The sequence below is a fragment of the Tamandua tetradactyla genome, chromosome 3 (assembly GCF_023851605.1).
Source record: "Tamandua tetradactyla isolate mTamTet1 chromosome 3, mTamTet1.pri, whole genome shotgun sequence".
Lineage (NCBI taxonomy): Eukaryota > Metazoa > Chordata > Mammalia > Pilosa > Myrmecophagidae > Tamandua > Tamandua tetradactyla.
In genome coordinates, this window is record NC_135329.1 from 217,415,556 (window position 1) to 217,486,938 (window position 71,383).

The 71,383-nt window shown below is 53.7% G+C and overlaps 1 pseudogene; it reads right to left on the reverse strand.

The window, feature by feature from the left end:
* Nucleotides 1–5,147: 5,147 nt before the first annotated feature.
* Nucleotides 5,148–9,252, reverse strand: LOC143676675 (golgin subfamily A member 2 pseudogene; annotated as a pseudogene).
* Between the last annotated feature and the right edge of the window lie 62,131 nt (nucleotides 9,253–71,383).

Sequence of the window (71,383 nt, forward strand, 5' to 3'; positions counted from 1 at the left end):
CAGCTATGCCATGCCATCCCAATGCCCAGTGCCACTGGGGCCATGTGTTGGGGTCTCCTAAGAATGCTCAGACCGAAGGAGAAGTGTTTCTCCTCGTTCCCTCTCCATTGGCTGGGGGCGGCCCGTGGGGTGTTCACTGCCGCCACTCCCAGGTGAGGCCGCCTGCTTGGCTCTGGTCTCAGAGAGGCTGGGCAGCAGGAAGGAGGGGCACTGGGGGTGAGGCGCACAGCAGGGGGAATAGCTTGGGTGTCTGGGGTTGGGGTCCCAGGGGCTGCAAGGAAGTGGGGGAAGCCCCTGACTCAAGCCTAGGGCTGGGTCCCCAACACACCATGTGTCCTGAGGATGTGGGGGCCCAGCTCTTAAAGTTGGACAGGAGCCAAGGCCTTGAGCTGAGTTCACGTTGTGGGGACCCTGCGGCCTATAAAATGCAGAGATGCTTTCCCTCCACATTGTCCACACCAGCACTTGGGAAAGCCTGGCTGCACCAGGCTGGTGTCTCGAGTGGTACCTGTGAGTCTGACCCTGTCCACAGCCCCTGTGCCAAGACCCTTGACCTCCCAGGCTGGGGCCGTGCTCGCTGTCCACATTTACAGGGGAGGAAGCTGAGGGTGCCCTCCTGCCTGGAGCCATGCAGCAGGTGAGGGCAGAGGGCAGCCTCCCCTCGGGTTCTGGCCTGAGGTCCCAGCCCTGGTAAGACCTGAATTTAGAGGACTCTGGGGCAATGTGAAGTACATGGAGGTACCTGTCCCCTGTGTGAGTTCTCACCCGTGAGGGCCATAGGTGTTGCCTGTCTGCTGTGCAGACACTGGAGAGCTTGGGTTTCAGGGGCTATGTCCTGGGGCCCCCTTTAAAGAGCTGCCCCACTAGTCCCCCGAGGGTCTCATGGGGTTACTGCCACTAAGGGCCAAAGTTTGGGGCTTCCCCTATCCAGGTGTGTGTCCTCAGGATGCCTAGGAAGCTCTTCAACATGGAACTCTTGAAAGACAACCAAAGGGTTAACTGAGTTTGTCCACAGCAGTCCAGGGAGTTCCTCCATTCCTAATTGCCTGAGGGATCTGGGCTGTGGGGGATGGACACCCACTCCAGAAGGAGGCCAGGGGTCCTGCCAGGCTCTTCCTCCCCTTTAGGATCTGCAAAGCCCAAGGCAGAGGCCCCAGGCAGCCCTGAGTGCTCAGCCCACAGAGGTACAGCTGCAAGTTATGCAAGGAAGGTTCCACATAAGAAAATCAATTACTGTAATACACCATATCAAGAAATCAAAGCAGAAAAACCACATGATCATCTTGATTGATGCAGAAAAGGCATTTGACAAAATTCAATATCCTTTCTTGTTGAAAACACTTCTGAGAATAATAGAATGGAACTTCCTCAACATGATATGAAAAACCCACAGCTAACATCATACTCAATGGGTAAAGACTGAAAGCTTTCCCTCTAAGATCAGGAACCAGACAAGGATGCTCACTGTGGCCATTGTTATTCAATGTTGTGTTGGAAGTTCTAGCCAGAGCAATTAGACAAGAAAAAGAAATACAAGGTATCAAAATTGGAAAGGAAGAAGTAAAACTCTCACTGTTTGCAGATGATACGATACTATATGTCAAAAACCCCAAAAATCCACAGCAAAACTACTAGAGCTAATAAATGTGTACAGCAATGTGGCAGGTTACAAGAGCAACACTCAAAAACTTTACTGTTTATATAGACTAGTAATGAGCAATCTGAGGGGGAAATCAAGAAAAAAAATTCCATTTACAATTGCAACCAAAAGAATAAAATATTAGGAATAAGTTTAACTAAGGATACAAAAGACCTAAGCAATGAAAACTACAAGAAATTACTAAAAGAAATCACAGAAGACCTAAATAAATGAAAGGGCATACCATGTTCATGGATTGGAAGACTAAATACATTTCAGATGACAATTCTAACTAAATTGATTTATAGATTCAATGCAATACCAATTAAAATCCCAAAAACTTACTTTGCAGAAATGGAAAAACCAATAACCAAATTTACTTGGAAGGGCTGGGTGCCCTGAATAGCTAAAAATATCTTGAGAAAGAAAAATGAAGTTGGAGGTCTCACACTACCTGACTTCAAGGTTTATTACAAACAGCATGGTATTGGCATAAAGATAGATATACTGACCAATGGTATCAAATAAAGTGTTCAGGTATAGACCCTCTCACCTATGGACAATTCATCTTTGATAAGGCAGTCAAGCCAACTCACCTGGGACAGAATAGTCTCTTCAATAAATGGTGCTTGGAGAATTGGATATCCACATACAAAAGAATGAAAGAGGATCTATATCTCAGCCCCTATATGAAATTAACTCAAAATGGATCAAAGACCTAAACATTAGAGCTAAGACCACACAACTTTTAGAAGAAAATGCAGGGAAATATCTTATAAAACTTGTAGTAGGAGGCAGATTCCTAGATCTTATGCCCAAAGCACAAGCAGTGAAGAAAGAAATAGATAAATGGAAACTCCTCAATATTAAACACTTTTGTGCATCAAAGAACTTTGTCAAGAAAGTAAAAAGCAGCCTATACAATAGGAGACAATATTTGGAAACAACATATTGGATAAGGGTCTAGTATCCAGAATATGTAAAGAGATTGTTCAACTAACAACAAAAAGGCAAACAACCCAGTTACAAAATAGGCAAAAGTCATGAACAGATACTTTTCAGAAGAGGAAATACAAATGACTAAAAAGGCACATGAAAAGATGCTCAACTTCCCTGGCTAATAGGGAAATGCAAACCAAAGCCACAATGAGATATCATCTCACACCCACCAGAATGTACATTATCAAAAAAACAGAAAATGACAAATGCTGGAGAGGTTGTGGAGAAAGAGGCACATTCATCCACTGCTGGTAGGAATGTAAAGTGGTACAACCATTGTGGAAGGCAATTCGGCAGTTCCACAGGAAGGTTAAGTATAGAATTGCCTTATGACCCAGCAATACCATTGCTAGATATCTGCTCAGACGACATGGGGGCAAGGACACAAATGGACATTTGCACATTAAGGTTTATAGCAACATTATTTAAGATTGCCGAGAGATAGAAACAGCCCAAATATCTATCAACAGATGAGTGGCTAAAAAAGCTGTGGTATATATATGATGAAATATTATGCAGCTGTAAGACAGAATAAAGTCATGAAGCATGTAACGACATGGATGGACCTTAAGGACATTATGCCGAATGAGATTAGCCAGAAACAAAAGGACAAATAGTTTATGGTCGCACTGATGTGAACTCATATTAATGAGTGAACATGGAGAATTTCAGTTAAGAACAGAGATTATCAGGAGATAGACATAGGGTAGAGATTAGGTAATTGGAGCTGAAGGGATACATACAGGTTGTGCAATAGGACTGATTGAAAAAATTCAGAAATGGATAGCACAATACTACCTGATTGTAGCACAATAATATACGTACATTGAATGAAGCTGAATGTGAGAATGATAGAGGGAGGAGGGCTGGGGGCACATATGAAGCCAGAAGGAAAGACAAACCATAAACACTGAGATGGTATAATGTAGGAATGCCTAGAGTGGACAATGATAGTGACTAAATGTGCAAATTAAAAATATTTTTGCATAAGAAAAAAAAAAGAATTCTGTCTACTGGGCCCAGTGATTAGAAATGGTAGACACGGAGGAAATGCTGTGGAGTAGGCATGTTTGCTCTGAGAGAATTCCCCAATTAAAATAATTTTTCCAGTAATGCTTTTGTAATGGTAACCACAGTAAAAAAAAATCATTATTAAAATACAAATAGTCTTGAGGTTGGGGGAAATGATAAGATCTAATTATCATATTTCCATTAAGTAAGAGAAAAATTGTCCTTGGGATTTATGGTAATATTTCGTGGATTTATGCTTGGGAATAAAGCAATTGTGTATTTTCCAGAGTTTAATGCTTCTGACGTTGTTCAAAATTTTAAGATATTATGGGGGGAAAAGGAGATTGCTTTTTAACTTCCAATAGTAAAACGGAGCATTATACCTATTAGATTGAAGATGGTAAAAAATGTAATATTGTGTATAATGAAATTATTATTTTGATAAACTTTTTAAAAATAATAATGTTTTGTAGGATGTCCAAAGACAGAATTGAAGATCTTTTTGGTAATTTGAGGTATGTGGGTATATAAAGTATTCAGGATGTGCTTTGTTAAAGAAAAGGGTATAGCTTTGTACATGAAAATGTGGAGGGCAATCCCTGAGTGACCATGGAAAGTTGTGGAAGTTTGGGAAGTGAATTTTGTTTGTCCTGGAAAATGCTGACTAAAAGTTGATAAGCTTGTATAAGGGAACATGATTTCATAAATGTTGGGTTTCAGTGTGTTAGAATCAATATGGAAAGTTGTAGAAGTTGTGAAAGGGAATTCTATTTGTTGTAATTGATACTAACCAAAAAACTGATAGGCTTGTTTACAATATTTTGTAAGAGTCTTTCACGTCAAACTGCGTATTCATAAAAAAATGGAGTTTAATTTTCTATGTTAAAGTAATGCAGATTATTGGTCTGATCTGAATGAAAGATTATAAAAAGCTTTCTTAACTATCTGAGTACTCTGAGTAGAAGACAGTTTCTATGCCATATCAGAATAAAATTCCTTATTGAGATTTAGCCTGATCTTATTATCCATTAATTTAGAAGACATTTTATTGTCACTTTGGTTCAATAAGGAACCAACGATTGTTTCACAATAACCCATTTTTTTATTCAACACAGTGTTTCAACCTGACAACTTTTGACATGTTTTGCCCTCCTCAAATCAAACACTAAAGGCTGTCATTTATTTAAAACTGTTGTAAAGGTTTTGTTCCTTTTATTATTATTTTTTTAACTTGAACACCAGTGTTTATGGCAGCATTATTCACCATACCCAAAAGATGGAGCACAAATGTCGATCAACAAGTGAATGGATAAACAAAATGAGTACATGCACACAACAGAATGCTGTTGGCCATGAGAAATAGGAAGCCATGAGACGTGCTGCAACATGGAAGAATTTGAAATATCATGTACAGTGCGACAAGGAAGACACATACAGACAAAAATGTTATGATACTTAACAGCATTTACTAGAAATGGTAAATTCACAGAGATAGCAGATTACAGATTACTCAGGGAGGGCGTGATGGAGGGATGGGTAAGGGAGCATATCTGCAACAATTTTCTAAAAATTAAATTAATAAATCCATTACATGTTCACTTACGATTTCTTTGATGGCTGAATCCATTTATTCAGAATGAAAAGTAAAATAAAAATAACCATTGTTATCACTAGGGTACTACACCCTACCCCCTCCTACCTCTGTGCTTTTCCATATGTCAATAAATAAGTTTCCCCATTCCCCTAATACGGAGCCCCACACTCCATTAGCCGGCTCCAGGCTCCGCTATCATACACGGGGCAGTCCTCCCTCCAGGTTATACAAAATGTCACACCGTTACAGTATGTACACTCTGAGGGGACACCAGTCTCACCACCAGCTCATGCCCTTGCCTGAATCAATGTGTGAACAGTGCCCAATAGGGAAGCTGAAGAAAGTGGCACCAGTGTCCCCACCAGTGCCTCTAAGAGGGGATTATGAGCCCCTGAGGATAAAGACTGGATCTGCCCCTCTAAACGGGATGGATGAGTCCCGATGAATAGGGGACTGCTTGGTAGAGGGTTTGAAGGCCACCTATGAGCCTTGGCTCCTTTCAAGAGGCAGTTCTTCAAGGGAAGCTGCATTTATTGAGCCTGTGTCTCTCTTTTCTTGCCTCTTTTTTAATTTTTCTACAAGCAGTTTTCCACATGGAAATGCCCTGCCTTTTCTCTATATGCTTGGTTTTAAAATTTTTAAAACATTTATTTTTTACTTTTCGGTCTTTTTTTTTTTAATTTTATTGGAAGTAAATACTCATACTCTAGAAATTAAAACATGGTCCTAACTGGCCAAGGTAGCAAGGGGTCTCTGAGGCACAACAGAGCCCCTCAGGGGCCCCACCTTGCTACTCTAGGGATAAAGGGTGGTAGGAAAGGGGGGCAGGGAAGGGGGTGGGGAAGGAGTGGTAGAGAAAAAGTGGGGGCCTAGCCCCCGGCCCCAGTTCCCCAGGTTTAGCCAGTCAGAGACAGGCTTAGATGACCAGCACCTTCACTTGTTCATTCTTCTCAGGCCGGTAGAAGAAGCGGATGCAGGGATTACTGCCCAGGCCATGGTGATCCTGGGGGTATTGAGTCTCACGTAGCAGTTGCATTTTCTGCTGGGCAGTGGGAGTCTCTGGAACAGTTTGGCCCTGGAGGGCCTCTCCCTTTACAGGTCCCACATCATTTGCCAGGTTCACCGCGTGAGGGTCCTGGCCGTTGTCAGCGCCAAGCTCCTGGGTGCCTGGGAGCGCTGTTGTGGCCTGACCAGCAGGGCTCTGGGCAGCTGCCAGAAACTTTCCATGCCGTCTTTTGCGCTCAGCAAGAAGTATTTTGTTGAGCTCCTGCATCGCGAGGAGTGTCACCTTCATATCTTCCTCATCATTTGCTAAGCAGGTCATGTTCTTCTCTTTTGCATGGTGATGCTCATTCATTACTGCCATCTGATCTCGGTCGAGGGCCATGCACTGACCAATTGCATCCATCTCTCTGGATAGGTGGATGTAGCGATCCTCCAGGTCTTCCATTCGATTCTTCAAATGTAGTTTCTCTTCCATAATTTCTGCAAAGCAGTGCTGCAGCTTCTTCACAGCCCCTTGCAGAGCCTGATTAATGTCCCCTGATACACGTTCTCCACCAGTCCCGGTGGGAGGGGCCGCCTCTGGCTCATGCTGAAATGAGGTCACCTGGCGTGCCAGGTGCTGGCAGCATAGCTTTTGCTCCTTCAGCTGCCTCCACAGACATGCCAACTCTGCTTCAGCCCTAGCTGTGGCCGATTTCAAAAATGCCTCCATGGCCTCTCGACTGTCTAGGTCTTCAGGGATGCTCAGCTCTGGATGCTGATCCTCTTCGTCTGCTTGCTCGCTCTCTGCAGCATTTCCTTCCCCAGGCAGGGTCAGGAGGCCCAGCTGGGCCTGCAATTGTTGGTTCTGTTGATGGGCAGCTTCCAGGCACTCCTGTGTCCCCCGCAATTCCTGGCACATCCTCTCAGCCATCACCTTGCTCTGAATACCCTCGTGCTGCAGCTTTTCCACTACCTGGGTCTGCAGCACTAACTGCTTTTGCAGCATCTCCTTCTCGGTGGCTAGCTGCTGATAGGCAGCCATGAGCTGCTGCCAGGCAACTGTATACTGCTGCAGGTGGCTCAGGTACTGGTCACGCTGCTCTTGCAAACACTGAGCCTCTTTGCTCTTGAGCTCCACCGTCTCTCTGAGCTCTGCCAGGTGTTCCTGCAGCTCTCCCAGCCTCTTGACCAGCTCTTTCTTCACATGCTCTTCTGAATGCAGGGCACTGGTGACCTCCACATTTTCATTGCTCAGCCTGATAAAGCCATTCTGTAGTTCTTCCAGCTGCTCCTTGAGCTCACGGTTTTGGGACAGAGCGCGGCTGATGGTGACGCGGTCGCTCTCCGTGGTCTCCAGAATGTGTTTGCGATCTGCCGCCTGCTCTTCCCAGAGCTCAGCTTCCCGCTGCAGCTGCAGCAGCCTCCCCTCCTGCTCCTGGTTCAGACGACTTAGGCCCTCATTGTCCTTCATCTGGGCCTGCAGCTGCCCGGCTAGGTGCTCTAGGTTCTTGTGCAGCTTGCTGATTTCTGCTTGCAGCCACCGTTCCATCTCAGAGGGTTCAGCTGCGGGCTTCTGGGGTGGGGGTGCAGCTGTCTCATTCTTCAGTTTCATCAAATTGTCCTCTGATTTCTGCAGCTTCTCCTCTCTCAGTGTTCTCATCTCATCTGAAAACTCCTGCACCTGCTCTTGCCAAAAGGCAGGCTCTTTTCTCAGGGCTTCGGCAATTGTGTCTCTCTCTAGTTGCATATTTTTGAGAGTTCCTGTCAGCTGCCCCACATGTAGCTGCAGCTGTGCCTGCTCCTCCAGGGCCTGCTGTAACTGCCAGTTGCCGTTAAGATCTCCAGGCTGCAGCGATGATGGTTTTGCAAGGTCTCTCATCTGCAGCTTCCTGTGCAGCTCCTCCATCCCATTCTCCATGAGCAAAGCCCGAAGTTTCTCTTCCAGTTCTGAGTTACTTTGCTTCAGGGCCTCATTGTTTTTGCTTTGTTTATAGAACTCTCCTTTCAGGTTTTCATGTTCTTCGGTTAGCTCTTGGTTGGTCCTGTCTGCCCGCTTCTGCTGAGCAGAGACAGCGGACAGGGTCTGCTCCAGCTCATTTACACGTCACCTTGAAAACTGCAGGTGACTTACAAGATCCTCTGCCTCTCCTGCTTTCTGCCTGAGAGCCTGTTGAGTGTGCCTAAGGGCCGTGTGTAACTCAGACTTCTCAGATACTAGAATTCTAATTGTCTGAGTGTGTTCTTGCAGCTGTTGTCTTAGAGCTCCTTGCTCCTTTATCAACTTTTGTTTGAACTCTTGTTTGACTTCCTCCAGTTGATTCAAAGCATCTTGTTTCTCTTGGCTCAACTCTTGTATCTTCTTAATGAGTTGATTGTGTGCAGGACTGCTGGAATCCAGGGCTAGTGATGGCTCTTTGTATTGGTTCTCTAGGTCCTTCATGTCATTTGAGGATGACTGGTCCTTCCCGCTGATGTTGGATGACGACTCGGGCACGAGACCATGAATGGGTCTTGAAATCTGTTGTAGGCTCTCAGTAGATGTCATAGTCTTGTTTTCCTCCAAGGGAAGAGGACCATTTTCAGCATCATCGTTCTCAGGCGATGCCATGTCACTAGTACATCGGGAACTAGCACAGGCGAGATGGACACTGCCAGGAGGGGTGGTGTCATCGGCAGGTGAAGCAGCAGTGACGCGGTCTTTGGGCGCATGCTCAGGCGAGTGGCCGCCCGACGGTGTTTCAGGGCCATGTTGCATCTTTTCTTTCTTCTTCCCTCTTGGTGGAATGGGAAGATTGTTTCTCAGCTGAAATTCACGTAACATTTTTCTGGCCAAGGCCAATTTCTGCCATCGGGCTTCTTCCAACATCTCGGGAAGGGGAATTGCGCGAAACTTCTTCCTGAGCGCAGCCAATTTCTGCTGTCAGGCTTCTTCCGACATCTCGGACAGGGGAAAGGGTCGGGGGAGCGACATCATGGAATCCAGCAACGACTGCGGACTTGCATCCACTAGCTACCGCAGCGATGTCGGACTGAGCCAGGGAAGGGAGGGGCCAGGGAGGTGCTAGGCAGCATGGAATGTGGGCGTGGCCTCAGCCTCCCAGCCTATTGGGCGATGAGAAGAATGAAGGTGAAGGGGGCGGGGCCTGGAGGGTGAGGTCACAATGAAGGCTGCCCATGGACTCGTTTCCACCCACTCGGGGGGAGGGGTGGCCATTGTCTCTGCCCACCTCTGAGGGGCGGGGCCAGGCTGTCTCCTCCCACCATGGGGGCGGGGCACCGCCACTCCCTCCTCCCACTCCCGGATGCCCCCGCCCTCAGGGTGCAAGAGCAGCTCCCATCATGGTGGCTGTTCATTTCCCACGCAAAGTGTCAGTGACTTCAGCTCCCTGAGGCCCATCTGTGCCTCTTGCCCTGGACCCGCCTCTGCCACAGACTCCCCCGAGACGGGACTGGGTCCTGGGCTCAGGAGAGAGGCGAGGAGCAAGAAAGGGGAAGGCTCATCCCCGCCCACACAGTCCTTCTCCTGCGGCTGCAGCGTGTCCTGCCTTTCTCGCCCATCCCCAGCCCTGCTCCTCCGTCCCCAGACTCGCCCTCCCCGCCGGAACCCCTTCCTCAGGGGTCCGTACCGCCCCTCCTCCCAGGAGAGCATCGCACCCTTCCCGGTGGTATGTCGTCGCCCCTCCGCCCCACGGCACCCTCTCCTCAGCGCGGCCTCAGGTCCGGCGAGGCTTCTCCTGGGCTTCCTCTCCAGGACTCGGCCAGGACTTTCCAGAGGTTTCCGTGGGAACCTCCGTCCCCGTGAGTTAGTCTGCCCCCGCCCCTCACATCACACACAGCTGCCTCCCGCCCCCTCTCCGCCCTCCAAGGCCAGCAATTCCCATTGACTGCCAGGAGTAGATGGCGTCTCAGCATGTTAATGAGAAGAATGTGCAAAAAATTAAATTAAAATGTAAAGTGGCATTACTTTACATTTTTGGAAATGTCTTTAGTGCCTGGCAATTGAAAACAGCTCAATTCTCCTGTCTGCTTTGGCATTTCATCAATTGCATATGTTACTTTGTTTGAGGGACATGGAGAAACCTGGCCTCACCATGCATATAGTTGGAAACGCTGGATGCAGTGTGGAATTGGTGAACCTTCAATAATCCAGTGCATTGAAACCTATTTGTTCACCTTGTACTTTGAATGGAAACTTCACTCACACATCTTTTTGGTAACACCAGTCATTTGAAAAATATTAGTTAATGAGTTAAAGAAATGCTCAAAATATTGAAAAAGTTATACAATATTTTAAAAATCACATTTTTAAAATTTATTTATTAATTAAGAAATAAAGAAACAAAATAAAACAACATACATAATCAGTAATTCACAATATCATCACTTAGTTGCATATTCATCGTTTCTTAGAACATTTGCATTAATTCAGAAAAAGAAGTAAAAAGACAATAGAAAAAGAAAACAAACACAGGAAAGAAAAAAAAAAGATTATACCTACCATACCCCTTACCCCTTGCTTTCATTGATCACTAGCATTTCAAACTAAATTTATTTTAGCATTTGTTCCCCTTATTATTTATTTTTATTCCATATGTTCTACTCCTTTGTTGACAAGGTAGATAAAAGGAGCATCAGACACAAGGTTTTCACAATCACACAGTCACATTGTGACAGCTGTATCATTATTCAATCATCTTCAAGAAACATGGCTACTGGAACACAGCTCTACCTTTTCAGGCACTTCCCTCCAGCCTCTCCATTACATCTTGAATAACAAGATGATATCTACTTGATGCATAAGAATATGCCCCCCGGATAACCTCTCGACTCTGTTTGGAGTCTCTCAGCCATTGACACTTAGTCTCATTTCACTCTTCCCCCTTTTGGTCAAGAAGGTTTTCTCAATCCCTTGATGCTAAGTCTTAGCTCATTCTAGGGTTTTTCTCAATCCTTTGATGCTGAGTCTCAGCTCATTCTGGGATCTCTGTCCCACATTGCCAGGAAGGTCCACACCCCTGGGAGTCATGTCCCATGTAGAGAGGGGTACAGTGGTGAGATTGCTCATTGTGTTGGCTGGAGAGAGAGGCCACATTTGAGCAACAAAAGAGGCTCTCTTGGGGGTGACTCTTAGGCCTAATAAAAATCACATTTCTTTCTATCAATCTATCAAGCTTATGGTGGCAGTAGCATGCACAGGTTTTACAAATCCCAATATTTTTATGAAAGCTTGACCTGCATCACTGGGAAAGAATTCTGTCCTTCATGTAACATGCTCATTTCCTTCATTTTGGAGTAAATATCTGGTAGGTACCCAAGACTGAGCAGCTGCTGTTTGTAGCAACCAGTTGATCTTCAAATAGAAGTAGTTCTGTGAGAAAGGTGGCTGTTCAGCCTGCAACCCAAGCCCTCATAAAGTGCTTTTCCTCAAGACAACCATTCTACTTTGATATGCAGCATAAATACTCTGTGCCAACAACTCCCAAGCCATTCACCTCAAGGCACCCCTGAGAACTCACAGGAGACTCAGAGGATAGTTTAAATTTCCAAGGAAACCATTGCGCTATTTGTTGGCTATCATACAAACTGCTAGCTTGTGGTATTTCAGTTTCAATGTTAGATACACTATATTCCTTTTGAGGAGGGCACAAATTTATGAGGCTGAGTTTTTTGCAGTTGTTTAATAAAAAGCATGTTAACACAAAATCGTCATGCAAAATTATTGTTTGCATTCAGCAATGAAGCAGCCTTACAGTAACTTCTCCAAAAGTGCCTGCCACACCTAATGTACTGCAGGTGTATAGTCTCAATGTAGGAATCATTCCTATAATAGTTGTCTTCAATAAGTTGTTTTTGTCATTTGTGGCTCCCAAGCAGTTCAATTTTAGCTTTCAGTTTTTAACTTCATTACATCTTCTATTCAAATCTCCCAGATTCTGTTTGTCCACGCACAGTATACAATCAAATGTGGGAATTCTTCTTTAGTAACTGTTCTAGTTTGCTAGCTGTTGGAATGCAGCACACCAGAGACGGATTGGCTTTTAATAAAAGGGGATTTATTTTGTTAGTTCTTCAGAGGAAAGGCAGCTAACTTTCATCTGAGGTTCTTTCTTATGTGGGAAGGCACAGGATGATCTCTGCTGGCCTTCTGTCCAGGCCCCTGGGTTCCAACAACTCTCCCCAGGGTGATTCCTTTCTGCATCTCCAAAGGCCTGGGCTGGGCTGCTTGTGCTGAGATGAGGTATGCTGAGCTGCTTGGGCTGTGCTACCTTGAGCGCTCTCATTTAAGCACCAGCCAATTAAGTCAAACATCATTCATTGCAGCAGGCACACCTCCTCGCCGACTGCAGGTGTAATCAACAACAGATGAAGTTTACATACCATTGGCTCATGTCTGCAGCAACAAAACTAGGTGCCTTCACCTGGCCAAATTGACAGCTGAATCTAACTACCACAGTAACCTTCCAGGCAATGTAATTCTTAGGAATATTATACTTCTTCATGCAATTTTGCTTTCAAGAATCAAGAGAGTTTCCTTTCTCATATGTAGAACTGTGCATCCTCCCATTATCTGAAAGGTTTCTATCAGTCACAGGTTTTCTGAAAACTGATTCAGCAATGGGTGATCGACAGATGCTACCCAGACGTACACACTGCACCAGCTTGCACTCCTGTGCTGCCATCTTCTTGAGCACAAGGAGAGGCCCTGAGTGAGCATGCCAGTTCCTGGGGAGGATTTGGGGAGAACATGAAAGAAAATCTTCTAGTCCACCTTTGTTTTTCAAAGAGCTAGTTTGGATAATAGCAAACTAAAATTATTTTAGGAAAATATGGAATGCTCCTTTTTTTAATTAAATGCATCACCAGTGCAAAAAATATATATTTTAAATGTATCTTCTTGTACTTATGAACTATATTAGTAGAAATAATTAAAAAATCAGTGCATTTCTACTTTCTGTTCACCATACTCCAATTTATATGGCCTGAAATATTTAATAGCTATTGAATACGCAATTAACTGTTAAAATCCTTTAAAAAAAAAACAGACTGCAAGGAATAGAAAAAAAATAGATATTGATTTTATATCTAAAACTTTAAATGTAGTAGAGACATTCATATATGAAGAAAGTAAATAATTAAAGAGTGCATAGAGTACAGAGAATGTGGGAGAATCATAAAATCAATGAAAGGATGATATGTTGCTGGGTAAAGGGAATAAAACCATGCTTGATGAAGAAAATGGCATTTTAAATGACCATTAATATGACTGTCCGTTCCCACAGCTGCAGGAGATGCCTTCATAAACCCTGTGTTACGTGTCTCTCTGCTGGTTCTGGTTCCCCGGGGAACCCTGGCTGCCACCACGGCCTACAGACCCTCACGTGACTGTACCATCAGCGGCACTCTCAACATTAGACAATTGACCTTGGTCCCAAAATGACAAAGAACCAGCAAGAAAACAGTGTCACCAACTGTCTAATCAAAACGGCCCCTTATCACTGCCCGCCCTGAGTTAGTTGTGTGCAGCTGGGGTCCTCCTGTGAGCCCACCACCGTGGCACTTTCACTTCCCCTCTTTCTCCATAGACTTCATCACACAGAACACAATGCCCACATCTGCTCTCTTGTGTGGTTCTCCTGGCTTCCTCGCCTCTGCTCTTGAGAAAAGCCCATGCGGTCCTTCCTTTCCCCCCTGCCCCCGGGCTGGTCCTCACGCTGGCCACGTCCCTCCTTGTTCTCCCACTGAGCTCACTGCACTCGGCAGCTGCTGTCACCTCTGAGGACCCCAGACCCACGTGGCCGGTGACCCAGTGACCTTCTGGCTCCAAGACTTCTGGAAGCTGCATTCTGGACTGGGCAGGGCCAATGACACAGCCACTTCCAGCTCCTGCCGTCCTCTGTCATCACCACCCTGCTGCCACCGGCACTGACCCGGCCCAGTCCTGACTTTGACTGTCTGCCGGCCACCTGCCCTTGCCCGTTCCCCATCCCCAGCCTACATTTAAACTTGCTTTCCACCCTGTCTTTCTGCTGTTGCAAAGTGCACTCATCTCCCAACTCCTGGCGCCATCCTCGCACCCCTGGGTGGGGCCAATGTTTCCTCTCCAGCCTCCCTAGTCCCTGACCTCTCCCTGAAAGCAGCTGCCTCAGCCACGGCCCTGCCCTGCTCATCTGTGGCCCTGTTGGGCCCATGAGAGACGTGGGCAGCCATGGCCCTCGTGGCCTCCCTGGAAGGGCAGTGTGGGGCCAGCTCAGCCCTGTGCACTGCCCACCAGCAGGATGCAGCAGCCTGAGGATGTGGACAGAGCCCAGCCCGACCAGCATGGCACCGACTGGCCCTTGGCCATGGGTGTCCTGTCCTGTCCACACCCTCAAAGGAGAGCTCCCTGTGCCTCACCAAGGGGGCTGCTGTGGGCTGTTCACGCATTCCGTCTCAGAGGGAAGTGCTGCCTACTTTAACTTTCGAAGTGTTTTTATCGAGACAGGTGCTGGATTTATCAGATGCCTTCCCCACGCCAATTGTGATGATTGTGTCACGTGATTCCCTCATCCTGGCCATGTGGTGTGCGACATGAACTGATTTCTGGTGTAAAGACACCCGTGTGCCTGGGATGGGCCCTGCGTGGGCAAGGTGTATACTTCTGTTAACGTGCTGCTGGACTCGGCTTGCCAGCATCTTGTTGAGAATATTTCTGTCTATGTCCATAAGAGATACTGGTCTGTAATTTCCTTGTAGCGCCTTCATCTGGCTTTGAAATTAAGGTGATGTAGAAATCATAGAATGAATTAGGGAATGTTTCCACTTCAATTTTTTAGAGACATTTGAACAGGATTGTGTTAATTGTTCTTGGAATGTTTGGTAAAACTCCCCTGTGCAGTCATATAGTCCTGGGCCTTTCTTTGTTGTGAGGTTTTGCTACTGACTCAACCTCTTAATTTGTAATCGCTCTGTTGAGGCCTTCTCCTTCTCGAGTGTGTCCACGTCACTTGGGCTGTCTACTGTGGGTGTGCGTTTGTTCACAGCACACACTGACAGTGGTAGCAGTGCCCTTCTTCATTTCTGGTTCTAGTTGTTTGCGTTCTCTCTCTTTTTTGCTTTGTCAATATAGCTAAAGTTCCATCAATTTTATTGATCTTTGCAAAGGACCAGCTTTGGGCTTTATGATTCTCTCTTATTTTCTATTCTCTATATAATTTATCTCTGCTCTGATTTTTATTGTTTCCTTCCCTCTGATCTCTTTGGGTTTAGTGTGCTCTTCTTTTTCTAGTTGTTCCAGTTTTGAGGTTGGAACTCTGATATGACATCTTTTCATTTTTAAAATTTTTTAAATTAATTTTTAAATTAAAAAAATGACAGGAAAGAAACACAAACATTCTTAACATATAATCATTCCATTCTACATATATAATCAGCCATTCGCAATATCATCACATAGTTGCATATTCATCATGACCATTTCTTAGAACATTTGCATCAATTCAGAAAAAGAAATAAAAAGACAACAGAAAAATAAATAAAAGGAAAAAGGAAAAAAATTATACATACCATACCCTTTACCCCTCCCTTTCATTGATCACTAGCATTTAAATTTATTTTAACATTTGTTCCCCCTATTACTTATTTTTATTCCATATGTTCTACTCATCTGTCGATAAGGTAGATAAAAGAAGCATCAGACACAAGGTTTTCACAATCACACAGTCACGTTGTGAAAGCAATATCATTATTCAATCATCATCAAGAAACATGGCTACTGGAACACAGCTCTACATTTTCAGGCCGTTCCCTCCAGCTTCTCCGTTACATCTTGAATAACAAGGTGATATCTACTTAATGTGTAAGAATAACCTCCAGGATAACCTCTCGACTCTGTTTGGAATCTCTCAGCCATTGCCACTTTGTCTCATTTCACTCTTCCCCCTTTTGGTAGAGAAGATTTTCTCAATCCCTTGATACTGAGTCTCAGCTCATTCTAGGATTTCTGTCCCATGTTGCCAGGAAGGTCCACACCCCTGGGAGTCATGTCCCATGTAGACAGGGGGAGGGCAGTGAGTTTGCTTGTTGTGTTGGCTGGAGAGAGAGGCCACATCTGAGCAACAGAAGAGGCTCTCTTGGGGGTGACTCTTAGGCCTAAATTTTAAGTAGACTTGACCTATCCTTTGTGGGGTTAAGTTTCATATGAACAAACCCCAAGACTGGGGGCTCAGCCTATAGCATCGGTTGTCCACACTGCTTGTGAGAATATCAAGAATTCAACTTGGGGAGGTGGAATTTTCCCCCTTTCTCACCACTCCCCAAAGGGGACTTTGCAAATACTTTTTTATTCACTGATCAAATCACTCTGGGATTTATTGGGGCATCACTCTGGACAAACCAACAAAATCTCATGCCCTACCCAAGTTTCCATGTACTTATAATGTTCAATTAAGTTATCTACGTAAGTTATATTAGGAAATGCACTAATCAAAATATAAATTTTTTACCAAATAAACATTTTTTGCTTTAGTCTCACACATAAGTTGAAATTTTAAAATATTAATTACCATCTGTTTTCAGCACCCTGCAGTAATGACATTCCTTTGTTCTTCCTCACGCAAAAACATTTTTTAAATTATTTGACATCTTTTTTAGTGTAAGCATTTTTAGAGCTATACATTTCCCTCTCAGCACTGCCTTTGATGCATTCTATGAATTTTATGTTGTCTTTTCATTTTCATTCACCTCAAGATATTCTCTAATTTCTGTTATTACTTCTTTTCACCATTGGTTGTTTAACAGTACGTTGTGTGATATCCACACACTTACGAATTTTACATTTCTCACTATTACTGATTTCTAGCTTAATACCATTGTGGTCAAGAAGATACACTGTCTAAATTTTAGTATTTTCTTATGTTATTGAGGCTTGTTTTGTAACCTGAAGTATGCTCTATTCTGGAGAATGGTCGTTGCTCAAGAAGAACGTGTGTTCTGTGGAGGTGACATGCTGTGCACGTGTCTGTGAGGTCGGGCTGACTTAGCCAGTGTCAGGTTTTCCTCTGCACGATCCTCTGCCAGGTGAGGTTCTGTTACTAGCAAGGCAGAATCACCTGGTTCTCACCCAAGTCGGCCAGTATTTGCTTCCTATGTTTTGGGTCTGTGAGGTGAGGTGCACGTGCATTTATAAGGTTTGCATCTTGTTGAATTGACCCTTTTATCAGCACAGACTGCCCGGCTTTGTCCCCCTTAGCGGTCTGGGTCTTGACGCCCCTGGGGTCTGGTAGACCAGCTCCCCCAGTCTCTTACCCCTCCTGGCACCTGCTCGCCACCGGTTCCCTCTCAACCCCCAGGGCCGCATCTGCAGCCGGTGGCGGGTGGAACGACGGACCCCAGCGTTGTCGAGCCTCTGGTCGAGGCCAGGCGAGCGGGGACACCACCGCCGCCGCTCTGGGGGCAGGGCCTGGGCGTGGGGCCGTAACTGCCGGGTGGGCCCTGGACGGCGCCCCGAGAGCGTGGCCGCTGGCGTCAGCCCCCTTCGCACTTTCGGGGCGCTGTCCCCGCCTGTTCCCTGCGCGCTCCTGGGGGCTGCCCTGGATCCCTGCGCTGCCTCTGCCCAGCCCCTCGCGGCGCTTCCGCGGCCTTGGTTCCGGCGGTTTCCTTTGCGTGGTGCAGACGGAGGCCGGGGAGCCGCGGGACGAGGCCGGCAGCTCCGGCTTGGGGCCTCTGGTCTGTGGGGCGCTGGCGGCCCAGCCCTGAGCAGGACCTTATGTCCACGCGGGCCAGAGGGACTGGAGCGGCTCACACGCAGCCCCCACAATCCCCGCAGCCTCGTGAGCCAGCCGCGCCCACCAGTGCCCCTGGGCCCTGCGAGGGGAGGTGCCCGGGAGGTTTGGGGCCAGCCGTAAACGCTGCAGGAGACGGGCGGTTCCGCAACCTGAGCCCGGGAAGGACATGCGGCCAGGCGGGGGGCCGGTCCCAGTGGTCAGGGGCTGGTGGGCTGGGAAGCACCGAAGCCTGGAGAAAAGCCCCCTGATGTCCCTGGCGACTCCACGGTGGGCACTGCAGCCGAGCACCCACCCCACAGGGCGCGTCCATCCTTCTAGGGCAACAAGACACCTCCAGGATGGGCCGGACGCAGGGCCCTGCTGCCCAAGGCCCACCCAGCAGAGTGCGTGGCGCCTCATCCCGCGGGGCAGGCGGGGCCAGCGGCTTCATGCCTGGGGCTGGGGGCGCGCCTGGCCCTACTCAGCCCAGACTCAGCCCAGCCTGTGTCTGCAGAGATGCAAAATGGGCGGGAGCTTCCCCCTAAGTCAGAATCACGGGCAGAGGCCAGGTGGGGTCCCCGGAGGCTTCGTGTTGCTGAAGCCCCTCCTGCGCGTGCAGGGCTGCAGCCTCCGCTCTGCAGGGTCGGGCAGTGTCGGACACCTCGAGGCCACCAGGCCCTTCTCCCCGCACCCCCAGAAGCCCAGTGCTCCTGCTGTCATGCCTGGGCGGGGCCTCGCTGCAGAGCACCCTGGCTCCTCCCCTAGCTGGTGTGCCCTCTCCCAGCCCCCCAGCCCCCCAAAAGGAGCCCTCAGCCCTGCCTCCCCCACAGAGACCAGCGTTGATGCTGCCACTGGCCTTGGCGGGATACAGAGAACTGAGGTACCCTGCACCTCACAGAGTGAGTCAAAGAGCCCCTTCTTTTTATTTTTTTATTGAACATAACTCCATACAAACACGAATATTCTTGCCATATGATCATTCCATTCTTGATATATAATCAATAACTCACAATATCATCGAATTCCTTGTTGAATTTTAGGTTGACCTTATCATCCATTAATTTAGAAGACACTTTGTTGTCACTTTGGTTAAATAAGGAACCAACTATTATTTCACAATAACCCATTTTCCTATTCAACACAGTGTTCCAACCTGACAAATTCTGACATGTTTTGCCCTCCCTAGATCAAACCCTAAAGGCTGTCATTAATCTAAAACTGTTGCAAAGGATGTGTTCTTTTTATTATTATTTTTAACTTGAACACCAGTGTTTATGGCAGCATTATTCACCATACCCAAAAGGTGGAGCAGAAATGTCCATCAACAAGTGAGTGGATAAACAAAATGGGTACATGCACACAGGAGAATATTGCTGGCCATGAGAAATATGAAGCAGTGAGACGTGCTGCAACACGGAAGAACCTTGAAACATGTTCAGTGAGACAAGGAAGACACACAAGGACAGAAATGATCCTTATCAGCATTTACTAGAAATGGTAAATTCACAAGATAGCAGATTACAGATTTCTCGGGGAGGGTGTGGTGGAGGGATGGGGAAGGGAGCATATTTGCAAACATTTTTAAAAATTTAAATAAATAAATTCTAACAATAAATAAATAAATCCATTCCATGTTCACTTAACATTTCTTTGATGGCTGGGCCCATTTATTCAGAATTAAAAGTAAAATAAATGTACCTGTTGCTATCATTAGGGTACACCGCCCTACCCCCCTCCTTCCTCTGTGCTGTACCCTGTTATCAATAATAGATACTATTTGCTTGTTATCTTTAGGGTTCAGACCCTATTCCCACTTCCCTCCTCTCTGCTTTCCTATCCATCAGTAAATAAGTTTCCCCATTCCCCTAATACGGAGCCCCACACTCCATTAGCCGGCCCCAGCCTCCGCTATCATACACGGGGCAGTCCTCCCTCCAGGATATACAAAATGTCACACCGTTACAGTATGTACACTCTGACGGGACACCGGTCTCACCACCAGCCCATGCCCTTGCCTGAATCAATGTGTGAACAGTGCCCAATAGGGAAGCTGAAGAAAGTGGCACCAGTGTCCCCACCAGTGCCTCTAAGAGGGGATTATGAGCCCCTGAGGATAAAGACTGGATCTGCCCCTCTAAACGGGATGGGTGAGTCCCGATGAATAGGGGACTGCTTGGTAGAGGGTTTGAAGGCCACCCATGAGCCTTGGCTCCTTTCAAGAGGCAGTTCTTCAAGAGAAGCTACATTTATTCAGCCTGTGTCTCTTCTTTTTTTACTTCACTTTTTTCTAAATATTTTATTTTTATTCTTGTTTTTTTATTTTTTATTTTTTTTGGTCATTTATATTTTTTATCTCTATTGAAAATGTTTTATCCTACTTTAATATAGTATTTTGGGCTAAATCCTTTCGCCTCCACTCTTCATACTTTTGAGGGTTCTTTACAGCACAAAGCTTAAGTCACTGCTCTCTTAGCTCTGTCTTTCAAGTATACATGACAGAAAAAAAAAACATAAAATGATTTTAGAGATAAGCCCCATGAGGAAAATAAAGCCAAGTAAGGGGCCTGGGGCAGCCTCTCTGGAGGAGTGGTGTTGAGCTGAGGAGCCACCACAGGAAGTTCTGGGGAGGGACAGCTCCCTGGGCAGGAGGACCGTATGTGTAGCAGCTGAAGGCAGGAAAGCGGAGTGAGCTTGGCCGTGGTGAGGGACAGACGATGGCACACATGCCGCAAGCTTAGAGCCACCAGGGAAGGGGATGTTTTTGTCCAGTCTTGAAGCATGAAGAGGAGTTTTCCAGGCAGAAAAGGGACTAGAGGCAGCGTAAGTGAAGACCTGGGGATGCGAAGTGCTGGATGTTTGTCCAGGAGGATAATTCCAGGACTTAAAAATGTTTTTCTCCCGAACAGAAGAATACACAAGCAGGACATCCCTAGAAAAGAAGAGGCATGGTTAGGGAGAGCTCAGCCAGATGTAATACATATTATGAAGCCTCTCTGATTAAAATGGTGTGGTGTTAGTATATTCAGAGACAAACAGATCAGCAGAATAAAATAGAGAATCTAGAAATAAACTCTTGAGCCTGTGGAGTGTGGTCAAGGTGGCATTTCAAATGGGTGGAGAACATGGCATATTTAATAAATAGTTTTGGGAAAATTGGATCAGCTCCTCATAATGGATGATAAGTGACTCACAGATGAAACCAGACAAGCACTGGAAGAAAAATGTAATATCTTCTGTTGGCTAAGAGGAGGCAAGTATTCCCCAAATGGTGCATCTCTGAGGCAGAGGAATTAGGGACAACAAACCAGATTACGTATACATTTGATTTGTGTCCCTCTGATCCCACTTCTGCAAATCTTTGCCAAAGAGTCACTGGGAAAATATACGGTGACCACACAAGGCTGCTCACCCCAGCTATTCACAGGGGATATGAGTAGAAAAGAACTGAAAACTCCCGAACACCCACTGGGCTGGTCTGAAGCTATTATGTGCCTCAGAAAAAGCCGAGTCCTTTAATCCTCATTCAGTATTGCTGGGTGAGATCTTTTTCTTGTTTCCATGGAGACATGATCCACCCAACTGATTAGATGGTTTCCATGGAGATGTGTCTCCACCCATTCCAGGTGGGCTTGTTTACTGGAGCCCATGAAGAGGGAACTATTTTGGGAAAAGCTTCAGAGCCACCAGAACTGACAAGGCAACAGAACAGACAGAGCCCCAGGGAAGCCACAGGAGATTCCTGGACAGAAAACCAGCAGATGTCACCATATGCCCGTCTAGCTGAGAGAGGAAACCCTGATCGTCACTGGCCTTCTTGAACAGAGGTATCTTTTCATGGATGCCTTAATGTGAACATTTTCATCGTTTGCCTTAATTTGGACATTTCCATAGCCTTAGAACTGTAAACTTGCAACTTAAGAAATCCCCCCTTTTAAAAGACATTCTGTTTCAGATGTATCATGTTCCTGCAGCTTGCAAACTAAGACACCCACCAAAAGGGATTGTTTGACTAAATCCTGGAAGGTACTATAAGGAGTACAGTGCAGCCGTGGGTGAGAGTGAGGGAGGGAATTAGGGGCCAGCTGCCGTGGTGCCCAGGACACGTGCCTCATGCGAGGAGCAAAGTTTGGGACCGGGCTTAGAGGGTGCCGGGCCCAGGGCCCGAGCGGACGAGGTGCGCCTGCCCACATGTTCTAAAGGAAACAATGGAAGGATAAACCCAAACTAATAGAGACTTCCAGAGGGGAGGGACAGCGTGCAGGAGGGGACGAGAACAGAGGTGAGACTGGGTGGGAAGGCCTTGAGATGTGTAACTTTTACTCTGGAACAATATAAACGTTTTACCAATTTTTAATAAAAGAAAATTAGATTGTCAAGAGCAAGAAAGGAATCGCTACGAATTGGAAATAAAAAGTAACAAACGGACCTAACGTGGCAAGAAATCTTCAGACAGTTAAAAAAAAATGGTATTTTGCATGTGGAATTGCACAGACATAAATTCTAAGGACAAAATAAATCTTTAAAATGATCCTCTAAGAACAAGAAGTAGTGCAAGGCGGAAAGTAAGGAGCTCTTCTCTTCTGGGATGGGAAGCAGGGAAGGACACTGCAGGGCTTCTCCCCCCCACGTCCCGCCTACCTGAACCTCTCCAAGGTGAAGCCCCGCCCTGGGACAGGCCGGCTGAGAAGCAGGCGGGGGAGGACACTGGTCCCCCCAAGAGGGCTCAGGGACACCTGCGTCTCCTCTGCTTTCTGTCCAGTAGCTCAGGCTGAAGCTGGGGCACCGTCCTGGCCCCCTGGGGGAGGGAAGGGGAGGAGTGAATGCTGCAGGCAGAGAAGGGGAGAATGGAGGGAAGGGGAGAGGAGGAAAGGCAGGGACACTCCCTGGGTGCACTGGCCTTGGCGGGCCCGAGGAACCTCCCCCTTCGCAGACGGCAAGGAGAGGATCCCAGGTGCCACCATGCCAGGCCACGGGGCCAAGGCTCCGGCGTGCTTCTGGGTGCTGGAGTGTGTGGGTGGCACCAGTTCACAGACCCCGACATGGCCCAGGAACCAGGACTCCAAGGGCAGCTCCCGGGGCCCTCCCTGGGTGGACCTGAGGCGGACCTGGTTGCCTGACCTTTGCAAATAGGGTTGGGGGCTCCGCCCAGTCAAGAGCCCCGCCTACTGGAAGCCCCGCCCCACCGGGAGCCCTGCCTGCCAGGAGCCCCGCCTGCTGGGAGCCCCACCTGCTGGAAGCCCCGCCCCACCAGGAGCCCCGCCTACTTGGAGCCCCGCCCCACCGGGAGCCCCGCCTGCTGGGAGCCCCGCCCCACCGGGAGCCCCGCCTGCTGGGAGCCCCGCCCCACCGGGAGCCCCGCCTGCCAGGAGCCCCGCCTGCTGGGAGCCCCGCCCCCGCAGCCTGGCTGCAGTGCCCAAGTACGTCCAGATCCCAGGCCACAGCACAGCTGGGAGGGCCTAGCCAACCCCCTCCAGACGCACAGACAGGGCTCGGCGCTGCTGGCAGACGTGATGACAGGTGTCAGGCCCGGGTGCCTGTCACTGGAAGCCGGCGCCTGCCCGTCACCAGCTCCCGGGCCCTGCAGCCCCTCCCTCCCTCCTTCCCTCTGTCCCACCCCACACACAGCCAGCGAGGGGCTGATGGCCTCTGGCCAGGGGCCTGGAGGGGGCAGGAGGGCAGCCTCAGGAAGCCACGGGATCTGCACAGGAGGGGCGGAGGCCAACGGGGGGATGGACAGGGCAGCTCAGGGGCAGCGAGAGCCCAGCTGGTTGGAGGCCGGTGCAGGGCTGGAAGGCAGGCCAGGAACAAGGGCTCCCAGGGGCCCTCCAGGGATGCCACCAGTGGTGGGGTCCCCCAGGGGTTTGGGTGGCAAGAGGCACCTGGAAGCAGGTTTGGGGCCACAGTGGGCAGAAGGGATGGTGGGGGGTACCCAGAGGTAGGGAGCATGGTTTGGGGGGTTTCACCCTGGAGTGGGCCTGAGATGACAGTTGCCCTTTCTCTAAACTCTAACTACTTTTCTGCCTCCTCCCATACTTGGTAGGGACAGCGAGTGGCCACTGTCTCAGCTGTGACCCGGCCCAACGGAGGCTGACCACTGGGCACAGGCAGGCCCAGCACCACCGAAATGGCTTTAGACAGACTCTGTTACATGTTAATTGAAATGCATGCACGTTGCTAAACTGCAGATGAACTTTCTAATATTTTGGTGGTGATTTTGATGCCATGTGTTTCCTTTGTGACCCTGTGCATTTTACCTTATGTCTCTAAAACCATTATTCTGAGAAAGGGCCCAGAAGCTTCACCTGCAGCCCCAGGGCTGGCCTAGGGAGGCTGAGAAGGCCTGGCTGGGGCTGCTGAGGACAGTGGAAGAGTCACGAGGAAGGGGGAACATCTCCCGGGTGGAGGCCGTGCCCTCGTCTGCACCCATCCTGCCATCCAGCCACCCAGCTGTCCAGCCCAGGGACTGTTTTTAGATTTGCTGAGAGGCAAGCGGGGGCAGGAGCCCAGTAGGCATGGTGGCCTTGGCAGGGATCATGCTCTCCCTTAAGGAGGCCCTGGGCCTGGCTGTCCCTCAGCCCTGTCCTCCTGCCTGCCCTTGGGGCATTTGTCTCCAAGAACCAGCCCTCTGCGGGGTGTGCCAGGGCCCACGGGGCAGCTGTGACCCCTTCCCATATGCCCTGAAGGTGGAATGTGTCCGCCCTGGCTGCTGCTTCTGTAGCCGCAGATGACAGCCTCTCTGCTTGTCCCCCTCCACAAGTGGCATCAGCAGCGCAGCCCTCTTCCCACCCTGCTCAGCGATGGTGGGGAACCCTGGGGGGTACTCAGCCCACGGACAGCTTTCCGAGAGAAATACAAGCAAAGTCATGTGTCCTTGGGAGGCTCTGGGCATTAGGGAATCCCAAAGCACGCTGTGTTGAGGGTGGGTGTCCTGGGCACATCTTCTGGCTAGAGAGTGTGGGACCCGTGTCCTAGGCTCTGGTGGGTTACGATGGCTAAGGACCTCTTAGCCATCTGGGAAGCAGAAGGCCCTGTGCAGAGTTGCAGGAAGCAGCTGCCAGAGGGGCCGGGTCTGCCAACAGGCGCCATGTGCATTCCACACCAACCCATACCTCCTTCGTGTGCAACCACGTGTCTGCAAAGCGTCAGCACGCTGCTGTCTCCTGTGGCCCAGGCAGCACCCAGGGCCTACCCCCACAGGGATTAGCTTCCACCGCTGCAGGGATTAGTGTCCGCGCTCAGAAGCGCGAGGAGATGCAGCGTTTGAGCGACAGGCGTTGGCACAGGATACTGGTCGCAAACCCAGTCCTGCACTTCCTGGCCGCGTGGCTCTGGGCAGGTACCCAGCTCCTCTCCTGGAAGGCGAGGCTAATGACAGTGCATCTCGCGTCCAGCTGACCACTGTGGGCCCAGATCCCGTGTGCAGGTGCCTCCTGTCGGCCTCTGCTCTAAGCCAGCCCATGTGTCCAGGGCACAGCTGCGAGGGCCTCAGGGAGGGAATCACCCCAGAGTCCTGCGGACATCTGCTCACACTGTCAGGTCCAGCCCACAGCCACCTGCCCGGGCAGGGAGAGGCCCCTGGAGACCTGAGCCATAGGACGTGGGGACAGCAGGGGGCCCTGTGCTGACACCCCACCGGAAGAGGCCTCGTCACTCACCGCCCACACCTTCCACTGGCCCCTGAGCAGGGCTGGTCCTGTCTGCGCTTGTGGGAACCCCCGTGCTCCCATCACTAAGGTGGCGGTGTCCAGAGGACGCCAACTGGTGGGCGTGTGGAGCCTGCGGGGCGCTGGGCCATCACGACCCCCGGCTGAGTGCTGGCGTCGCCCACAGACCACCATGGAGCCCCTGAGTGCCCTGCGCTGCCGCCCAGGAGCCAGGGGGACCCCCAGCCCAGACCCAGGGGCCCAGGCCCTGTGGCAGCCCAGACCCTCCACGGAGCCCTGGGGGACTCTCCTGCCCTGGGTGTCCCTGGCGTAGGCAGGGTCGTATGCCAGGAGGGCGCCAGTTCTTGCCCGAAAGGGGCCCCAGCCCAACCCAGACGTCCTTGGGATTTGGGTGCCACCCTGAGCTCCGTGCCCGGGAAGAACAGGGAGCACCGGGAATGCAGCAGACCCTGGGCATGAGGAGAGATGCTTCTGGAAGGGAAGGGCAGGTGGCCACGCCCAAGGAAGGAGGGATGCTGTACCCCAGCCCTTCCATCCCGGGGGGTTCCATGAGGGCCTAGGGCCTGCGTGGTTGGGGGCGGCCCAGCTGGGATTTCTGTGGCAGTACTCGGGGCTCAGGGAACGGAGGCAGGGGGGCCAGGACCAGCACGGAAACCACTGTCCTGTGGAGCCGGACAGACCCCGGCCCAGCCCCGCTGCCCCCGGGACATGGTGGTGGCACCAGTCGCTTGCAGTGACCTGAGGGCTGAGCGCGGGGCAGAGGGGCCGCCCGGGCGGTGGACAGGAGTGGCTGCCTCCCTGCTGGCACAGGCTCCGGCCCCTGGCGCCTACAGGCTGCGCGGGGTGAACAGACGATTTGGGGCAAATAGTGAGAGTCACTCCCCCAGGTGCAGGGGACAGGGTGCCACGGCCGCAAGGGGAGGCGCCTGAGCAGACCTGAGGGGTGGGTGCAGCTCCAGCCGCCACCTCCAAGCTGCCCTCCCGCTCCCTGCACTGAGACCGGTGGCAGAGATATGCCCCCGCCTGGTTTCCTGTGACTGGGACTCAGGGGTCAACTATGTGACTAGAAACCCGGAGGGGCAGCTGCTGGGGAGTCCGGCCTCCGCCCCCTCGCCGTGTTCTCCAGAACCCCCACCCCGCCCCTTGCCCCTGCCTTCTCTCCACCCACCTGCATGCCCAAGGCTGCCGGGGCCTGGGAGATGCCTCAACTGCACCAGAAGCCCCCCCGAGGAGGGTAAAGGCTGCCTGCCTCCCCCCAGGGGCCGCCAGCTGCCCGCAGTCACCCTCGCTCAGCCGCCGTGGCGACGGGCCCCAGCATGTGATGGCCCGGGCAGCATTCTGTCCCCGTTTTCGCAGACCATGGTCAGGGCACGGCCGTCCTGGGGTTCTGGCGTGGGGGTAGATGCCTGGGCTGGAAGGTGGCAGAGGTGGGGCTGGCGCAGCTCACCCCCTGGGCAGTGCGTCCCCACCTCACCTCCTCGGAGCCCAGGGATCCAATGCCACCTGCTAGGACAGGGCAGGGGCTTCTGCCAGCCCACGAGGCCCTGTGGGGGCACGCCGGGGGGCTCATGGGGGGAAACGTGAACGTGCCTGAAGCTCTCATGAAGCGCGTCTCTGCCGGGGGGACCGTCAGGAAGATGGGGGGCTGTGCTGTGCCACCTCTGGGCAGTGCACCTGGGACCCACGGGGGGCGGCGTGTGCCGAACGTGCTGGAATCTGCTGTCGTTTTCAGTGACTGTTTGGGTCTCATTTTCAGACTTTCCCACTGCCTTTAACATAGGAAAATTTTCCCCACAAGGGATTTGACATTTTTTTTATGTATTCTTCAATACTTCTTATGGGTTGATTTTGATTACATTGAATTCTTTAATTCTTCTGCAATTTACTTTGATGAATGATGAGTATTTGGATTTTGTTTTCCAAATGGGTGAAGTGTCTGATTTTCCTGCCATGTTTCTTGGCTCTGCAGTTTCTTGTATATCAGATTCTCCCTATTAGCATGTTAACATCTGGTAGGATTAGTACTTCCTGTTAGCTAGTTTTATTTGCCATTCCTATCCGTTTGTCCTTCCAGGGGGCTTTGGAGTGGCTTTGTGAAGCCCCCACTCACTCTGAAGCCCTGTGTCCTGGGACGAACCGGCCTCTTCACCGCGCCCAGCCATCGCCCGCATCCTTCACTGTCCCCTCGCCTCCAGGAATGCTTTTGTCATCTTCCTCCCACAAGTCCAGCCATTTTCTGGTTAAAGCTTTTCTTAGTAGTTTGTTTTTACACCAAGTTGGGTTCTTTTTTGGCTCAAGTAGTGGGAAAATATACAGGTGAGCAGAGCTGGGTGTGGATCTTAGGTCGCGCGTTTCCTGAGCCCAGCTTCACGTTCCCGTGGTTTTGTGAGGGTGCAGACTAAGCGTGCACGTTCCTGCGTGAGCTCGAGCACCGGCAAAGAGAGGGTGCCCACCGCCCTCCCCTGACCCCAAGGACCTTCCCTCCAGGTCTCCAGTTCTGCTGGGGCTGGGCCGCCCCTGCTCCCGGCGGAGATACCCACGAGGTGCCGCTGCTGGCAGGAGAGTCTCTGAGCAGCTGCAGGGCGGCTCATCTCTCTGGGGAGGCCCCGGGGCCCACAGTTCGTCCTCCTGCTTCGGGCCGCACAGGTGGCCTGGACGTGCTTGTCCTGGAGTTCCCAGACCTGGAGCCCAACTCCCACCCTGCCGCACAGACCCCCGCAGGGAGGGGGAGGGGCCAGGGAGCCCCTGCCCACCAAGGCACAGGCCACTGAGCCTCAGGCTGACACTGCAGAGAGGGCATCTCGGGCGACTCCAGACCACACATACACACGCACACGCACTCACACACACTCACATACATGCATGCACTCAGACACGCATGCACAGGCACACATAAATGTATGCACACATGAACGCATGCACAAACACACAACATATGAACACATGGACATGCACACCGCACATGTACATGCATGCACAAGCATACACATGAATGTATGCACGTGTACATACATGCACATGCACACATGCTCGCAAGCACACATGCACAGGCACACGCACACACACGCGATGGCCCTTGCAGCTGTTCCCGTCCCACCACAAGTGCCCCAGGTGGGCCTGTCTGGGCCCCTGCACCAGCAGCTGGGACACCTTGGAGAAGAGGCTCCAGGTCCAGGAGATCCTGCTGGAGGCCGGGGGGATGGGGCCCGCCTCCTGGACCACCGGGCCCTGCTCTCCCCCTGCACCAAACCCAGGGTGCTTTCCCCTCAGGTCCTCATGGCTTGTCCCCTGCCCCCTCGAGCTTCTGCGGGAAGTCCGTCTCCAGTGGGGTGCCCCAGCTCCAGCCCCTCAGGCAAAGGGACAAGCATATGGTGTCGACGGTGACGCAGGCAGGACGGCCAAGGGCAGCTGCCAGCGGGCAAGCGTGAGGATGGTTCGTCCACCGGCCCAGGTGGGAATTCTGTCGTGGGGCGTCTCCTAGAGGCACATCATGGGTGCCCCACAGTTCCACCTCTGACCATAGGCCTCGGGCAGTGCCCACTGGCCTGGGAGCTGCTTGGGCCGGGACAGGTGGCAGGCTTGGGAGGAGCCAGCAAGCAGGGGCCTGCAGGCACGAGGCCACTGGCGCACCCACTCACTTCCCAGTTCTTGCCACGAGGCGAGGGCATGGCCGGGTTCCAGGAAAGCGTTAGGTACAAAGCAGCCATGGCCACTGCCTGCCCACCTGTGGTCTGGACGAGCCCATGCAGTTTGCAAGAGCTATCCGAGACCCTCCCCGCCTTCCCCTGACTCACAAGCACTCAGCGCTTCATGCAGGCTGTGGCCCCTGGCTGGGTGTTTAGTGGCCACCTTCCCCCGAGTCCAGTGGAATTCCTGTGGAGTAGCCAGGCCCAGCCAGGTTTCACTGCAGTAACAAGTCAGCCAGTGACATCACGGTACCTTAGCCCACAAGATCGCAGCTCTCACTCGAGAGCCAGTCCCAACGTGGGCTGGCAGTGGGCAGCTCCATGCCAGGCCCAGACGGGGGCTCGTCCCCCCAACATGTGGCTCCAGGCCGGCTGCAGAGATGGCCATGGGACCAGGCACCCGCTGTAAATGCCCAGAGCTCCTGCTCGCCTCCTGGGGCCAGGAGTGGCCGCTAGTGCAAAGGGCAGGGAGGTCAGAGGAGTGGCTGAGACTCAGGTGCAGTGGGCACCTCTGTGCCTCTGCCAGTGTATCTTGAGAGGCAGGAAGGGCCTCCCAAAGCCCTGGGAGGGGTTGTTAGATGAGTGCCATGCCGTCCTCAGCAAAGATGGGCTGGGCAGGGCGGGCACCAAGGCCCACTCACCCCTCTCTTCTACCCCAGCTGACCACCAGCAGGGGACAGGACACTGCACTGGCCACCCAGACCCCCAGACAGAGGTGACCAGGGCAAGAGAGGTCTCCTGGAGCCCCCATCATGAGGGTTCTTCCTTCTGTGAGTGGAGTGGAAATGGCTGGAGGGAGGGAGCTGAGACTTGGGAACCTGGCATGCCTGGAGCGAGGGGGCCCTGCTCCCTTTGTGGTGCACCAGGTAGAAGGAGCCGGGTTTCCCTGAGAGTAGCCACGGCCAAGGCCCCATGAAGGGTTTGGGAAAAGGCCCTGCCCCAGGGTGGAACCAGCCCCTCCTGCACCCCTCGCAGTGGCCCGCCCAGCTCCTATGGTCACTGTGGCAGCATCTGACAGGCGCCCAGAAGGCAGGAGGCTGAGGGCACATGGGAGGCCAGGAGGCCAGGCCCAAGACGGGGGGCTGTGGCCAGACCACCCCATTCAACAAGGGACCATCTCCTCATCCTTAGAGAGCCACGGGGACCGAGACGGGATGGAGCTCAGCCAGCCTGGTCCCTGCAGGGGAGCTGCCCTCTGCCGGGTGGACCCCGACCCTCCCACCTGCGGGTTGCAGGAGCACAGCGGAGGGGGGGCCGTGCTCAGTGGGTGGGGGGCTGCCCTCAGCCCAGCCCCTCACCTTTGACATTCCCACCCACCTCTGAGCCCCTCTCTCTCCTCTGAGGCCCCCCTGAGCCCCTACCCAGAGTGAGTCGCTACCACAGTGTGTCATGGGACCAGGGTAAGGGCACAGCACTCTCAGCAGATGACCCTTAATCCTGCAGAGAGCAGACTCCGGAGAGGACAGGTCACTGCTTCCCCACCTACGCAGCCCAAAGGCCCCATCGTCGCTGGGCTCCTGGGTGAGGGGAGGTGCTGTGGGCCAGGGTTGGAGGACGGCCGCCCACAGCACCGCACCTGGGGGGAGGGGCCGCCCACAGCACCGCACCTGGGGGGAGGGGCCGCCCACTCGCACCACACCTGGTGGGGGGGCCGCCTGCACTATTTAGGTGTAGTTGCAGCACCTGAGGGCTGCCGTTGAGCATCCCTGCTCTGAGGCGCATCTGGAGCTGCCTGGGCCCCGTTTCTTTGACTCACCACCTTCCGCGGAGGGGGAGAGGAAGGCGGTGATGGCCGCACGTGGGGGCGGCTGAGGGCTGCCCGAGGTTTCCCGACATTCCCAACTGGACTCCCTGGAAAAAGGCCATGAGGGCTGGGGCAGAGTTGGGCAGCGGGAAGGGGCGGGCCCACGCGGGACCCACTCTGGGCCCTCGAAAGCATCCCCCAGTATGGGGTCTAGGCTGGGCCGGCGGCGGCTGGATTTCAGAGCACCACAGCGGGAGAGGAAGAAAATGCTGGGAGACCTCCCCTCTAGGCCCCGCCCCTGGCCCCGCCCCCAGGTCCTGGCCCCGCCCCCGCCCCACACTGCGCGGCTGGGGCGCATCTCTTGCTCAAACCCTCCCACAGTGTCTGGGTGACTTGTTGGCAGCCAGGGCGGATGCGTGTTTACGGATCCTCCTCCCTCGACCCACCCCCGTCCCGCCCCTGCCAATCCTTTCCCTGTGGGGGGCCGAGGGGGTGAGTGGGAACCTACCTGGGAGGTGACCCTTGACTTGGAGTGAGAGGATGCCTCGGAGACCAAGGCTAAGGAGCAGATGCTGGAGGGGACGGGGCCCTGGGGCAGGGGAGGGGTGTTGGGGGAGGGGAGGGGGGGGCGGAGCGCTGGGGGCACTGGATAGGGACAGAGCACTGGGAGGGCAGGGCGCTGGGGTAAGGGGGAGGGGAGGGGTTAGGGGCTCTGTGGGCCGGGGCGTAGGGGGCGCAGGGTGCAGGGGCCCACCCTCTGCGAAGGGGAGAAGGCGGCACTGGGGCGGGAGCACTGGGCAGGTCTGTCTGTCCAAGACAGCAGCAGCCCTTCAGGACCCCGCGCTGGCCTTGCGCCCAGTCTCTCCAGACCCTCCCGTCCATCTGTCCTTTCAGAAGGACGGCCAGGCTGGTGTTGGCGAGGTGCCCCGGGCGCGCCTCTTAGGGGCCGAGCCCGCTCTGAGTTGATGGCACAGGGCCAGACGCTGCATGAAGCCGCTCAGCACCCGCGGGGTGGGTGGGGCCGGGAGCTGGGGGCTCCCTCTGGCTTCACAAAGTTCCGTGGAGAAAGCGCGGGGGTGGTGGGGGGGGGGCCAGAGCCCCAGACAGAAGCAGGCGCTGCCATCGGCGGTTTCCCCTGTTAAATGTGCGCGGAGAGTCGTTAAGCCCGGTCTGGGTTTGACCTGGTGCAGAGTGAAGACGCCACCCTGAGCCCGGCCGTCAGCCAAGCAGCCTCGTCCAGGCCGCAGGAGTCCAGCCGACGTCCTTCTGCTTACAAAAGTCCTTCACCCTCCGGGCACCCCAAAAGTCCTTCACCCTCCGAGGACCCCAAAGCTGCTTGCATTCCGGCTTCCTTTTCTGCAGCACAACTTTGGTATCCTGAATAAAACGCTGTTGCCTGCAACTCAACTCTGATTGTCTTTCAGCAGGCTGGGGACGCCTCTGCAGAGGCCCTTGCTTGGGCGAGGCCCCCAGTGCGTCCAGCCTGCTGGACCGAGCTCCTGGGACAGCTCCGGCCCCCCGCCCCCGTCTCAGGGAGCAGGCGGGACTGTGGGCACAGGCCCTGGCTCCCTCCACTGGGCTCACTGGGGTCGGGGCAGCAGGCCGCTGCTCTCCACAGGCCCGGGGGCAGGGTGGGCATGGACCAGGTGGGCAGGGACGGGACAGGCGCTGCCCTTCACCCTCCCTCCACCCCTCCAGCTCTCAACACCAGCCGCCCTGGCCTCATGTCACTCTAAAGGCACTGAAAGGATGTGACAAACCAAAGGAGCCGAGTCTTCACAGGAGTTGATGTTAAGTTAGGGCCTGAGTGTCCCCCCGTCCAGGTGAAGCGGTGGACGGGCTGGCTCTCCCACTGGGTTCTTGCCACATGCCCCCCCCCCCAATTTGCGCGGGTTCGGGAGCAGCTCCTGCTCCCACCTCCATGCTGCGAAGGCCCCCGCCCCTCCGGGTCCAGCCCCACATCTTCCCAGCTCCCCGTAAGCCCTGCCCTGAGCAAGTGGCTGAACTTGCCTCTCCTGTCAGCGCGATAGACACCCCATCATTCCACCGTTGGCACCCTGAGGCCCTCCCCCCGGCTCTAGCCCTGCTTTGGGGGGAATGGGGCGCAGTTTAAATGAGAGGTCCTCGGACCAGCACCTCGGGCTGGGGAAGGTCCAGCACGCAGGGAGGCCGAGGTCAGAAGCGGGCAGGTCTTCAAGTCCTAGGACCACCTCCTCAGAGCCCCCACCCCTCAGGGTCCCCCACCCCTCAGGGACCCCACCCCTCAGGGACCCCACCCCTCAGGGTCCCCCACCCCTCAGGGTCCCCCACCCCTCAGGGACCCCACCCCTCAGGGACCCCACCCCTCAGGGTCCCCCACCCCTCAGGGACCCCACCCCTCAGGGACCCCACCCCTCAGGGACTCCAAGTCAACCACACAGGCCTGGCCAGGGACATGGCTGCCCGCTCTGAGCTCACAGGACGTGTTTCCACCTCCCCTTCTCCCTGTTTCTGCACATCCCAAAACAGAGCCCGCAGCGGCCCCGGACCGGGGCGGGGGGGTGCACCAGGCGCACAAAAGCGGTGCCCCAGCTGCACACCCTCTGCCTTCCCACCCCGCGTGCCGTTCCCCACCCGCACCGGAGCTGCGGGCAGCTGCAGAAATGGTCTAAACCGCCGAGCAGCGGCGGCCCCAGGCTGAGCCCCTGGCAGCAACCAGCCCTTCTCTGCCCTGCTCCAAGCTTTCTCCTTCCGACGCTGCCACCCCTCCTCGCCTCCTGCTCAGCCACGACCTGCAGCCCCACTTCACCGAGAACCGCCTGCGCCCGCCCCTGCTCCCCGCCCCCCCCAGGGCCCCCCTCCCCCTAGGGCCAAGTGGCCCCTGGTCACGGCCCTGCCCTCAGCCACGGCCTGGCGCCTGCTCTGCCCACAGCATCCCAGCTGCCCAGGTATCACCTTTCTCAGCCGCGCCCGCTGCCCTGGGTCCCCACTAGCTGTCGCCCCCTGCCCTGCCCTTCATGGCTGAACCCCTTTGAGGAACCATCTGGCTGCCCCGTCTCCTCCAGAGGGCTCCCTCCATGGCCACTTCCTGAGAGGACCGGCCGAGTCCCCGCCAGCACAGGACTCTTCAGACCCCAGCCCTGCCTTCCTCGCTGCGGCTCAAAACTGTTTCCTCTGCTTCCAGATGTTCCTCTCGAGTGCTGAAGACGGGTCTGTCAGTTAAGGAGCGGGGTTTGGACCTCTCAGGACTCCAGACGGTGAGTGTGAGGAGGCCGTCCCTGGGAGCTGTGCACCCCAGGAAAACAGGCGGTGTGAGCTGGGAAACAGGACCTCTATGAGGCTGCCCTGGCTGGGGTGCAGCCCCCTCCCTACTGCCCAGTCCTCTGCAGACGGAATGAAATGCCGGCACACGGGGCAGCCAGGAGCTGAGCACCGAAGGAACCTGGGGAGAAGCCAGGAGAGGCCACCAGATGCTGTGTACGGAAAACCACAGCTGGATGCTGTGTACGGATGGTGGCCGCCGCCCCAGAACCCCAGACCTCAGGGAGAAAGATGGTGGTCACAGTGGAGTGAAGGTGGCGTGAGGTGACCTGCAGGTGCAGAGATGGTGGTGTTGTCCACATGAGGGATGTGAAAGCATTTGCGCCTCGGCAGCATCCAGCGTGCGGAAATCACAGAGGGAGCAGCTTGTCCGTTTTTGATCATCTAACGCTCGCTTGTGCCTCTTTCTTGGAGGCATGAATATTTGGTTAAATCACCTTTCTAAGAATTCTGTCAGATCTTTTTAAGTAAGGCGAACCTGATGTTGATTGAATTAATGCAGATTTTTGGATTGATGATCAAGGGTGTGGTCCCTGTGATTCAAGATTTTCAATTGATTATTTTGTGTCTAGAACTTAGAATCATAGAATTTTACAAAACAAGGACATCCAAGGACCAGTGGCCAAACATGCCAGGGCAGGTGACAAAGCTGTGCAGGGGCTGACAGTGGTGGTCATTACAAAAGCTCAGACTGGTGCTCAGAGGGATGGCGAGCTGCCCAGAGACCCCCGAGGCATGGGGGGCCCAGCACTGTCCCGAGATGGTTCTCCTGTCACCAAGCCTCTGCCATATTCCGGGACAGTGCTCCAGTTTCTCGTCCTTCCAGGTAGGCAAGGCAGGGCCGTTTGGCAGCTAAGTTTCAAACACGACAGAAGAACACCCTTTTAAGAACGGCTGAGTCTCTTCCGATGTGGCTCCCACAGCTGTGATGAAAGAGCCTTGACTTCCACCCGGGACGAGCCGCTCCCTCCTGGAATCGTCCACATGCCTTTGATCCTGCTTCTTCGCGAGCTCCCGCCTTACATCACAGGAGCCACAGGAGATGAGGCCGAGGGTTCCTGCAGCTTCACTAGCTTCAACAAGGCGCCGTTCCTGGCCCTCGTGTGTCCCCTGCAGACGAGGTTGGGCAGTGGGGCCCCAGCACCCAGGGCTCTTGTCTTGTACCTACTTTTTCTCCATGGGAGCAGCGGCCACCACTGGATGGCCGGATGGAGTGCACCTGTGTCCTCTCCTTTTAGAGAATGGCTCCTCAGGTGCCCCTCCCCTCCCCTAGTCCAGTGGTCCTGGAGAGGCTATAAATGTGGCATGAGCACATGACCCAGGCTGGCCAATCCGAGTCCTACTTAAACGTTTGTTGAAAAGTGAGGCTTGGTCTATGGCTGGAGCTGCTTGTGGCCAGCCTTGACCACGGGAGGGACAGTCTACCTGGTGACAAAGCAGCATGGAGGAGAGCAAAGCGGGGACAGTGGGCTCTGACCACCTTGCCCAGCTTCCTGGATCCAGCTGTGACTGATACCCACCCTCACATTTACCCTTACATAAACCAATCAACTGTCATTTCTGAGCAAGCAAGTCATGGCTGGGAGACCCCAAAAGTCAGGGTCACCCTCGAGGAGGGAAGCCCCCGCTGCACCGGGACTGCCCACGGGGCTGCCCAACCCGACTGCCCCTGACGGCAGGAGCCACGTGGCACCTGCGCAGGTGGAGGGCTCATCGCTGGAGCCATGGGCAGCCCCTGCAGCCCCCAGGACGCCCCCACCTCACTGGTGTCTCCAGGGCATGCTCACCCATGTCCTGCCTGCTGGGGCGGAACCTGCCCCTCCTCACACCCCAGTGTCACTGTCCATGGCCCCGGGGGACCTGGAAAGTGGGTGCGGCTCGGAAGGAAGGAGGCTCCGGGCTGTGGCGCTCGCGGCCGCCCAGCAGCCTGGTTCACACTGACCTATTTAAAAGCCGCCACTCGAGGCGCTCACCCAGCCTCTCAGGCCCCCACCTCCCCCGTGAAATCTATTTTAAAAGATCGGGTTTTCTTTCCATCCACCCACTCAGCATGCCCGGGAGGTAAGTGGGACAAGAAGGGGTCAGGTGGGGGCAGGGAGGGCAGAGCTGAGCTGTAGACCCCACGGGGTCACAGGAGCCCCTGCCAACTGGGTGGGGAGGGGCGGCCCCCGTGGTGGCCTGGGCCGCGGCTCAGGCAGTCCAGCCCCAGCCCGGGTTCCACTTGGCCTTCCCTGGTGCCCAGGGACTGGGGCGGGGCCCAGGGGGCAGGTCTCTGTGCCCAGGGCTGAAGCTGGCATTCAGGGTCCAACTGTGCACGTGGCCCCCTGCCAGCCATCCCGGCCCAGAGCCTGTCCCCCGGCTTTCTGCCTGGGACCCCGACTGGGAGACCCCAACTCCTGCCCAGCAGCCTGCTCACCCCTCCAGGGTGCACTCCATCCCCTCCCCAGGAGTGCCCCTGTACCTGACCTACCCGAGAGGAGCCACAGGGAGGCACTGGGGCTGCGGACTCTGCGCAGGGCTGGAGGGCAGAGACTGGGGGGAGCGAGGCTGTGGGAGGGGGGGTCCGGCCCCTCACTCCAGAGCCACCCTTGGTCCCACAGGGTCCTGGCCACGTCCTCGACCAGGAGGGGCTTGAGGCAGCCTCGCCTGCCCCCAAAGGCAATGCAGAGCCTGGGGGGTGGGGCGGTGGGGGGAAGGGGAAAGGGGAGTCCGGGGTGCCCTGTGGAGGACAGAGGGCATGCTCTGAGCTGTGGCGGAGATAGGTCCTCACCAGCTGGCCTCATGCTGACCCTCGCACCCCGGGCTGGACCCCAAGACTGCAGTCCCGGCCCAGGAGAAGCTCGGGCTTGGTGAGCAGACGGGGTGCTGGTGAGGGACCCGGGCACACCCAGCCTGGCTGCTTCCGCCCTCCTGCCCCGTGAGTCCACGCCCTGGGGCAACTAAGGCCTCGGGCAGGTGTGGGGGGCCTCGGGCATAGGGGGGCCCTCAGGTAGGGGTGGGGGCCTGTGGGCAGGAGGTGGTGAAGCCGCCTGGGCCCAGGCCTGGCCTGAAGATGGGCTCCTTTGCTCTGAGACTCCTGGGGACCCCAGGCGGAGCCCTCATTTGTAAGTGATGTCTTGGGGTGCTGGGCTGGGCGAGGGGTGCCGTGTGACCAGGGGGAGAAGACAGGCCTGGATGAGGGTGGGGTGTTCAGCCAGGCCCAGGGCACCCCACATCCCATCAGTGGCACTGACCACCCTGGGGGGCTGGGGGCCCTCCTGGCTCTGGGTCCTTGGACCCTGCAGTGCTCACAGAGTGCCCGTGGGGGCCGGGAAGGTAGGAGCGGGCCTGGGGGACTCTGCAGGCTAGGCGGGCAGGGCCGGGGGAGCAGCTGGGGGAGCACATCTCGCTGCATCTCGAGTGCGCCGGGCAGCACTGGCGATCCCTTGTGCATGACCCAGGGCCCGACGCGAGGCAGGGGCTTCAACAGTGTGGCGGGAGACTCCTATCCTCTCCATACCTGTTCCTCCCTGGACCGGCACCGCCCACAGAGCCCGGGGCTTTCTGTGTGTGCACAGGGTGGCACAGTCCCCGCTTCTTGGGGTGACCATCACCCACTGTGTGGGGTTCTCTCGAGGCCGCCCCAGCCCTGGCCAGGCGCCGAGCTGCACCCTCAGACACAGCAGGCTTGGTGTGGCCGGGCCAGGGTCCCTCAGGGGTGCACTCTTCCCAAGAAGTTTCTGCCCAGAAAGGGTGCCTTGGAGAGGTGTGCAAACCCTGGAGGCTGAGGGTCGAGGCAGGCCCTGGGCGCGGGCGCATCACGTGGCCAGGCCCTCCATCACGGGCTGTGGCACCGGCACTGGGCGCCGACAGAATGAACGCGTCGTGGGACAGGACAGGCAGCCCCTTCCCGGAGCACGAATGAGGCTGGGGGCACCTACCCCACCCCACGCCCGGCTGCTCTGTTCCTGCTGGACGCGGCAGGGCACCGTGGGGCTGCCATGAACAGTCTTTTACAACTCTTTCCCACTTCTCTTGGGAGGAAACCTGCAGGTTTAACTTTATTTAAAAAGGCCAAACCGTCTCCCAGCATTGTGCAGCCCCTGCAGCATCCAAGCACTGTGACTCTGGCCTTGTCCGCTGTCCCCACCACGCCACCCTGGTGACTCCCGGCGCCTGGCGAGTCCCAATGATGCTTAACTTGCTCATGGAGTACTAGGGATTGTTTTTTTAGATACAACTCTTGTCTCCCAGTCTGTGGAGTCCACTTTTTCCTCTATGGTTGTTTTGCAAGAGCAGAAGTTTCATAATTTTGATTTTGATGAAGTCCACTTTATCATCTTTTCTTTTCAAATGTAGTGCTTTGGGGCGTCCTCTCTAAGAAATCTTTTCCTACCTTTATAATTGCAGCGGCAGTCTCCTCTGTTTTCTCGTCTATGCTTTACAGTTTAAACCTTTACATTATGGTCTCAAATCCCTCTCTATTTTTTTTCCACAGTGCTGTGAGCTGAGGGTTGAGGTTTATTTTCGCCCTTTTTTATCCACTAGCTCCAACATCATTTGTTGCAAAGATTCCCCTTTCCTGATTGAATTGCTTGGAACCTTGGAGCAAAGGTGCTGGGCCACACACCCGCACATCCGCTCCTGGACTTCCAGCCTGTTCCCCAGCCAGAATGTCTGTTCTCACACCAACACCACACGGCCTTGATCACGCATTTCTACAGAAATTCTTGAAGTAACGTAGTGTGAATCTTCCAACTCCGTTATTCTCCAGGTGGTTTTGACCATTTGGGGTCCTTTGTATTTTCATATAAATTTCAGAATTAGCGAACCAATTTCTACAAAACTACACTTGGGATTTTGATTAGGATAACATAGAATATGTGGATTAACGTGGAGAAAATAAACATTTTACAACATTGTTCTGGCAATCCATGAAGACAGTCCATCTCTGAACTTTCTATTTTTCTGAGAATGTTTTACGCTTTTTAGGATAGAGGTCTTAATGTACTTGGTTAAATTTAGATCTAAATATTTTTTACGTTTGGCAACATTTTAATAGGAGTTTGACATTTTACTTTTTCAAAGTAAAATGCTAGTTGGCTGCTAGTATATAGAAATGCAACTAATTGGTTTTGTTACTTTGCATCCTGCGACCTTCCTAAATTAACCTGTCATGTCCAGTAGATGCTTTTCTTTCCAGTAGGCTATTCAGGGCCCCCCCGTAGATACAGATGGTTTGACTTCTTTCCAGTCTCCGCGATATGCCCGGCCGCTGGCTGGGCTGCAAGGCTGAGCTAGGACAGCTCGCGCAACTCCTGGTGCTGGGACAGCAGCCGCAGCATTCCGGAAGGAGACATGGGCTGGCTTTCACAGACGCCTGTGGCCGTGTGTGTGTGTTTCCCAGAGCTGCTGCGGCCAGGACAGCACGTGTTTCCCAGGACAGTGTGTTTCCCAGCTCCTGCCTGGGAGACAGGAGCGAATTTTCTTGCAGTGGAGCAGGGGTCCGCGGGAGCCAGGGAGGAGCGGGCGCGTGGGGGCCTCCACCTCTGCGTCCTCCCGGCTCTGAGAACACAGTGAGATGCTCATGGCCAGGAGCTCCCGGACTCCAGCGAGGACAGAGGTGCTCCTCCGAGCTCCAACCAGGCAGTGCCCTGGGATGCTCAAATAGGAGGGGCCAGCACAGGGACCGGTGGGAGTGAAGGCTGCAGGTCTGAGAAAGGCAGGACAGTGAGGGTCCAAACCATAAGTCACACTCGCACGCCAAAACCACCCTGTCTGCAGGACAGAGTACAAGCGCCAAAATACGTGTTGAAAAGTACACACTGTAAAAAGATATGTTCATAAAATAAAGCTCTAGAAGGCCCTACTGTTCAAACAAAACGTGAGAAAGGAAAATCACACATGCTCAGCTCCCTTTTTCTATGGGGTGGGAAATAGTTACTTATATATTATTAATACTGATAGGAAAATAGACATGCAAATATGTGATTTAAAATCTTAAGGTAATCACTAGTAGAATGAAAATGCTTCATTTACAAACAACACCAAAATAAGAGTGTGCAAGAATAAACCTGAGGAGACTCAGAGAGAGCAGAGAATGCTGCAGCACCACGAAACAGAGTCCACCAACCAGTGACCGTTGGAGATGAAGAAGGAAGACACCTCCCGGGGAGCTTCACGAAATAGGAAGCCAGGAGAGAAAGCTAGCAGATGACGCCGTATTTGCCATGTGCCCTTCCAGCTGAGAGAGAAGCCCTGACTGTGTTCGCCATGTGCCATCTCACTTGAGAGAGAGACCTTGAACTTCATCGGCCTTCTTGAACCAAGGTCAAGTAATTTACCTCAGCTGGTACCAGTCCGGACGGATACTCATTTCTCAATCCAGAGGAACGTGAATGTAAGCGTGAATGAAGAACAAAGACCAAAGTCCTGAGCTGCTCTTCCCTGACTTCATGCCCGTAATAGGATATGGCAAATAATACTGTAGAAGAATTTGAAACATAATGAAAAATCACTGGCTATGTTGTCTGTGCTTCTGGACTATCTATGCCATTCATCGTCTTTAAGCTAATTTACACTCTCAACTGCTGAGAACTGATATTAAGGGGCAGGCACCAGGAATCGAACCTGGGTCCTCTGGCATGGCAAGTGAGAACTCTGCCGCTGAGCCATCATGGCCCACCCTGCCATGAAAATGTCCAACTCAAGGCATTAGCAGGATGATATCTGGACTCTGAAGATAGACTGATGGCATCCAGGATACCTCTGTCACATGGGAAGGCACATGGCTGGTGTCTGCAGATCCTTCTCTCCTTGACGTTGTTGCTTTCAGCTTCTGGCTTTAGTGTTTGTTATGGAATATTTTCTTTCTTCTCGAGACTAACCTTGAATTAGTTGTGGTCTGGTTGCACCTAGAGGAGAGAGAAGAAATGGAGGGAGCTGACAATGTGAGAAGAGAGACATCTCATCTATCTTCAGGATTCCAGTAAACTAATCAAGACTCACCTGGAATAAGTGGAGACACATCTCCACCGAATCCAATTTAACAACCATTCTTGACTGAGTCACATCTCCAGGGAGATGATCTAATTAAAATTTCAAACATACAGTACTGAATAGGGATTAGAAGAAATGGCTGCCTTTAAAAAATGAAAGTAGGATTAAAACATGGCTTTTCTAGGGTACATACATCCTTTCAAACCAGCAAACTTTTCAACAAATAGACTTGGGAGAAATGGCTATCCAATACAGTTATGCAAAATTTAACTCAGAATGGTTCATGGACCTAAATGTAAGAGCAAAAACTACAGAACTCTTAGGAGAAAATATAGGAGCAAACCTTTGAGACCTTTGGTTAGGTGAAGCCAAAGGCAAAAGCAGCAAAAGAAAAAATGAATAAAAATTCATCAAAATAAAAAACTCTCGTGCACCATGTGCGGGGCGTGGGGGTAGCCTAGGTATGGAGTCCAGTGTTCCCATCCATGCACTCCGGCAGGCTCTGTGGCTCCACACCTTGGCACCAGACTCCAGCTTTCTGCCTCTCAGTTCCTCAGCCTCTGCAACCAGGGCTACCACATGTGGTGCAGAAGGATCTCCCAGTTGCAGAATATTCCATCGTAACTGTATACCACAGCTTGTTTAGCCATTCATCCTTTGATGGACATTTGGGCTATTTCCATCACTTGGCAATCAAACGTCAGAAGTCAATAACTGGAATTGGATAATGTGTGTCCATCTCTGAACCAATCACTGTGGTCCCAAGAATGGAATGCTCTGATGACAAGCCTGATCATATCGCCTGCTATGTCTCCAAGTCCACCACGTTGACTGAGAATGGGAGAAAGATAATTCTCCAAAGGAAAATCAGAGGTTATTACTAAAAGAAGAACGGCTGGATTCTGAACAGAAAAACACATCCAATGCCATTCACAAAAAGAATGAAGATGAAAAGAATGGGATTGATGAATAGATACAGTGATATGGAAGGACCATAATTCCTCTTCTCCATAATTTTTCAATGTTCCTGAAAAGAAATTTGGATAGAAAAAAGTAGAAGAGAAACAGATGGCATTATGGTATCAGCCATTCTTTTTAAACCTACAATCAACTTCTGCTCCTAGCTGCCTCATAAGTCACAGGAAGTACTCATTGATCCATATCAATGATATGAATCAATGAAAGAAAGATATGAATCTTATCACAATTCAATGCAGAAGTGAAGCAGCTGGTAATTGAAAGAAACACTTTTCCCACTTTTTCTTAATTCCAAAGGAAAGATGATAGTGGTGATCCCAATGTTGGGGACAGAGAAAAGTGAGAAAAAGATCTTGATTAAAATATATTTCATTTTTCATAAAGGAACACTGTTTTAAATTTTCCTACAATATGGTTCTCTTAAAATTCTCTGCCTTACAAATTATTGTATGAGATGCAAATCAAAGAGCTTCGAATTCAGAGAAAAGACTCTTAAGATGAAAAATCAACATTAAAATATTAAAACTGAAAACAAAGCCATTTTGGCATTGTACACCACAACAAAAGGAAAACAGAATTTTTTACTCATATTTAACAGACTAAACTCATTTTTTTTAAATCAACAATTTTCTTGTGATTGGCATCCTATCAAATTAAAATGTTTTGTTTTATTTTTCTGTTGTCTTTTTCTTTCTTTTTCTGAATTGATGCAAATGTTCTAAGAAATGATCATGATGAATATGCAACTATGTGATGATATTGTGAATTACTGATTATATATGTAGAACGGAATGAGCATATATTAAGGATGTTTGAGTTTCTTTCTGTAATTTTTTTAATTAATAAAAAATTACAAAAAAATTAAAATGTAAAAAAAAAAAAAAGAATAAACCTGAGTGATATAACAAAAACCTAAAAAAAAAATAATAAAAGAAAAGCAAGGAAATGTTAAACAAGAGGAAGCACAATATAAGATGATGGATTTAAGACCGAATAAAACCGTGTTCCAGCAAGAAGAGCACCTGACTGTCAACTGGGTCAGAAGATAAAATCCAAGGTTGCTTTTAAGAGACGAAAATCAAACAAGACGCCGAGGTCGGGCCTGTGGAGCACAGTGAGCTGGATGCAGGGGTAGCAGGCGCAGGCCGTGGTGGCGCGGGGGCTCTGGGGTGGGGTGGGGTGGGCGGGGCCAGGCAGTGATGGGGCGGGGCTTGGCCATGAAAGGGGCGGGGCCTGACCATGACAGGGGCGGGGCCGGGTGGGGATGGGTCAGCTGGATCAGCTGTCACCGCCCAGGACACAGCAGAGCAGGGACGGCCTGTCGGCTTAAAAACACTGATTTTCTCTTCCAGATCTCTTCCTAGAGATGAAGAAACTGAGTTTAGGAGGACCAGTCTCTTGCCCAAAGCACCCCTGAGCGCAGGCCCGTGACCTGCAGAAAACATCACTGGGAAGCTGTTAGGGGAGAAGGCAGCACTGCCAACCTCTGAGAGCACAAGAGTGGACAAAACAGTGGGGATGGGCTGGAGTGCGATGAAATGACCCACAGCCTCGGTCTGCGACTGCAGCTTTGCTCCCCACAGACAGACCAAAAGGTCTTTTTCAAACACCACTGCATCATTTAATGACGTCCACCCAGGACAGCTGGATTGGGGAATTAAATCAGATCTTGAGCCAAATAGAACATCTTGCAAATTAAATTTTTTTAAATGTTGACAATGTTCAGGCCAAGTTCTCTGACCACAGGCAGTAAAATTAGAAATAGATCATTACAGGGGAAAATAGAAAAATATCGGATCATTGGGAACTCAGAAAACTTTTCTTAACTCTACTCAAGAAGAAATTAAGACAGAGTAAATGTAGCCATGATGCTGCATATCAAAATGCAGATGAGATTAAATTTGGAAAGAGAAGAGAATCCAAACTGAAAAGTCAACTCTCCTGGGTGCCGCCCCGAGGCAAACCGGGACCCTGATTAGTCACCGCCTCCCGGAACTGCCCGGCTGCCCCCTCCTAAGGCTGCTCCCGCCCCCCCAGTGACCCCTCCCCCATGAGCCCCCTTCCCCAAGGGGTGCTTCCCGACGCCAGTCACTGTAACAGCCGAAACAGCACAAGTTTTCCCTTATGAGCACCTTTACGTGCATCCATTACTAGAAAGAAAGATGTAAAATCAGCCAAACATTAGCACGAGGGGCTAGAAAGGGGGCAGCCGTGCAGCAGGGAGACGCAGGAAGGCGCAGCCGATAGAGCTAAACGCAGCTCTAATGGAGCAGGAAGGGGAGCACATGGCACTGACACTGAAGCTCAAGAGCAGGCGCCTTAAAAGCGCAGACTAACACCCGATGTAGAGGAAGTAAGGCAGGTTTGTGGGGCTGGGGGACTAGACCCGGGCCGGCCCGTTCTGCAGCGGCTCCTGGGCAGCTATCAGCGGACAGTGCAGAGGCCACAGTGGGTCCTTAAAACCCCGAGGGTGCCGGCTGGGAAACAAGCATGAGATGGAGAATCAGGGGACGCCTGACCTGCAGCCACGGAGCGCCCAATTCCGCCAGCCGCGGACACCGACCATCCCTCCTCAACTGCCCCACCTGGACACCGACCGTCCCTCCCTCAGCTGTCCCTCCCTCAGCTGCCCCGCGTGGACACCGACTGTCCCTCCCTCAGCTGTCCCTCCTGGACACCGACCGTCCCTCCTTCAGCTGTCCCTCAGCTGCCCCACCTGGATACCGACCATCCCTTCCTCAGCTGCCCCGCCTGGACACTGACTGTCCCTCCATCAGCTGCCCCGCGTGGACGCCGACCGTCCCTCCTTCAGCTGTCCCTCCTGGACACAGACTTCCCTCCCTCAGCTGTCCCTCCTGGACGCTGACCGTCCCTCCTCAGCTGTCCCGCGTGGATGCTGACCGTCCCTCCTTAGCTGCCCCGCGTGGATGCTCCTGCAAGCGCGGCAGTGGGGCAGCTCCCCGAATCTGTCCCCCTGAACTCTCGTTCTAAGACCCCAAGTTGAGCCTTTATTGCCTTGAAGCTTAATTTGTTATTTCTAGGTTGATGAAGATAAAAAATAAAAGAGATAAAAACCTTGGCAAGACTGTAAAGAAAAAAAACAGAAAGCATAAACAAATATTTACTGCCAGGGAAGGTGACAGTTTTACCTGCATGTTGGCAGGAGATTTTTTTTTAAGTACGAGATAATGCTGTTCACAACTCTGGAGAAATCCACTTACAATCTCCATAAACTAAATGATTTTCTTGAAAATATAAATTACAAAATATGACTACTGAAGAGAAAAGAAACCTGTTCTAGTTTGCTAGCTGCCGGAATGCAACACACCAGAGATGGATTGGCTTTTAATAAAAGGGGATTTATTTTGTTAGTTCTTCAGAGGAAAGGCAGCTAACTTTCCACTGAGGTTCTTTCTTACGTGGAAAGGCACAGGGTGATCTCTGCCAGCCTTCTGTCCAGGCCCCTGGGTTCCAACAACTTTCCCCAGGGTGATTCCTTTCTGCATCTCCAAAGGCTCACACCGCTGGAAGGTGACGGGCTCCATTTCCACAAACCATCAGCTGCAGCCCTGGGAGACCCAGGCCACGCCCCTCCCACCACGCCCACCTTAACCGGCCCCTCCTCCTGCTTTCCCAGCTCCTTCCCGTGGTAGCCGAGACTTTGGCAGAAAACTTACCTGTTGAGGTTTCCCAGAGAAACCTTTATTGTCCTGATAGCAAAGCCCAACACATCCTTGACCTTCACCTTTTCCCTTTTCTTCCTTCTTGGAATGCAGATACAATGCCTGGAAGTGCAGCAACCACGTTGTAACAAGGAGCTGCGAATGCTGAGATGAGGTGTGCCGAGCTGCTTGGGCTGTGCCATGTTGAGTCTCTCATTTAAGCACCAGCCAATTAAGTCAAACGTCACTCATTGAAGCAAACACGCCTCCTAGCCCACTGCAGATATAATTAGCAACAGATGAGGTTCACATACCATTGGTTTATGTCCGCAGCAACAAAACTAGGTATGCTCACCTGGCCAAGTTGACAACTGAATCTAACTAACACAAAACCCATTAGACCGATAACCTTAAAACCACTGAGGAAGTGATGAAAAAGACCTCTATAAAGTTACAGATAATTCTGACATTTAAATTAAATTTAATACCAGATAAAACACATGAAAAAAACTAAAAAATAAGACAAATTTCTCTTATGAGCAATATAAAAATCCTGGATCTAAATTCGTAACTATATTAAAAGAAGTATATGCCGTAAAGCAGCTGTCACACCGCTGGAAGGTGACGGGCTCCATTTCCACAAACCATCAGCTGCAGCCCTGGGAGACCCAGGCCACGCCCCTCCCACCACGCCCACCTTAACCGGCCCCTCCTCCTGCTTTCCCAGCTCCTTCCCGTGGTAGCCGAGACTTTGGCAGAAAACTTACCTGTTGAGGTTTCCCAGAGAAACCTTTATTGTCCTGATAGCAAAGCCCAACACATCCTTGACCTTCACCTTTTCCCTTTTCTTCCTTCTTGGAATGCAGATACAATGCCTGGAAGTGCAGCAACCACGTTGTAACAAGGAGGACAAATGCCACGTGCTGAATCCAGTGGAGCAAAGAGGCAGAGGGAACTGGCTCCTCCGGGGCGCTGTGGTCAGCTGGAGATGGCTCCCGCCCTCTGCTTTTATTTTTCTGGCAACATATAAAAGGTCTTGTTTAAGCAGCTGCTAGTTTTCTACTACTTATAATCAAATCCAAGTCACAATCTTTGATTCAATAAACATTTGTTCAATATTGAATGCTGGATGTTGAATATTTGTGGGGAACCCGAGGTTTGCAGTTTAATATCTTGAAAGAGCTACAGTGGCGCCTGATGAAATCAGTTGCTGGTTTTCAAGCCCTTATAACAAATATTTCTCTTAAACTGGAAAGTTGAGGAAAGCCAGCCGCCAGCCTCAAACCTTGCTGGGAGGCTGTCCTGTGGAGTCAGGAGCGAAGCAGCGACCCCCTCCTCCACCACTACCCTGCCCGGGCTTGGGAGGGGTGCCCCATGCCCTGCCACGCACCCCCCCCAACCCACTGGGCACCCTCCCAGCTGCAGAGACCTTCAGCGCTATCCCAGGACTCGGCCTCTTGGACATGTTTCAACCCAAAGCTCTCACCTCTAGAATTCTTGACCCTTTCTGTGTATTAACGCACCTGCTGATGTAGTGGTTATTACCTGCATTTTACAGAGAGGCTGAGCAGAGGTCTCCTCAGCCTCTGGAGATGGCACCGCTGCCTCATTGAAGTTATAGCCCCATGGTAGTCTGTCACCATCACGTCTGTGGGCAGGACCAGGCACAGAGAGTCCACAAAAGCCATCCAGACTAATGGCTAGCAAGAGACAAGCTGGGTGTCCCCCAGGCCGCAGAGCCCTGGGCTCACCCGCTCACCCCCGTCTAAAGGAATAGGCTCTCAAGCCCAGCTGAGAATCCAGAAGGCTCTCAGAGACCTCTACATCAACCAGTCTGCTGTGCAAGGGGTAAACTGAGGCTCAGAGGGTGTGACGGCTTATCCAAGGTGATGGCAGCTGCAGGGGAAGCCAATACCGCCACAGCCTCGGCCTCCTGGCCTCCTCAAGGTGTGTCTTACCTCCCCAGGGCCCCCCAGGGGCTTGCACTCCACTCCCCACCGAGCTCCCCCTCTTCCTGCCCAAGCTCGGCCTTGTCTGACCCTGGCCGGGCTGGAACAGGGTGGAGCTGCTACAAAACCGCCTCTGGCTGCAGGGCCCACACCCCCCTCCCTGCAATGCCCAGAAAACCTCAACTTTCTGAAATTCTGACAAGGCTCCCTGATGATTCAGCTGCTGCGGTTCCTTTCAAACACTACAATTTTTGTTCATCAAAAGGCACCCTTTAGGGAGTGAAAAGCGAACCGAGTGGAAGGAGCTATTTGCGGCACACACCCTGACGTGAGGCGGGTGTGCAGAGCATAAAAAGAGCCCAGAAGCACGGAAAATGGGCAAAGACCTTGCAGAGACAGTTAGCGTTCACGTGAGCATGTGAAGAAGCACTTGGCACCTCACTCCTCTGGGAAGGGCAAATTCAGACCACACACTCCCTGGAATGGCGGAAATTAAACAAAGCAGCAGCCCGATGGGAGCGCAATCCCTACAGCTGCTTAAAGCTGAACGTTTGCGTTCGGGCTGACACAGCAGTTGCACGTGTGTGTGCACATGTGTGGGCGAGTGTGCATGCATAAATACCCTAAAGGAAACACGTGTGACTGTGCCCCGAGCATCGCGTGCTGCACGTGCTCAGCAGCTCAGACCCTGGTGGCCCCGAAGTGTGAGCCCAGAAGACCCTGGGCACGCAACTGCCCCAGGCAGTGTGGGCAGGCTGTGGAGTACGACGCAGCAGTGAAAAAGGGGTGGGCCACAGCTGGGCCCCACACTGAGCATGCCTCTCACAGGCTCCAGCAGTAACAGCCAAACACAAAATGACACACCCCACGTGATTCCATTTACAAGTTCTAAGGCCAAGGCCGGTCGTCCCTGAGGTGACCACAGAGAGGTCAGTGACCGGGACGGTGTGTGGTTGCCCCCAGAATCTGGACACGTACCCGTCCTGGCTGGCAGCTGTGACAGGTGACCTCACTCTGTGGACTCACCTGCTTGGTGTGGTTTTCTGCACATTTTTGTAGACATGTTATACTTGAAATAAAATACAATAACATTAAATTTAAAAATATAATTCAAACAAGATGTAAAAAAATAAATTAAAACTTCTAAAAGTTTACCAACGGTTAAAAACAACTAGAGATTATGAATTCCCCTTTGAATTCCAAGCAGCAGCAGCCCCACGTCCTCCAGCTCTGCTGGCAGAGTGTGGCCTTTGCCCCTGGCCTGAGCCTTGCCGGGAGTGGCCCGTGCGGGCACTGTGGGCGCATCGCAGGGTAAGGCTTCTTTACTGGGGTGGGGATGAGAGGCAAGGCAGAAAGGAACTCCTGGACCCAAGCTCTGGAAGTTGCTGAAGCACAGCAAAGTCCGTGACAAAGCAGGGGCTCTTGCCCTCTTTGGCCAGGGCGAGCACAGGGCTCCCAGCCTGCTCGTGGCGCTGTGGGCTGTGCCGAGGCCTGTGCTGCACACAGATCCACACGGGCACGTTGGGCCCCAGCGCGGCCAAGGGCAGCAGGGAGGGGTCCCTCCTGTGGCTTGGGTCGCATGTTTGTGGCTTGAGTACCCTGGCAGAGCCTCTGTGGAAAACTCCGTGAAGTGGGACTTGAACTCGGCTGCGGTGAAAGGATGGAAAACCCCGTTGGCCTGCGGCTTGGAGGGAAGGAGCGCACTGGTGCAGACAGACTCAGATTGGCCATGGGGAAAGTTCTGGTGAGGCCCCCAGGTTCAGGCCATCCATCCCTGCCCGCTGGCTTCGGGGCAAGCTGCCCTCCGTCAGCAGGACAGAGAGACCAGGGTGGCCCGAGAAGCTGTGTCCTTAGTCTTGGAGGACCTGGGGACCCTGGGAGCCAAGAGGCCATGTGCTGACCAGGGGAGCTTCCGGGGGGGGGGGAGGTGGGAGAGCGGCTGGCAGCCAGGAGCCTGCGGGCTGCACACCAGCTGTGCACCACCCCCCGCCATGGCATCCTGGAGAGTTCGCCCCTGAGGAGAGTGGGGGGCCCCCATGCTGCGCCCCCAGCCTGAGCGCGACCTCTGAGGGCACGTGGGGGTGACAGGAGAGCCCGAGAGCCAGGGACCACAACCAGCAGCCACGTAGCAACAGCCCAGCCCTGCAGCCCAGCTGTACCCTGGCTCCCACCAGCCTGGCCCCCTGCCTGGGGCAGCCTCAAGACATGGTCTGGGGGGCTTGGCAAAGCACCAACTGCTGACCATACAAGTTAAATTAGGAAATGCACTACCCAAAATACAAATTTTGCACAAACTAAACATCTCTCCCTCTGGTGTCACACCAAAGTTGAAGTTTTAAAATACAGACTATATCATCCTTTACCCTGGATTCTGATTTATTTTAGTCCCGTCCAGTTCAGCCTCATTCATATCTCCGCTTGAACCCTGATCACTTTTTCAACTTTTTAAAGAGGTCCTGCTTGTGGTACTGCTGACTTTCATAGCTTCAGAGCTCTGACTTTGAGTCTCAAATGTCACATAAATACCCAAAGTTTTTGGAGAAAAGCAGGTTACATACAATCAGCTCTGTATCTCAGAATTTAGATACAGAATTGAGTTGCAACTTGTGAATACATGGGACTGCCGTAAGAACTTAAAATCCAGGACTCTTTATGATAGGCCCCAACCTGATAACCAATGTTCTCGACTTCAATTCACTGAGTTTTTACATCATAGTTTGTCCATATGACTGAGGCATAATATCAGTCTTTTGTTCCTGACATTTCATTTAACGTATAGCCCCTAACGTTCATTCACCCAGTTGCATGTCTCACAACTTCATTCTTTCTCACATCTGTTCCGTGTCCATTGTATGTGAATACCACTCCCAGTGTGGATCAGGAGCATGGCTGCCAAAACACGAGTGTGCAAATGTCCATTCCTGTCCCCACACTCAGCTCCTCCAGGCATATACTGAGCAGTGGGGCTTCAGGATCCCATGACAACCCACCCCTCGCCTCCTGTGGAGCCGCCACCCTGCCATCCGAGGGGCTGCACGTCTCCTTTCCCTACTGACAGTGAATAGGTACAGCTCCTTCTCCACATTTTCTCCAGCACTTGTTTCTCTCTGACTGTTTTTTTTAATTGATAAAAAGGTTTTTTTATACTTTTATTTTATTTTTTATTTATAATACATAACCACATACAAACAGACATTCTTATCATATGATCATTCTGTTCTTGTTATATAATCAATAACTCACGCTATCATCACATAGTTGTATATTCATCACCATGATCATTTCTTAGAACATTTGCATCAATTCAGAAAAAGCAATCACTGACCACAAGCATTTCAATCTACTAAATTTATTTTAACATTTGTTCCCCCTATTACTTATTTATTTCTAATCCATTTGTTTTACTTGTCCATTGATAAGGTAGACAAAAGGAGCATCAGACACAAGGTTTTCACAACCACACAGTCACTCTGCGACACCTGTATCATCATACAATCATCTTCAAGAAACCTGGCCACCGAGCAAGTTCCACATTTTCAGGCAGTTCCCTCCAGCCTCTCCATGACACCTTAACTAAACAGGTGATGTCTATTTAATGCGTAAGAATAACCAGGACAACCTCTCGACTCTGTTTGGAATCTCTCAGCCACTGACACTTTCTTTTGTCTCATTTCACTCTTCTCCCTTAGGGTCGAGAAGGTTTTCTCAATCCCTTGATGCTGAGTCTCAGCTCATTCTAGGATTTCTGTCCCACGTTGTCAGGAAGGTCCACACCCCTGGAAGTCATGTCCCACATAGACAGGGGGAGGGCAGTGAGTTTCCTTGCCGTGTCTCTGACCGTTTTTAAATGGCTTTATTCACACGTCATACAATCCAACCTAAGTGGATAGATATTCACCCATACTCTATCTGAAGACATTTCCTTTTCTTCCACAGAATCCTTACCACTCCCCCATGCCCCCCGCCTGTTGGCATTTAGTTTTGGCATAATGCCTTCGTTACATTCGGGGGTAGCCTATTACAGTGTTACTGTTGACTGCAGACCCCAGTTTGCATTGACTGTACTTTTTTTTTTCCTGTATATCATCCATTTTCAACACCTTGCAATGCTGACATTCATTTGTTCTCACTCATGCAGAAATGTTTTTTTATTTATTTAATCGCCATCATTGTCCACTCTGGGCATTCCTACATTATACCGTCTCAGTCTTTATCGTCTATCCTTCCTTCTGGTTTCATATGTGCCCCCAGCCCTCCTCCCTCTATCGTTCTCACATTCAGCTTCATTCAGCATACTTACATTATTGTGCCACAATCACGTAGTACTGTGCTATCCATTTCTGAATTGTTACAATCGGTCCCGTTGCACAATCTGCATCACTTCAGCTCCAATTATCCAATCTCTACCCTATTTCTATCTCCTGATAATCTCTGTTCTTAACTGAAATTCTCCAAGTTCACTTATTAACATCACGATTCCTATCAGTGAGACCATCCACTATTTGTCCTTTTGTTCCTGGCTCATCTCACTCAGCGCAACATCCTCAAGTCCATCTACGCTGTTCCATGCTTCATGTCTTCATTCTGTCTTACCGCGGCGTATAATTCCATCCTATGGGTACACCACAGCTTGTTTCACCACTCATCTGTTGATGGACATTTGGGCTCTTTCCATATCTGCACAATCCTAAATAATGGGGCTATAAGTTTTAGTGCACAAATGTCCGTTTGTGCCCTTGCCTTCTGTTCCTCTGAATATATACCTGGAAGTGGTATAACTGAGAAATTAGGATTTAAGGGATGATTTTGATTACTGAATCATACTCCTTTTTGCTTTCTGGGATATTGGAGTAGACAGGAGAATACCAAAATCCCTAGACTATAATCCGGCTGCCTTGATAGCTGAAATGTGTAAAAGCCCTGACTGTGTGCCTGCATGTCTGTGAGAGCTGTGACCCCTTGGTCTGGTCATTTTCCTGTAGGGCAAAGGCTGCTGAAGTTGGCCATTAACCAGCTGCAGCCCTGGATGTCTGTGACTCTATCAGCCACATCCGCTGCGTGCGGAAGATAACTGGTCCTCCTGGCTCACCTTTACGGGTGAAGCAACAGCTCCACCGCACCTCTCAGCACGTTCTCCTACTCAGGGGATAATGAGAACCTGCCCCCTTTTCTGCTTTGAACTTGCTATTCTAAATGACCTCATCTCTCCTCACTGAAATCCTTAAACACCTTGAAGCCCCTAAACTTGGGGAGACAGATTTGGGTGGCTGTGCCAGCTGCTCTCCTACTACGCGCCTAGTAGTGAACTCTTCCTCTCTTTGAACCCTGGGGTCTCAGGTGTTGTTTGGTGAGTGCGTGGGGCGGAGAAGCGTCCACGGCCTTTGTCTGGTAGCGGTGGTATTGCTGGGTCATATGGCAATTCTATATTTAGCTTCCTGAGGAGCTGCCACACTGCCTTCCACAGCGGCTGCACCATTTGACATTCCCACCAACAGTGGATAAGTGTGCCTCTTTCTCCACAGCTCTCCAGTAATCGTCATTTTCTGTTTTTTTGATAATTGGGTGTCAAATGATAACTCATTGCGGTTTTGATTTGCATTTCCCTAATAGCCAATGAATTTGAGCATCTTTTCTTGTTCCTCTTAGCCATTTATTCAAAGCTTTTTAAGCTCGCAGATAGTGATGTCCGGGTCCGAGGAGAGAGAGGCGCAGCCAGCAGCCTCCGGCCTGCAGGACAGCTCCCATGGCTCCTGGTCAAGGACCCACCCGTGGACCCAATGTTCCTTTTCTGGTCGACCAGATGTCCACACTGACTGTCCCCCTAAACCAGGGAAGGGTTGGCCACTCGGTATGGCTCAGGGAGACACCGCCGGTGTGTATTCCGTGGAATTTCCTGACGATGAAGAGCGATTCCTCAGTTAGGTGAAGCGTCCCCCTGTGTGGCCTCCGACAAGGATTCGTTCTTCCCTAAGGTCCTCGCTGCTCCTGTGAGTATCCTGCTGTGGCCGGCGCGGGCAGTGCGTTTTCCAGGGCCAGGCTGGGGTGGGGTGGAGAGCGCGGTTTCCCGGGGGGTTCCTCAGGAAGCCCCCAGCTCGAGGTGTGCAGGGGACCCCTCCTGGGTCCCTGTGGTCACTGTGGGGAGTCCGTCTGACCGCAGGTGCTGGACATGTGCCCCTGTGCCCCGCAGAAGTGCCAAGCCAGGCGTCTGCAGGAGCGGATTTCCACCCAAAGCTGTGCTTTTCCACCCGGGGGCTCTGTTCCAGGGGCACCTCCCGCGTCCTCAGGGAGCCCTGCCGTCAGGGGTCCGCCTGCCTGGCCTCACGCCCAGGTCCAGGGCACCCACCCACCCTGCGCTCACGGAACCCCCGGGCGGAAGCCCCGGCCCCTCCCGGCCTGCCCCGCCCCACCCTCTCCCCAGCTTCCAGGCATTCACACGTGTCCTAGGCCCGTGGGCAGGTGGGCACACCTGGCCAGGGCCTGCCTAGTGTGGGTGCCAGCGGGAGCGAGGGGCAGGGGAGCCTCAGGTCCCCGTAGGCCAAGGCTGCTGTGCGGGGCCTGCTGTGGGGGAGGGCAGCGGCTGATGGCAGGGGGGCTCTCCAGAGGTCACCAGCAAGTGCTGGGCGGAGGTCTGGGGGCCATGCCCCTCTGGGGGCTCTCGGCAACCAGTCCGTTCCACCTTGCTCCCTCCTTCCCTTCTCTCCTACCCTCCTCTCCCTTCCTCTCTCTCCCTTTTGCCTCCCACACTCTCAGCCTGAGCCTGAGGTCGCTGTGATGGGTAGACTCACCAAAGTCAGGGCAGAGGGGCTTCTCCTCAGCCCAGGACAGGCCAAGGAGGAGACAGAGGACACGGAGGCTGGTGAGGGGAGCTGGGGGAAGGGGGCCTGGGTTGGCGGAGCTGGGGGAAGGGGCCTGGGGAAGCCACTGTCATGCCCTGGGTGGCAGAGGCTTTGTCTCCACTCACCTCTGGCTGCCCCTAACCCGTTGGTGTGGCCAAGTGTTTGGGGCCCGTGTCCTGCCATGGGGGACACACACTCACCTCCCGGGCTTGGTCTGGGAGCCCCAACCCAGACTGTTTCAGCAAGGCCAGGCCTCAGCGCCACCTACCCTACAACCCCCCCCATGCACAGCTGGCTAACCCCCCCAGGGCCCCGGGGCTGTTTCTGGGGAGATCTGAGTAGCCACACTGCCGCGGGCCTGTTAGGGCTCTGAGGGGTGGCCGCAGGCCCGCGCCCCTCCTGTTGAAGCCGCAGGGACCCGGAGGGGGCAGGTCGGGAACGTGGAGCGGGACGGAGGGAGAGGGGTGGGTGGGGGGAAGCTGAGCGTGGGTTTGGTTTCTGCCCTGGAGGGGGAAGCCGGGCCGTGAGCCCCCGGGTAGCAGAGAGCTGAGCCGCTGGGGCTGAAGACCAGACAAGGAGCCTCTGGGAACCTTCTGGGAACACGACCAAGGACTGGATGAGCCGAGGGGTGAGGGGGCAGCTGGGCTCGGAAGCTACAGGAGTCTCAGCAGTGCCACGGGGAGGGACCTCACATGGCAGAGTGGGCATGGCCCACCCACCCCCACCCACCCCCACCCACCCCCGGCCCACCGTCAACCCACCGCAGCCCCTCCCCGCGGCCCCTCCCCCGCGGCCCCTCCCCCGCGGCCCGCTGCTTGGCTGCTCTTTCCCATGGTTTCGCTTACAGCTGCGCGGGCTTAGAGACGGGGCTATTCAGGCGGAGGAGACCCGCCCTGTCTCCCCGGCCACCTCGCTCCCTGGCCCTCTAGGGGACTGGTAGGGACGGTCCCCCCCCCCTCCCCCGGCACTGGGCACGTTCTGAAAACTCCCGAATGCCAATTAATTTGTCTCATTTGCATGAAAAAGTGCGGAAGATGTCTTTTTTACATAATTAACTATATTTTGCAAGTCATTAAAATTCGGCAGAATGGCGCCCTATTCACCACCAGAGAGAAGTGCCTTCTTCTGGGGGGCCCAGAAGTGGGGGGGTCCTGAGACCGGGCGCAGGCATCCCTGATACATATTCATGAGCCGCTCCCCTGCTTGGGGCATGGTGGGGGGCCACGAGTCCCGCTGGGGAGAAAGGGGTGGGGAGGGGTGGGTGAGGCCTGGCCTTCCAGGAGCTGCGGGTGGGGGAGGGTCTCCTTGCTGGGGCCTCTCCAGCCCCAGCCTTCTAGAACCATCCCCTCTCCTGCAGGCTGCCCCTGGCTGTACACCTCGAGATTGTGCCCTGCAGAAAGGGGGGTCGTCAGCCCACAGGGAAGGTCCCCTCCTGTGGGATCCAGCATGGCTGAGGTTGGGGAGCCCCAGCGTGCCCTGCCCTCTGCCTACCCCCACCCCTGCCAGCTGAAGCTGTGGACTCCGGGCAGGGAGACCCCCTCACGGCCTGGCTGCTCAGCCTCTCCTGGTCCCCACGGGGGTGACAGTGACAGCGGCTGAGGGCAAACCAGGCGTGACCAGGCCTTGGGCCTCCTGCACGGCCAGCAGGGGTGGGAGGGGTCTCTGTGCGGGAGGCGAAGGCGGGGGCACTGGATGGGCGAGGGTGGGCTGTGGACGGCAGAGGTGGCCGACAGGGTGGGAGGGCCTCTGCGCAGGGCAGCAGGATGGGCAGAGGCAGCTGGAGGGGGTTCCTGCAGCCGCAGCCCACCCTCCTCAGGCCCAATCTGCAGGCTCCCCCCACCCCAGACAGCTGGTCGTCCCCACTGGGGCCGCGTTGGCCGGAAATCAGCAGAGCAGCAGGTGGGAGCGGGGTGGGGGGAGGGGAGAATGCCAGGCTGCCCCCCACCCGCGGGCAGACCCCGCCCGGCAGCCGGGCTGCCAGGGAACCACTGCCCATGGCCTGGAACCGGGGAGCCGGTCTCGGACCCCGTCCTGCCAATGCCCAGAACCAGGGAGCAGCTGCCACCCCTGGGCAGGTGTGGGGAGGGTCCGCGGGTGCCTGTGCAGTACGTCCTGCCCACCGCGAGGCGCCCGGTCCCACAGGAGCTCTGGCCCACGGGCACCCCAATGGGGTCACTCCCGGGGGGCGGGCAGCCAGGGGCGGGCAGGTCACGCCCTGTTGGTCACACCCCGTCTGTGTTCCGAGGTCCGTCCTGCCGTGGGCCTGTCCCTTACTGAGCAGTGAAACGCCCCTTAACCCAGGTGGCAGAGAAAACATCGTTCCTGGCTGGAACCCTGCGGACGGTTTGGTGGGCCTGTTCTAGAACATTCCAAGTCAGGTCGGAACCTGCCATTGGATTCCACCCAAAAAGCTGGTCCACGGCTCAGCTTTGCTGGGGAGCCACTAGCACAGGCAGAAGCTGTCCCGGTGTGGACACAAATGTGGCGGCCGGGCCCTGCGGGGCGCCCGGTGTGCATGCACCCTTCAGAGGGTTCGGGAAGGCTTCAGCTCCCTATTTTACCAGAGCCCACAAGTGACCCCAGATCAAGCTGCCCAGCCCCAGGGTCAGCAGCATGGCCCCCAAGCAACCCCCCCACGGTGTGCCTGTGCCTCCATGTTCTCTGCCCAGGAACTCCAGTCTCTGGGGCTGACCACCTGGCCACCCCTTGCCTCAGACCCACCACCCCCTGTTTGCAGGCGCTGACCACGCCCCCTCCAGCCCCCGGAGCAGAGCCCAGCATGGCCCCAGCTGGCCATGGAAGCCGCTCCCACGACCTGCTCTCTTGCCAGAATGACCCAGAACCGACGTCCTTCCCTCTGGGTGGGTCTGACGCAGGTCCCCAGGAGACACTACAGCCCCTCTGCGTGGGAGTGGGAGCTCGTCTGGACCTCCCAAGGGCCCCACCAGCCAGGCTGACCCTCAGCCCCGCAGCTCCTCGTGGACACAAACAGAGGGTTGTCGTGTACATGCGGCGACATCCGCTCTATAGATACCTCATGGCCCCGATGTATACAGATATATGGATATATAGTGGCCCTGAGCCCCTGCAGCTCCCGAGACCCCCATGTGGCCCTGAGCCCCTGCAGTCCCAGAGTGGCCTGCCCAGCTCGTGAGACCAGCATCACGCTGGCGGCATTCCCATGACGTGCGGAATGTGGTCACCTAGAGTTGCTGCCTCCCCGTGGGTCAGCCTGCGGCACCAAAAGGCATGCGGCGTCTCTGCAGTTTCACCACCACATTTGCAGCAAAGAAAATACAAGCTGCACTTAAGACCATCCTTGAGGAAACAGTAGAGATTGTTAACTTTAATGTCTCAGCCTCGAATGCCTGGTGAGTGACGCCGCGGGAAGTGCGTGGAGAGCACACGTTGCCAGCCGAACTGGCCACCTTTCCCATGGAGCGCCACGAGAAAAAAGCTAATAGGTAAATTATCATTGATCAGACTTGGGTATTGGGCAGACGTTTTTCTCAGGAAAAAGAAAAAGAATGAAATGAGCTTTTCACTCCTGTTACCATGAAAAAATTCAAGCTTTTTAGCAAATTAGAATTTTGGGAAACTGTGTCACGAGCCCCAGTTTTCCAGCACCGAAGGCATTTCTGATAAGATCGGTGTGATAGTAGAGGGTGGATTTTTGCTGTGACAAGATGTGTCGACACCGAGAAGATCCATGTAGGTCAGGAAGCCGGTATCTTCCAAGTGAGCGATGTGTGATGTTGTGAAATCGTGCGTGGGTACATGATCCATTAAAGGGCGTGGCAGGCCCGAGCTCTGGGAACAGAGAAGAAACAGTTCGGCGCTGTGTTTCCGGACTCCTCACGGCAGCCCACCTCTACGGAGCCACGTCCTGTCGTGCTCCACGCGGCATCCAAGGAGGGAAGGGTCGCACGAGTGTCAGGAGGGTGCCGGCCCCTCGCACAGCTGTGGCCACCTCTCCCAGGCGTGGGTGAGCCCCGGCGCACAGAGCTGCAGCCGCCTTCGCCTTCTCTCAGGCCAGGCGCTCAGGAGATTGGCAAGAATGTTTCTAAAAATGCCCCTTTTTTCCCTTTGGGGAGGAAGTAGCTATTTTTGACCAAAAATATGTTCATTGTGCTTATGTGTAATGGTTTTGTTGTGACTGTTTTTACGTGAATTAATAAGCAGATACTTTAAATAAAGTGTTCTTTATTGTGATTTCTAACACTGTAAATACTGACGGACGTGAACCCTCCACAATCTAAAGTCCACCTGGGAACTGCTGGTGCGATGCTCCAACCCACCGGGCCCGGCCAGCAACCCGTTGCCGCAAGGGGCGTCAATCCCCCCTGGGCTCGGCCGTCCCGTGGCCGTCGCCACCCCCCTCCCCCACTGCAGTCCCAGAGTGGCCTGCCCAGCCCGGCGCCCTGGCCGCAGCACCTTGTCCTGGGTCTCCCCATGGCTCAGGCCGGGTCGCAGCCCCCCCGGTGGTCCCTGAGGAGCCTAGGCCCACCCCCCACTGGGCAAGCCCCACACCTGCATGCCCCCTGCTCCTCCCAAGCCACTCCCCTGTCCCCGGGCACCTCCTCTCCTGACTGGGCCTGGCGGGGGCCTCACAACCTGGCCTCGGGGGGCGCTCCTTGCACTGTCCTCTGGGGTTGTTAGGACCCTCAACTGCCCTGCTGGGCAAATGTCTCATCCCCGGGCCCAGGGCTGCCCAAGGGTGGGCTCCTGTGGGGGAGGGGGGTCGTGGGAGGGGCGGGAGGGCGGCAGAAGGAACAGGGCGCCCACCTGCGGCCTCGGCACCTCCTGCAGCTCCTGCCTGGCTTGGGGTCTGCTCCCACACTCCACAGCCGGAAGGGGTAGAGGACGAGCCTGTGGTCTCAGTGGCCTCAATTAGAGGACGGTGTGTTCTGGATTAGTCACTGCTGCTCGTTCCCACCAGTGGGCATCTCAGCACTTGGAACAACATGGAGAAGGTCCCCCAGTATGCTGGGGGTGACATATCCGACCCTGTCTGCTTCCACCCTCAGCGTGCAGACCAGACCCCACAGAGCCCCCGAGCTTAGGACCAGCCCAGCTACCTGCCCGAGTCGCACCACCATCCCCACTCAGGCAGGTCCCACCTGGCCCTGGCTGAAGAGAAAGGGTGCACAGACATGCCCCATGGGGTGCACCTCCTTTCCGACCTCTCTACAACGGGGTTCGGTGTGCAGTGACTCACTCCCGCAATCACTTGCAAGCTGCTTTCTGATCCCGCCTATGGCTGAGGGAATCATCTGCTCCTTCTTCATTCCAGGACCTTGTCCAGTGGGTCCAGGCCACCTCCTGAGACAGTTTTGGGCCACTGTTCTTGTCCCCAGTCGCCAGGGGAGCTGCTCCCGGCCCCTGGCCCTCTTTTCAGGCTGGGCCTGTGACTGAGTGACATCTTCCAAAGGGATGGGGGATAGTGACAGGACGCTGAAAACAGTCTTGTCACAGAGCTAGAAAACAGCTTAAATCCGGAGAGGACTGCGCATGTTAATTAGCTGGTTTAAAACAAAGGAATCTCACATTCCTGGTACCCAGCAGCCAGCAGCTTGCAAAAGGCACCTCGGGGGGCCAGGGTGGCGTTCTCAGCCTGCTCCCCAAAACCACATTACAAAAACAATTTTAGATGGATGAAAGCCCCATAAGAACGGTAAATACATTAGAAAGCAAGTAGGGGAATATTTTTATGATTTAAGAGTAGCAAAGGACAAATAAAAGGTCAATACAAAGCATAGAGCATAAAGAAAAAGACTAAATTTGGCACATGTAAAGTAAGAACTGATTTTCCCATCCAGCAGTGGTGAAATAGTTATTTGTAAACTAATTTGTAGACGAATGGTGGACTGATGATTGGGGAAGGATTCCACTGAGGGCAAGAAACTGAACACGTGAGAAGCCATACGCTTGAAACCCAGAGGGCAGGAGGGGGCAGGAGGGGGCAGGAGGGTCAGGAAAGGCAAGTTCAAAAAGACAATCTCAGTTTTTGCTGCCTCTCCCCCTCGAGGCGTCGCGCTCACAGCTGAGTAGGGGCGTCTGCAGAGCTCCCAGCCGTCTCACAGGGCTCAGGGGACACAAATCACTGCTGGTGCCCACCAAGGGCTTGGTTTGGGGGTGGGCAGCTGTGGACACCCAGGGTCTCCAGTGCAACCTTCCAGAAGTGCGGAAACACCGGGAAAAGAATAGCTCGGCCTCTCAAACGCCGACGCCGGGCCAGTCCCAAAGCGGACCAGGGTGAACTCCCAGACGCAAATCTAAAGCCTAAGCGGGCGCAAGTCTTGTTTGTAAAAAGCTAAAGCCTGCCAAAATATCAATCTAATTGAGCAATTTGAAAACACAGTGTCCAGAATTCAATTTTAAAATTACTAGGCGTGTGCCCTTCTCAACATGGAAAAGTCAGAGCAGGCATTGCCCGATCACGTCTGATCCCATTGGTGTGAAATATCCAGAGAGGCACATCCACAGGGAGGCATTCAGATCCATGATTCCCAGGGGCTGGGGGAAGAGGGAAGGCACAATGACAGCCGAAAGGAGGGGGACGCTGAAAAAATCTGAAGTTTAGATTGTGGTGATGGCTGCAAAATTATGAGTATACTAAAAATCACTGAATTGTGTGCTTTAGAAGGTGAGTTTTATGGTATGCTTTTTTGTTAAAAGAGCTGTAATTTCTTAAAAACTTTAAAATTCACTTAAGTTTTTGAGCTTTTCCTCATTTGTAAAACAGTACTAAATTTAAATATGTTTTGAAAATGTTAAAAAGACATTCTGCTGTGGAACCACCCTCACAAACGCTGTAATATTGTGTAATATTGAGCAGAACATAGGAAACAGGGTTTTCAGGCCGGCACTGCAGAGCCGGGGATGGGGGCACGCGCCTCACTGTCGCTGCTCTGGAGGGCTGCCTGGAGGCGGTGTCCGCGCTCCTCAGGACGCCGATGTGGCCCATGGGCCTGGTTAAACTGCATGAACCCAACACAGAAAACCTGACAGCAGCAAGCGGAGCCATTGCTGGGGCTCAGGCTGAGTGGTACTAGCTGCCCCCACACACACCCCCAGCTGGACCCTTGTTACACGGGTCCTGGGGAAACGCCACAGCTGGGCCTTGGCCTGGAGAGAGCGAAAAAGCCCCACGCCACCACAGCGGGCCTGCGGCCTAAGGAAACCCATAAAAGGGTTCAGAGTTTCAAACAGTAAAGCCAGTGACCCAGCCATGCGCTGGAGGTAAAAAAAACAGTCTATAAAGAAATACTGCTGGATGGACAGACAGATGGACGGAGGGAGGGAGGAAGACGGATGGACGGATGAGCCAGTCGGGAAGGATGATGTACCCCAGAAAAGCCGTGTTTTAATCCTGATCCATCTTGGAGATCTTTTAATCCCTATTCAATAATGTGGGCTGGAAACTTGATAGAATTATCTCCACGGAGACGTGACTCGCCCAATTGTGGGTATTAGCCTTGATTAGGGGAGATGTGACTCCACCCATTCCAGGTGGGTCTTGATTAGTTTACTGGGATCCTTTAAAAGAGGAAACATTTCAGAAAGAGCTTCAGAGCCACGAGAACCCCAGGAGCCCACACAGCCAGAGACCTTTGGAAATAAAGAAGGAAAACGCCGCTGGGGGAGCTTCATGAAACAGGGAGCCTGGAGAGGAAGCTAGCAGATGTCGCCGTGTTCGCCATGTGGCTTTCCAGTTGAGAGGGAAACCCTGAATGTCATAGGGTCGGAGAGGGGTCCCTGGTGCAAGCCCCTCAGCCCAGGCCCTGTTCCTGGACCCCAGAGGAAGGTGGGGGGCCCACATGTCCTGGGGGATGGCGGCGCTGTAGCCCTACCTCAGGGACCCGACCAGGCCTCCCAGCACACTGCCTGGGACAGACTGTCTGTCCTCAGGTGGACCGGGCAGCAGGAACTCCTGGTGGGCTCAGGTGTCCCCCAAGGGCATGGCTCCTGCGGCCGCATTCGTTATGAGCTGGATTGTGGCTCCCCAGCCCCCCCAAGGATAACTTCCACCCAAACATCTGTCGAGTGAGCGAGGCCTTATATGAGATGAAGTCCTGGAAGTCTGGGTGGGTCAGGGGGAGGCCCGAGGGCACGGGGCCCGAGAGAATGGATGTCACAGTCCCGAGCTCCCGGCTTGGGGGTTCTTACAGCAGCCCTGGAAAGTGGTGACCTGTCGATGCGCCTTAACCAGCGCCGCCCCAGGCGTCTCTCCAGTAGAGCCTCCCGGGAGCTGAGGGACGTGCATCCAGAACCCTGTGTCAGCACTGCAGTGACCGCCCGTCCGTAGGACTGGCTAAAACAGCTTTGGCGAAACAGCGCCACGTGAGGAAAGCAAGTCCTATAAGGCATGCCAGGGTGACCCTGCTCAGAAACACCGAGGCGCTGGCACCCGCATGCCCGCAGGTGTCTGGGGCAGCCCTGGAGGAGGCAGCAGTGGCGTCTGCAGTGGGCATTGGACGCGAGGAGGGGGCAGATACCTCCCTAAGGCCTCGCGTGGGATGGGTGCGCGTACAAGAAGGCCAAGGAGGAGCCCTGGGCGGTGTGGGTCACCGGCCCAGCCTGGACAGCAGGCCAGGGCATTCCTCTGCTGGGGACAGCACACGTGGCTTCTTCTCGATTCTTTCAGACCTGTTGACAAATGCGGGAGAGCTGCAGAGATGGCCCCGCGGGTCCCCGGGGCAGGTGTGCGGGTCTCTGCGCTCAGAGCTCAGACAGGGCAACAGGGCGGGGGAGGCCCCCCCGGACCCCCGGGCCCTGCAGCGGCCCGGCCTGCACCAACGGTCAGCAGGCAGCTGGGGGCAGGCATTGCCTGGCAGGCTGGGCACCGCTAGGGCTGAGGTCCCAGCCCTGCCCCGCAGCACGGGCAGGGTCCTGGCACTTCTAAAGGCCCCACACCCCTCGGGCTTCGCTTCCTGCAGCTGCTGTAACAGATCACCTAAGTCCCTGCCTGGTCCAGTGCCAGTAGCTGCAGCCCCGACGCCCGCAAGGCGCAGACGGCAGTTTCTGAACCAAGAGCCGATGAAATGCTGACCGGTGGAGGGCCTGAAGGCTGGGGTGGCCTGGCCAAAGCAAGTAGTGCTAACAAAGGAGGAAATCAGACTCAAAACTCAGGACAACACAGGAGCCCTGCATTCCCTGCTTATTCCGTGACCAATACTGACTCAACCTAAAAAGGGAGAGAGTTTATTTTCCACATTAGGATAATCCATCTACCTGCCTACCTGTAAAATAAACATACTTGATCTTTGTTAAAAAACGGATGAACTGCTTCGTACGGTCACAGTATGAGAAGAAATGAGAGGCGGTAAGAGGCGCGAAGGAGGCGGTAGGGTTGGGGAGAGCTGCCGGCTGGCCAGGCGATGAGGGCCGCAGAGGGAGCAGCGAGGGGCAGGAGCGTCCTGTGGGAAAGAGTCGTCATTGCAAAGATTATAAAAGGGGGAAATGACACAATTAAGCCTGGTTGGCAGAAAAAAATGCTGCTTTTTCACTAAAAGTTGCTCTTATTGCCCTTTTCTCATTTGAACAGGTCACATGCTCTTTCCCCCCCAAAAGAAACAATCAGGAAATGTCGGTTGGACAAAAGAGCGACTTGGTGCAGCCAGATGCCTCTCCTGGGACAGCAGCTGCCTCCGAGCCATGGCCGCAGCACTGGACTCCCGCTGTCCCATGACACCCCATCCCCCGCCACTGTCCTGCATACCCTGCATGTGGGCTCTCAGGTTTCCTCCACCATAAGCCCTGGGAAAACCCCAGTTGCGTCTCAAGAAATGTCATGGACTTGCCAATTAAATGTTCCAAGTGTGCAGCAGAGATGAGCATTTCCTGAGGCGCTTGGCACCCGGCGCTGCCTTCCACGCACAGTACAAGAGGAAGAACAGGGAACCGGTCCTGCCCGCCTCTCCTACAGGTGGCCCCTGCGCTCTCTCGGGGGTCTCCAGGTGTGGGGGTGCACCGGGTGGCCGGCAGACCTCACGGCCTTGCACACAGCGAGCCTGCCCAGGTCAGACAGAGACGCTGCAGCCCCAATAGGTGCCACAGCCACAGCCGCCAGCCTTGCTCCCAGGTGCCCGGACCCCCTGCTGCAAAGGGACTCTCACCCAAGCTCCTGTTTGGGGGGCACCGGGGTCTGCATAGCCATGCCCGCCCAGCCCTCTGTACCCGCCTTGCCCGCCCTGCCCACCCTGCCCGCTGTGTCCACCCTGCCCTCTGTGCCCACCCTTCCTGCCCTGCCCACCATGTCCGCCCTGCCCTTTGTGCCTGCCATGTCCGCCCTGCCCTCTGTGCCCACCGTGCCCACCCTGCCTGCTGTGTCCACCCTGCCCGCTGTGTCCGCCGTGCCCGCCCTGCCCTCTGTGTCCACCCTGCCCACTGTGCCCGCCGTGCCCACCCTGCCCTCTGTGCCCGCCGTGCCCACCCTGCCCTCTGTGCCCGCTGTGCCCGCCCAGCCCTCTGTGCCCGCTGTGCCCGCCCAGCCCTCTGTGCCCGCTGTGCCCACCCTGCCCATTGTGTCCGCCATGCCCACCGTGCTCAATTGCTCTGCAGCCTTTACCAACCTCAAGGGAAGGCAGCATTTCTGGTCCCCATTTGTCCTTTTGTTCAGGCTGCAGTCTGACCTCGAGGCCTTACTCCCAGGTGCCCTCATGTGGGTCCCCGAGGCTTGTTCCCTGAGTTTTTAGAGCATATTACGATGTGCACATCTGGATCACGAGTCTGTGCCCACCTTCACCGTGTGCCCAAGCTAAGGGACTCCCGCCCGCCCCCTCCCCCTGGGCATCACATCTGAAAGCAACACAGCAGGAAAAATGACCAAGAGTAAAATGGCCTAGTGCACAGGGCGCACCTGAGTGCTGGGAAGAGGGCACGGGCAGCGTGCAGGAAGGTGGCCAGACTGACCATGCCCTCCGCTGGCCCTGCAGGTGCAGATATGGCGGGTCTCCTGCTGCACGGGGGCAGGGGCAGTGTGGGGGGAGCTGAGGGGGAGGACAGCATGGAGGCCGAGCACAACCAGACATCTCCTGGGCACTGGAGGAGAATGTGTGGCCCTGCGCTATTGAGGGAGAAGCCAAGAATCCTTCCTGGAGGAAGTGACACCTGAGCCAACAGGTGAAGGACAGGGTGGGGAAGGGGCCTTTCTGCTGGGGGGAACAGCACAGGGGGTGCCCAGAGGGGTTAGGCATGAGGGACTTCTGCAGGGGCTGCTGCTGGAGCAGCACATGGCCCCCCACTGGAGGCGGTGACAGCTGGAACTGCCAGCTGTGAGCATCTGTCTCCCTTTGTCCAGTGATCTCACAGGGGCAGCATGAAACGGGCCGGGCTCCAGGAGCGCAGGTTTGCAGCACAGCGTCCGCAGCAGGCCAGCATCTGCGAGCATGGGTTTCCTCTGGGGAGCACCGGGGAGGGAGTCCCGGAAGGGCTTTGTGCAAGCGAGAGAAATGGAGGGGAATTCCTGAGTGTCCAGGTGGGGCCTCCTGTAGAGCCTGACCCTTGAAAGGGATCATTTAATGCCCTGCACGCACCTCCTCTGACGTCCTAAGGTGAGGGAGGACACACAGAGGGAGCACCTCTGTGGTGGGTGTGACCCGCCGGCGCCCTGTCCCACCAGGCGTGTGGCGCAATCCCAGACTTCGACTGCAGATGATTTTGTTGGCGCTGCCACACTGCCTTTGGGGCTGTTAACGTAGTTTTTCCTTTATAAACATGGGCTGGAGAGCTTTGCATTGAGACATGCACGTGCTCTGCTGAGCTTGTTATTAAAATCCAAGAGGCATTTACCAGGAGAGCATTAATCAGGGAGCCAGCTGCAAGGCGTGCCCTGCAAGGTCAACCTGTCAATCAATCCATCACCAGTGGGTGAAAATGAGTGCAGAAACAACATTTTCAGCGGCGTGAGGTCATGCTCTCTCATGCGTTCTTGCCCAGTGACTTGGCAAGGGTGGCCAGAGGCAGCCAAGGGGGCCCGGGGAGCACGGGAGGGAGCCGAGCGTGGCGTGGGGAGAGGGCCTCCAGGCAGCCAGTGCGGGAGGGCCCATGAACAGCTCCAGGGAAAACACCCAGGCAGGCCAGAAGGGACGCTCGGCTCTGAAATAACACAGGATAAACTTTAAATCGAATAACAGATTCAGTCAGGCTTAAAGCACCGTCTGCGGGGCCACCTAAGGGAAGCCCACTTGGTGCCCACGGGGGCCTCGGGCCTTGGGCGGGTGCTAGGGAGCGGGCAGTGCGGCTCCGTCCTCGGGTTCCTGTCCCGGGTGGGAGGGAGACGCGGTGGCCTCGGGGTGGGGGTGGTGAGGACAGTCTCGGGCCAGGGGCCCCGGGGGCCCAGGGCTGGGGCCCCTTACTCATCCAAGGATCCATTTTAACCAGGCAAATGTATTTTTCAAAGTCCACAATTGCTTTTAAAACACCAGAACTTTAAAAGGAAAAACTGGGCAAGGAACACAACTATAAAATTCATAGGAAAAGAAATACAAATTGTCATCAGACATATTCTTAAAATCCATTTAAATCTCACGTTAACCCATGAAATGTGAACTGAGGAGAAACGGCGTGTCTGGCCTGTGATGTCTGTGGGCTCTCGGACATGATGCTGGCTGGCGAGACGCTGACAAGTGGAATGTTCACCAACACACTATTTCTAGAAAGTGAGTTGGCAAGTGTGTATTAAGAACTTTAAAATTGTTTATACACTCTGTCCCAGAAATTCTGTTTCCAGAAATTAATTTAAATAAATAATAAGAAATTCTAAGGTGTGTGCACAGAGCTGCCCTCTGCACCCCCGTGTCTAACAAAGACTCAGCAGCAGTTTCTGTCCCCCATGAGGGAGTCGGGCGAGACACAGCCCAGGTGCACCCAAGTGTCCTCATGCCGCGAAAAACTGCAAGCGAGACCCTATCGTCCTGTGACATGCAGCGGGAAACGCAGCGGGATGAGTGAACCAGTAAAAACAGTCTGAGCTGTCTGGGTCTCACGCTTTCCACCCTGTCAGCAGTACACACATGCACTGCCCACCCGTGCACACACCCCACTCGCGGGCACACACTTGCGTGCACACACACACACGCACATACCCCACTCACGGACACACACATGCGTGCACACACACACACATAGGCATGCACACAGCCCACTCGTGGGCACACGCAAACACCGTGTCCTGGTACAAGCCAGCCGCGGGAGGCCTCAGCACCCTGCCACGCCCAGACCCCAGGCTGCCCTGGAGGGCTTGCCGCCTCGCTCTCAGCTGGTCCCAGCGGCCCAGGCAGAGGGTGGGGCCAGGGGGACACCACACCGACTCGCACATGTCCCAGAAAGTGACCGCGTTGCAGTCGGGCAGTGGTGCCCTCGTCCTACCCGTGCCTGCCCCACTTGCTGCTCTCGTAATCGGGGAAGGGGAGGCGAGGCAGCCCATGCTGCAGGGAAGGTGTGGGTGCCTGTGGGGAGCCTAGGAGGGAGGGCAGCCTCCTACCCAGACCTGCAAGGGTGACCTTACTTGGAAGGGAGGACCGTGCAGGCGCGGGGAGCCCGGGACAGGCAAGGTCACCTGGGCTGCTCAGGTGGGCCCCAAACCCAAGGACAAGCGTCCCATGGGGGCAAACAGAAGAGGAGGCTGCGCAGGTAGCGGGAAGCAGGAGGGGCCCCCAGCCCCCAGCCCGGGCTTCAGGGCTCTGGGGCTAAGAGTGAACGCCACTGCTTTAAGCTGCCTAGCTTGGGTCATTCACTCAGGCGCCCCAGGAGACTGATGCCGACGGCACTGGCTCCCATGGAAGGCCGAAGGTGCATTTGGGGACGGTGTCCCGAGACCCCCTGCCCCAAATGCCTGGGCACAGGCCAAGGGGCCGAGCTACAAGGTGGGGGATGAGGTGCAGCATGGGGCGACGTGGGGGGGGGTGAGGGGCGAGGAGCAGGGGGCGAGGTGGGGGGCTGGTGGGGGGGGGTCCTGGAGGGGTGGGGTCCCCGGACTCAGGGTGGGCCTTGATCCCTGGCCTGGAGCCCTTTGCAAACACAGAGAGAGAATCCTCAGGCCGAGGGTGCAGAGAAAGGGAGGCACCTGCCACTAAAGCAGGGGGCTGAGGACCACCAGCCCCATACCCCGAACCCTGCGGCTGGGCTGACTTGCTGGTCTCGGCCCTAACCCATTGCCCTGCTCCAGCAGCGGGAGCTCTGTGGCCAGTGAGGCCCAAGCGCAGGCTGGACGCTTCCAGGTGGCCTTGCTGTGTCGAGGACACATGCCGAGGTGACCCCGCGGGGCGGGGTGACCCCGTGGAATCCCCTCCCCGGGTGCAGGGGCCCGGCTTGGCTTCCAGCCAAAGAAGCGCGCTGAGCGGGTGGGCTCGACCCGCTTCTGCCTGGCTCTGCAAGCCACTGCCCCAGCGGCCAGGACACTGGACATGGAGCAGGGCTGCCGCCTGCCTGGAGAACCCGCTGCCCACAGAGAAGTATGTGGGGGGGGGGGCTGCAAGCCCCGGGTGACCCCAGCAAACCACTGTGCATCCCGCGTCCCCTTTTTCAAGCGAACACTCCCATGAATTGTGACAAACGTATCGGTCACTAAGGCCACCCCACCGCAACAGAATGCTGCCATCCCGCGCCCCCTCCCACCAACCCCTCCCCATCCCAGCCGCCCGCAGCCAGAAACCACCACGGATCGGCTTTTCCTGAACGTCGTGTACACGGGACCGTGCAGCTTCTTCCGCTGGCACAACTCAGCCTAGCGAGATGGGCGCGAGCCAGTGTCCCTCCTTCCTGTATGGAGCATTAACTCTACAGGTTTTCCACAGTGCGCTAGTCCGTTCCGCCGATGCCGAAATGCTGGGTTTCCAGTTTCCAGCAGCTACGGACAGAGCTGCTCTACGCGTTTGTATGGAGGTCTTCCGTGGGCCTGTGTTCTCACTTCGCGCGGATTAACACCTACTGTGGCGGTGCTGGGTCATATGGCAAATGCACTTCATAGGGAAAACACAAACTGTCTTCAAGGTGATTTCACCATTTTCATTCCAGGAAGCAGTGTTGAAAGTTTGCATCGTTGCTTATTCGTGTCAGCACTTGGTATTGTGGTGTTCTTTTAGCCATTCTAGTGGGTGGGTCGTGCATCTTACTGCAGATGGATTTGCATTTCATCACGACCAGTGATGCAGAGCATCTTGCCCATGTCTGTTTTCCATCTGCACGTCTTTTCTGTTGGCACGCATATCTGTTCACACCTTTCTCACAGGGTTTAATGGGTTGATCACTTTCTAATTATTGAATTACAACTTCTTTTACATTTTGGATATGTCTCTTCTCAGATAAATTATTTGTCAGTATTTTCTCCAGTCTGTATCTTTTTATTCTCTTAGTGTGTTTCAAAGAGCAGACATTTTTAACTTTGAAGAAGTTCAACTTATCAATTTTTTTCTGCTATAGTCCATGATTTTTGGAACCTGTCTGAGAAATTTGCCTAGCTCTTTTGGTGAGGAAATAAAGAAAGTGAGGCAGGCTTTATTGGAAGCTGCAGGAAAAGGGACCATTAAAATATAATGGCAGAAAGTTTAGCAACACTTTTACCTACTGTGGCATGAAAAATAGAAAATGCACCGAATGGACTGGGCCAGCTCATAAAAGATTCAGAAGGACACTGACAGTGTACTTGTCTTCTTCCTGCTTTTTAGAGTTAAAATACATGTATATATTTGTATACTTAATATATACACACACACTTCCATATTTTAGGTTTCAGTTTTGTCGGTGTCAATCTGTCACTTTCCTTACACTGTGAGGCTCAGATACGGCCAGGTTAGGAGCCCTGGCCCCAGGAGCCCTGCCAGGTCGGCGCCTGGCCCCCGACGGTTTCCAACGACAGTTTCTGTAGTTGCTGTGCAGGCTCAAGTTGCACATTCCGTAGCTCAGATTCAGAACCCGTTATTTCTCTAAAGATGACTCGTTTCTTGTTGTGGTAAACGACATCGCAAGACCACAAATGGAGCCACTGACTGGGTCATCAGTTGCACCGAGACGTTTTTACTGGACGGAGCTAAGGCATGTGTGTGTGCCTGTGAAAGATGAAAGAACTCAAGTTCATGACTAACATTTCCATTAAATTCTGGACTACGCAATTTTTTTTACCTCATTTATCTTACGTCTCCATCGCTTTTCTTCCACATTGTGAATCCTGATTTCTGTTACACACGGAATGATAAATTTATAATAGCCCATATTTGTTCATTTGCTTTATTCCTCATTACACACACGCCCACACACACACACACACACACACACACCAGGCTCATAACAGCCATCCCAACACTACGGCCCCGACTGGGGGTCCTGAGAATATCTGCATGTCACCCCCACTCTCTGTCCATTCCCAACACTGTCGTGATACTGCCAGAGGGCACCCAGCTACCCCACGTTGGGCGCGGCAGGACCACGCATCAACACCCCCACTGGTGCTCACAGCCGCGTCTCTAGTCGTCTCTGTGTACTGAAGCTTCTCTTCTGGTAGGTGTCTCAGAAACAGCTAATGGAAAAGACACGGGTGTTTGCGTGTTGATAACTTTTCTGCACACTTTGTAACTGAAAGTCAGTTTTACTAGATTGAAGATTTTTTATTCACATT